At 35.6% G+C, this 72089-nt stretch overlaps 1 protein-coding gene across 1 annotated transcript; it reads left to right on the top strand.

Moving 5' to 3' along the window:
- Positions 1-19172: 19172 nt before the first annotated feature.
- On the top strand, positions 19173-68871 carry SYT10 (synaptotagmin 10). The gene is made up of 7 exons (XM_090275510.1): positions 19173-19320; positions 40538-40895; positions 52628-53195; positions 60172-60292; positions 63186-63357; positions 65989-66118; positions 68800-68871. The coding sequence occupies exons 1-7, from the start codon at positions 19173-19175 to the stop codon at positions 68869-68871; spliced, it is 1569 nt and encodes a 522-aa protein (XP_090131636.1).
- Positions 68872-72089: the final 3218 nt, after the last annotated feature.

Raw genomic sequence — 72089 nt, 5'->3', positions numbered from 1 at the left:
ATCGAGGCGGAAGCAGCGTCAACAGCAGCAACAACAGCCATCTGCCTTCACCTGTAACAAGTGTGGCAGGGATTGTCACTCCCGAGTCGGACTGCACAGCCATTCTCGGCGGTGCAGATAGACTCTCAAGAAGCTACGCCATCGTCTCGAGACAGACGGCTGCCGATGATGATGATGATGAGATTCCACATATCAGTGAGATCATATGATATTTGTCTTTCACTGACTAGCTTATTTCCCTTAGCATAATAATCTCCTGGTCTATCCATGCTATTGCACAATGTAAGAGTTCCTTCATTTTTACTGCTGTGTAGTATTCCATTGTAAATATACCAGTTTTTAACAATCTACTCATCTACTGATGGGTACTTAGGCTGTTTTCAGATTTTGGCTATTGTAAATAATGCTACTATGAACATAGAGGTGCATATATTCTTTTGAATTGGTGTTTTGGGAACCTTAGGATATATTTCCAGAAGTGGAATTCTGGGTCAAAAGGGAGTTCCATTTTAAATTTTTTGAGGAAACTCTATACTATTTTCCACAATGGCTGCACCAGTCTGCATTCCCAACAGTGCAGGAGGATTCCCTTTTCTCCATATCCTCATCCAGTGTGGGCTTTTTTTTTTTTTTTTTTTTAAGTACAATCACAGAGCTGTGCAAACATCACCACTATATAATTTTAAAGCATTTTCATCACCCCAGAAAGAAATCCCATATCCTTTAGCAATCATTGCCCATTCCCTCATTTTCCCCTCTCACAACACTCTAATACTCCAGAGAATCACTATTCTACTTTCTGTCCCTATGGGTTTGGCTCTATAGATTTGTGTACTCTGGATATTTCATATAAGTGAAATCATATAATACGTGGTCTTTCGTGACTTGCTTCTTTCGCTTAGCACAACGGTACAAGGTTTAGTCATGCTGTAATATGTATCAATACTTCATTTTAATTGCCAAATATATTCCAGTATAAGTCTATACCACAGTTGTTTATCCATTCATTCATTGATAAATATTACTAAATATCTAAAAATAATAATGTTATGAATATTAGTGTATAATTTTTTGTGTGAACATGTTTTCCACTCTTTTGAGTAGATTCCTAGGAGTGAAATTTATGGTTGTATGGTAACCCAATATTAAAGATTCTGAGAAACTTCCATACTATTTCCCAAGTGGTTGCACAACTTATATTCCTTGCTTATTTTGTCCACTGCTGTATCTCCAGTGCTTAGAACTGTAATAGCACAAACAATGAAATACAATAAAAAGATGGAATGCTATGGTATGTGAATTACATTTCATAAAGCTGTTATATTAAAAATTGAAAAATTAATTGTGAATCCTGTTTATGCCAGTTAATGTCTCAGGATCCGGGGATATGTCAGCTGTCAAAAAGCATAAATCAGCATTCACAGCTGACCACTTTTTAATACATATTTTTTGAGATCAAAAGACTATGCATGATGTTTTAACAAAGTTTTATCCTAAATAAAATTATTACTAGATGTTACAGGTGGAGGATTATTATCTAGACGGGGTAGGATTCTTCCCTTTACAATATTATGCAAGGAACTCAAAATAATTAGGATGAGTTGTAGCATGGCAGAAGTTGTTACTAAAAGAAGTGGATCATATGCCTTTCATTCAAGATAAAGTTTAAAACAAGCTAGGAATCTTTAAGAAGCATATTTTCCCACCTTTTAGATCAGAATTTCATAGAAGATGACCATGAGTTATAAAATATTCTAAGAAGTGACACCAGTTAAATCTTTTGTTTTGTAGTAAAATGACCAACCAAGACTTATTCTCATAAAATGTAACTGTGGAAACAAAAATATAATATAAATGTTAATCATACATTAGGTGTAAAATAAAGGATGATTTAAACAGACTGCTTAGTAAATCTCAATAAATATAAGTTAAATGAATAAATGAACAAATGAATAAACATAGGTCTAGTACTGATTAACAAGTTCTAACTTTAACAAATTAGTGCCAAGCACTTATTTATAAGGAGAGGTTGTATGTAAGGAAGGAATCCCTAATCTCATCCTTATTAATTAAAGCAGAAAGGAATTTCAAATAGTAACCTACAACTCAGGAGTACATGTCGCTGGGAATAATCCTCATGAACATAATTTCCTCAAAATTTGAGGAATTATACATTCAAAGTAACTAGTAATGACATACTCTAATTTATTTATAATTAATACTTAGCAGATCAGCTCAGTTGTTTAGTGTATATGCCAGTAAAAACCAAATTGATAAGATTAAACCCCATAAAAGGTGATTTTCTATTTGTTTATAAAGTGGCCAAATAGTGCATTCCTCTTCCTAGGCTATTGTTAAAAACACAATGTGTCTGCAACTACATCAGCAGAAACCATTAGCTCTTCTAAACAAGGTACTTTGAGTTCATTAACAGTTTCTGATATCTACCTGTAATCACACAATATTCAGGGGTGTGTGTGTGTATTTAAGGGTAACATTTACTCTTCATACTCTGAATATTTGAGTTAAAAACAGTTCAAAAGCACATTCTTATTTTAAATTCCTAGGAAATTCATTGTGTATCTTTATTTGCTGTTTACTCTGCTAAGAATTATGATGTGTATCTATGGAGGCACAGGCTCCTTAATTATCAGACATTGATGTGCTGCTGTATTTTGAACACCAGGCTAGTGGTAGTTTTTTCAATGTGAAAAAATCAGTGAGCTGAAAGAATCCTAAAGTCACTTAAATCAAACTAGCATTTGTTTTCTTCAGTTATGACAATGATAATGAAATACGAGCTCACACGGAGAAATATTTTCACTTAATATTTTCATGTTTCTGGCATCTAATTTAAATGAGATTAGGACATTTATCTAGATTTATATTGATGCAATATAATGAAATGCAGCTCAGAGAAAAGCATTTAAGGAAGCTATGCGTGGATGTTCTTATGATCTTGAAGAAGAGATGTGAGCTCGATGAAAGTTTAAGAGAGATGACCAGGCTACCTGTAAAATATTAAGCATTGAGATTTGTGCTTTACATAATTATCTAATTTAATCTTCACACCATAAATAGTCATATCATCAGTTTATACAACATGACTCTGAAGTTTTGAAAGGGTTATTATTGGTTAAGGATGCTTAGGGAAGACGTGGCAGTGCTGGGATTTAAACCTACAATGTTTCCAGAGCCCAAATTCCTTTTTTTTTTAAATAATTAATTAATTAGTTAAATATTTTAACAATAAAAAATAACAATCCCTCCCTCTCAGACTTAAGACCCTTTACAATCTTATAAAGGACAATGAACGAAGGTCTCGAGCTCCTCTAGCTGCTTCAAGCTGGACATGGTCATCGTCCTACCTACCCTTGGGTCAAGAAATCCCTAATAAGAGTGGGGGTGTGGAGGGGAGGGTGGCCTTCCTACAAGGGGAAGGATTGTGCAGACTCCAGGTTGGTTAGCTGTCTCTGGACAACAGCATGCTTGGTTTAACAGGCTGGCATCCTTGTTGTATTCTGGGGGCAACAGGGTTAAAGGACATCATTCAACCCGTAACCACTAGATGACAAAAGACAGGTATTAATTTTTCAATGTCCCACATTAGGGAAAAGAAGCAGAGCCCAAATTCTTAATTATTAAACTATAACACCTTATTCCAAGACACTTGATACCTATATAATCTCATTAATCAATGTCACCCCACTAAATTTAATTTAAAAAATTTTAATTGTAATCTTAAAAGAAATCTTTGTAAACTTTAGACTTATCTCAAACATTATTACTATTATCATTACTATTATTATATAGTCGTTTATATTACAATAATAATACATGATTGTTTTAGAACATCTAGAAAATGCATATAAGCTAAAGAATGAAAATAAAATAATCCAATTGTATCAGTGTTCAGTGGTCATTTGAGGACAGAATCCTTTCTGCCAGTGCAAAGCAAAGGAAATTTTACTAAGTACTAAAAGTCTTACAGTACTTTTGTAAAGGTGAAAAGCGATTCTAGGTTCTGTTTTCAGAAATGAATTCCACAGCTAGACTACAGGAAACTACTGATTCTTCACCGCTTATAAGTTAGGATTCAAAATCACGCCATTACTGCCAGGACTAGAAAACTGCTCCACAATCTACCCATGCCTGCCATACACACACACGAGCAAAATGTATGTTTCATGTGCAGCTTCATGACAATCGCATTGCAAGTGGCTTGACACTGGGACCCCGTCGATGCAGAAAATCAAGTGCTTCTGTGACTATGCTTGGCAGCAGAAATGGCAGGAGTAATGGCTCTGCCTCACTTGCACCTTCCAAATCACCTGCAATGACGTGGGGCTCATGGATGTTAATTAGTTACAGAGCACAAGCTGCAAAGGAGCCTGAGAAAAGGAATTTCTAGCTTTCTAGTCTCTACAGAACAGGAAAGCACTGGAGAAGAGGCTGAAAGAGATGTTGAGCACCAGTTATCGTAGCCACAAATCCCAACATCTAACATAACCACAGTGAGAATTTTTTTGCTTTTTCTTACTATTTATAAATCAATAAGTTTGTACCTACTTCTCTATAACCTGATTATTTTTTATTAAATATCTGAATGGTGTTTGATTCTATGGTCATACCACGACTGATCTAATATATCCTTCACTTTAAAAATGCAGATGGTCCCAACATTTTTAATATTACAGATAATGTTTCAAGAAGTATTTTTGTTGCTAAATCAATGAACACATTTATATTTTTATATTTTCCTTAGGATAAATTGTTAGAAGTAGATTTCTAAGTATATGAAACTGTACTTCTATTGAATAGTTCAAAGAAATATTATATCAATTTATATTCTAACCAGCAGTGTACACAATTACCCAGTTACCCCCAAATCTGCCCTACACTAGGTCTTATCATTTTTTAAGTATATTTTATTGATTATCTTGTTACAATAGTTCCAACCTTTTCCCCCCTGCCCCCCTCCACCTAGCACCCCCCTCCCCCAGCAATCCCCTCCCCTAAATTCATGCCCATGGTTTGTACATACAAGCTCTCCCGCTTCACCCTTTCATATATTCCTCTTCTTTTTAAAAAAATAAATAAATGATTAATTAATTATTTTAACAATAAAAATAACAGTCCCCCCCTCTCAGACTTAAGACCCTTTATAATCTTATAAAGGACAATGGGCGAAGGTCTCAAGCTCCTCTAGCTGCTTCAGGCTGCACATGGTCATCGTCCTACCTACCCTTGGGTCCAGAAATCCCTATTAATAGTGGGGGTGTGGAGGCGAGGGTGGCCTTCCCACATGGGGAAGGATCGTGCAGACTCCAGGTCAGTTGGCTGTCCCCGGACAACGGTGTGCTTGGTTTAACAGGCTGGCATCCTTGTTGTATTCTGGGGGCAACAGATTTGGCAACAGGGTTAAAAAGACATCATTCAGTCCATAACTACTAGATGACAAAAGGCAGGGATTAATTTTTCAATGTCCCACATTAAGGAAAAAAGGGCTTCTTTGAAGGAAGGTGTGCCAGGCACATCTCACCTGTCCAAAACCCTTTTGCCCGTTATACTTAGTTTGGGCTGAGGAAAGTATTTTAGGTTTCCCCCCTCTCAGACCTCTGGGCTCTTCCTGTCCAAGGCTTTAGGATAGAAAAGAGAAACCAGTTTTAAAGTGAAGCCCACAGACCACCCCATTCTTCACCAACCCAGCCACTTAGTTCAGCCAGGTCTTATCATTTTTTAAAAAGATTATCATATTGTTAAATTTTGTAGTTACTTGATTATTAATGGGGTTATTTTTACATGTGTGTCATAGATACATTTTTGAAAAATATGGTTTCCTAATTCATTATTTAAATTTTTGTTTTAATTAATTTGTAAGAGATTTTATTAAGATGTTATTTTTAATATTGTTATTAACCTATTTTTGCATATATGCAAGAGTTCAATTTTTCTCAGTTCAATTTTTAATGGTGTCTTTTCAGTATATTTTTGTTCTACATGTTTCAATTTTTACAATTCAAAATTCTCTAAAAGAAATTTTTATTCTATAATTGTCGGCAGCCGTCCGTCTCGAGAGACGATGGTGTAGCTTCTTAAGTGTCTATCTGCACCTCCGAGAATGGTTGTGCAGTCCGACTCGGGAGTGACACGGTATCTGTCTCCTCCCGTGTTGAATCAACATCTTAGGATGACGCTGGAGTGTCCTCTCCAGTGAAGCTGAAGCTACAGAGCCTCGAGAGATGATGGTGTAGCTTCTTAAGAGTCTATCTGCACCGCCGAGAATGGCTGTGCAGTCCGACTCGGGAGTGACACGGTATCTGTCTTCTCCCGTGTTGAATCGACATCTTACGATGACGCTGGAGTGTCCTCTCCAGTGAAGCTGAAGCTACAGAGCCTGGGCAGGGTGATATGGAGGGTCTGCTGTTGCCCATGCAGCAGACCCCCCCTCTCTTCGCAGCTGAAGGGTCCAAGGGAAAGACGGAGTCAATACAGCTTGGCTTCAGGTGCGCCGCAGGAGTTGCCAGTGTTGACTACAACGTCAAACCGCCTTAGGGACTCCGGCTCCGAATTTTTTGTCGAGGTTTACTCCCTTAGCCTTTCCCCTGAAGAGGTATGCCGCAAGGCAGCGGAGGTTTTTTGGAGTCAGAGTTTTCCTTCTCTGATGTGCCCTGACTGGAAGATCGAACCAGCGACACTTAGCTCACAGGCCGATGCTCAATCCACTGAGCCAAACCAGCCAGGGCTATTCTATAATTAGTGTTACATATTTAAGGCATTTGAAATTAAATGAGCTCTATGGTGATAAATTAGCTTTAAAAATAATTTCAGTGACATATAATTTGCATACCACAATAGTCACCCTTTTAAAGTTTGCAGTTCAATGGGTTTTAGTATATTCACAGAGTTGTGCAAACATCATCACTGTTTAATTCTGGAACAGCTCCATCAGCCCACAAAGAAACACCATCTCTATTAGCAGCCTTTCTTCATCCAACCAATCCCTGGAAGCCATTAACCTGTTTTTTGTTTCTATGTATTTGTGTTCTGGATGTTTCATATAAATGCTTTACTCAGTATGTGTTCTTTTGTAACTGGCTTCTTTCAGTTAAGACTATTTTTGTCATGGTTAATCCATGCTGTAGCATAGTTCAATAATTTATTCCTTTTTTATTGTCAAAAGTATTCTATTGTATGGATACACCATATTTTGTTTATCATTCATCAACTGATGAAGGTTACCACTTATTGGCCACTAGGAATAAAAGAGCTATGCATTCAGTGCACAATTTTTTGTGTGAACATGTTTCCAATTCTCTTGGCTAGATACTGTACAGTGAATTAGTAGATAGATACTTAGTAGGAAGTTTCAAACTAATTTCCAAAGTGACCACAACATTACATTCCTACCAGAAATATATAAAAATTCTATTTAGTTTACATTCTCTCCAAAGCATGTTATGTTTGTCTTTTTAGTAATAACTGTCTTAATTTGAAGTGGTATGTTATTGCAGTTTTAATTGCCATTTCCCTAATGACTAATGTTGAGCATCTTTTCATATGTTTATTGATCATTTGTTTATCTTCTTTGGAGATATATCTATTCAAATCCTTTGCCTATTTTAAAACTTGGGTTATTTCCCTGTTTACTGTTGACTTATAAAAAATTTTATATTTTTTTTATAAAAGTCCATTTTTATATGTGCGTTTGAAACATTTTCTCCAAATCTGTGGATTGCCTTTTTACTTCCTTGATGATTTCCTTAGAAGCATAAGACAAGTTTTAATTTTTATGAAGTTCAATTTATCTTTTTTTCTTTCATTAATTGAGCTTTTGGTGTCATATCTAAGAAATCATTCTCTAACACAAAGTCACTAATACTTGGCTATGTTTTTTTCCACAAGGTTTATAATGTTAGCTCTTGTATTTAGGTCTACCATCCATTATGAGTAAATTTTTGATGATGAGAAAAAAGGTCTGCCTTCATTCTTTTGTATGTTGGCTACCAGTTGCATTTGTTAAAAAAATTCTCTTTCCCTATGTAATTGTGTTGGTACCTTGTTAAAAATCAATTGTCCATAAATGTAAGGGTTTATGTCTGGGTTCTCAATTCTATTCTATTGATCAACATGTCTATCCTTATACCAGTACCTCAGTCTGGATTACTGTAGAGCGGCGGTTCTGAACCTGTGGGTCGCGACCCCCTTGGGGGTCAAATGACCCTTTCACAGGGGTCACCTAAGACAATCATAAAACACATATATAATTACATATTGTTTTTGTGATTAATCACTATGCTTTAATTATGTTCAATTTGTAACAATGAAAATACATCCTGCATATCAAATATTTACATTATGATTCATAAGAGTCGCAAAATTACAGTTATGAAGTAGGAACAAAAATAATTTTATGGTTGGGAGTCACCACAACATGAGGAACTGTATTAAAGGGTCACGGCATTAGGAAGGTTGAGAACCACTGCTGTAGAGCTTTGAAGTAAGTTTAAAAATGGAAAGTCTGTGTTCTCCAACTCTCTTCTTCTTTTCAAGATTATTTTGGTTATTCTGGGTGCCTTACACTTCCATATAAATTATAGAATCATTCCACCAATTTCTGCAAAAGCAGCAGCTGGGATTTTTATAAGGATGTCATTATATCTGCAGATCAATTTTTTGACTTATGAACTTGGGATACTTTCATTTATTAAAATCTTTAAATTCTTTCAACAATGTTTTGTAGTTTTCAGGGTTCTAGTGTTACATTTCTTTCATTAACCATATGCTTAAGTATGTTATTCTTGCTATTATAAATAAAACTGCTTAATTAATTTTATTTTGAATTGTTAATTGCTAATGTACAGTAACAGTTTTTTAAAATATTCACTTTGCATCCTGCTGAGCTCATTTATTATCTGTAGTAATAAATAGATTTCTTAGTATTGTCAAAATCATGTCCTCTACATAAAGAGATAGTTTTACTTCTTCCTTTCCAATATAGATACCTTTTATTTCATTTTCTTGCCTAATTTTCCTGGCTAGAACTTTCCTTACAATGTGGACTAGAAATGGTAAGTAGAAGTGGATATCCTTATATTATCCTGTTTTTAAAAGAAAAGCTGTTAGTCTTTCACCAGTATGATGTTAAATGGGGCTTTTCATAGCTACCCCTTTATCAGGTGGAGGAAGTCTCCTCTATTTCTATTTTTTTAAGTATATTTTATTGATTATATTGTTACAATAGTTCCAATTTTTCTCCCCTCCGCCCAGCACGCCCCCTCCCCCAGCAATCTTCCCCCAAAATCCATGCCCATGGGTTGTACATACAAGCTCTCCCGCCTCACCCTTTCATATATTCTTCTTCTTTTTTTAATAATTAACTAATTATTTTAACAATAAAAAATAACAATCCCTCCCTCTCAGACTTAAGACCCTTTATAATTTTATAAAGGACAATGGGCGAAGGTCTCGAGCTCCTCTAGTTGCTTCAAGCTGAACATGGTCATCGTCCTACCTACCCTTGGGTCCAGAAATCCCTAATAAGAGTGGGGGTGTGGAAGGGAGGGTGGCCTTCTCACACAAGGGAGGATCGTGCAGACTCCAGGTCAGTTGGCTCTCCCCAGACAACAGTGTGCTTGATTTAACAGGCTGGCATCCTCATTGTATTTGGTCACGTTGTGATATAGCAGCCTTTTCTGTCTCTCCGTGGTTATAAGACTTCTCTCCAGATAGTGTTCAGTTGGTTATTCCAGATGATTTCTCCAAAATTAAGTTGTAAATCCAGACTGGTCCTGGGAGGAGGTTAGTGTAGCTTCCACTTACTCCTCCACCATCTTGGATCTCCTATTCTTATTTTATTGAATGTTTTTACCATGAAAGGTTTTTTTATCTATTTGTTATTAACATCAATAAAAGGGTAGACAAAAGTAGGTTTACAGTTGTAACACAAATAAATAATGTAATAAATAATACAAGAATAAATTGTGCTTCACATACAACTGTAAACCTACTTTTGCCAATCCCTGCATTTATCAGCCAGTTCTCATGATTGATAACTAAACTATTTAATCAAATTACACTATTTCAATTTATGTTTTAAAATATTGGTGTTATCCTGAAGTTCTCTGGGTTTTCCTGATACCATGTGAATTGACTTTGAATTCCAGAAGTAATCCCAAAAATATTTTTGTAATGTAGCACTATGGAAATTAGTGGTAACCCTATAAAAACAACAATTCAAAAACAATATACTGCTTATTTTACAGGAGCATTCTATGTTCTAATACTTACCCTTTAATATTTAGAGACAAGAATATTACAAATGCTTCTGTAGGAAAATTATTCAACAAATTAAAATTGAAACATTGTGAAAATAATCAGTCTCAGACAGTCATTTCTCGTAGAAAGCCAAAGCTGCCTTCCTGGAACTTATACCATTTACCACGTTTCTGTTCTCAAGAGTAGAATAAAATTTCATCATCTTTTTTGATGGGACGTGTGCTGGATATTAGGAGAATTGGTTGTAGTCCATCAAGTTGAAGTTGTTTTTCTAATCCAGCTTTCTTGCGAGAATAGTACTTGAAATTCAAAAGTTGCTGAAAATTTACATACTGTTTATTTTATCACGTATAAATTGCATCAATAGTTGTTCAATGAGTGATAAATTACAGTCACAGTGATTTACAAAGCATTTGATTAATATATCCTCTGTATGGAACTTCTCAAAATAAAGTAGTACTGTTTAAATTTTATGATGTTTAAAAACTGGCATAGCACATCTAAGCTCCTTTCAAACTTGTCAGTTTCAGATAAAACCTACTTACAAAATTTTCTACAGTTTCATTTAGCCACTAAAAAACTAAGTAGTTGTTTTATTCTTACTCTGCTCATCATTGTTCTTTATTCTGGGAATGTAATGGGTGAAAAAGTTGGAGATCTGACTTTCATGGAATTTGTACTCTAGCATGGGGAAGATAGATTGTAAACACATAAACAAACAAGCAAGAGGTGCAAACTTCCAGTTATAAAATAATAAGTCATGGGATTTAACATACATATAGAGAATATAAACAATAATACTGTAATAACTTTATATGGTGACAGCTTGTAACTAGATTTATCATAGAGATAATTTTTAATGTTTACATACCTGAAATAGGATATTGTATCTTAATTAAACATCAATTAAAAAAAATTTTTTTCAGAGAGGGGCTATTGCTATAGTGGTATTCTAATATGATTTAAAAGTACTGGAACCTCCTCAATGAGTTGAGATTGGAGGCCACTGTCTCAAGAAAAATTTTAGAAAGGGCAATGGTATGCTGCATGAAATTATTCATACTTCTTGCCTCTTGAGAAGGGCATGTTGTCACTTTTTAAGGATTTTGTGAGTCTCAGTTGTTTTGCTTTAGAATGAAATATCAAACTGAGGAAAGCCTTGACATGGTGCAATAAGGCTGAGTTGTGACTAGATCATATATCAGATAATCCTAATCCAGAGAATGATGATGATGATTTGTATTTGCATAGTGTTTGATAGGGTTTTGTGTGCTTTCAGATTCTCTATCTTCTTTGAGCCTCAGGACAATCCTTTGGTAAAACTAAAACAGAATATTATCTTAACATTAGAAAAGTAATGAATAATGAGTAAGTTATATATGACACAGCTAGCAAATGATGGAATTTAGACCATGACTAAGGTTTTCTATCAATTTTGACTAACACCCTCCATCTTTTGTTAGTTTAGATTGGTTATTTGATTATTTGAATTAATCAGTTATCAATGTTGGGGAACTGACTTCTGGTGTAAATTCTTAGGAATACTTTTTTGTTTTAAGAAGGCCATATAGAAGAGTGATTCTCTAAGTGTGGTCTCTGGACCAGTAGCCTCAGCACCTAGCAACTTATTGGAAATTCAAATTCTCAGACCACATTTCAGGCTTATTGAATCAGAAACTCTGGAAGTGGACCCAGAATTTTTATCTTAACAAGCCTTCCAGGTAATACTGAGGTTTGATATCACTAATTTAAAAGATAAGTAATGACTACTTCCAAATCCTTGTTTTTTTTTTGTTGTTGTTGTTAAAAATAAATGTTTAAAACTTTAATTTTAATTTCATTTATATCCATAAATAATATATAGATTAAAATGTACAAATATGTATAAATATGACCATATCATTCACAGCTTTTTTAGTGCAGCCTTGGGAAAAAATGTACTCAAAATAATGGCAAAAATCTAAAAGTAGTAGCATCTATTTTTGTAAGCAGGAGATCAGATTATATCAATAAAATCTCAATATGTGAATAAATATTACAAGGCGGATTACTACAAAATGCAATATGCACTACAACAACACGTGCTAACGCATGAGAGAGGATCCATAGTGGTGAATAATGAAAAATAAATTCCCACGAGTGAGGAAACAGCTGAATAAATTTTAGTATATCATTACATTGCAAAACTTACTGTCATTTAAAATAACTAGTTAAGGGTACCCAGTTAAACTGAAGGAAATTCATTGAATAGAGTTGGGTAAGAACTGTACCTTTTAAGAAAACAGACAATGACAGAACAACACCTCTTTATCTACACATCTTTCTATATGCTTATTTAATTAATGAGAGAGGAAAAGAATTTGACAAGATGCATGCAAAGTTCTTAAATGACATAATTACTGGGGGCAAGGATTTGTTGCTAATGTGAGTGGAAAAGTAGGTAAAGGCCATACTTTTATCTGACATGGTTTTATCAAGTACAGCTGCCAGGCTGAATAGCCCTTTAACCTCATCCTGCCCACTGTATAAGCCTCTCATGTGGTTAGATGAGAAGAAACAGCATATTGCAAAAGTTAAAAACTAAATTCTGCAACCTTAAGGCATTCTTTCCAATCCAGGCTTTACTACCAATGGCAATACGGCTTAAGGATGACTACTTCAGCTCTCTATGGCTCAGTTTTCAAGCCTGTAAGATGAGAAAATAATAGCACCTATCTCACAACTTTATTGTAAGAATTAAGTGGGTTAGTGTACGGAAAATGCTTAGAACTATGCCTGTCACTGTTCTAAATGAGTTATTACCTAAATTACTATAACAATGAGCTTATGAAGAAGTACTTAGTTTTAAATGAGGTCTGCCTGGAAAAAGCCCAGCCATTGTTAAATAACAAGAATGGCTTGCACAACATTGATATAACCAGGCAGCCAAGGAGAGTAGACTGGTATACGCATGCATGAACAATGATGACTTCACTGTACTAGTCAGTAAGGGTGGTAGACACCGTTGACTGAGCATGTGTACTGTGTGACCATCACATTAAAAATGACTGAATAGAGCAATGAATCTGCATCAGATTTTGCATTAAGCTTGAACATTCCTCCATGGAAACTATTTAGATGATTCAGAAGACCACAGCTATGGGCAACTGGGGATTGGCAGCTTCATTGTGACAACAAACCTGCTCATGCATCATGTCTTATGCAGAGTTTTTTTTTTTTTTGTTAAATGTCAAATCACCAGGTGACTCAGCCCCCCTACAGCACAGATTTGGTGCCCTGTGACTTCTGGCTTTTCCCAAAACTAAAATCACATTTGAAAGGGAAGAGATTTCAGGAAAATACAGTGGGGCAGCTGATGGCGATTCGTAGAACTGTGTGAACTCCCAAGGTGCCTACTTTAAAGGGGACTGAGGCATCATTGTCTTATGTACAATGTTTCTTGTATCTTGTATCTTCTTCAACAAATGTCTCTAGTTTTCATATTACATGGCTGTATACTTTCTGGACAGACCTCATATAGCAAATATAAATTATATTAAATCATATGAATAAAATATATAACAGGCCTGACAAAAAGCTGGTGCTCAAAATTAATGTCTGTTCCTAAGAAACAAATGACCATGTTCTTCCTTCTTGAAGGACATATTCCACTACTATCACTCATTCTTCCTTCTAATCCTTCTTTTCCCAACTTCCCTAGAAAGAACTGTTTATTCATTTCTACTGTACACTGGCATTCCTGAAACAAGTAAGTAAAGGCTTCTATTGCTTTCAACTGAAGGGGAAAAAATAGTGTTAGCAAGTGACATACATTATTCATTCAGCAAATCTTTGTTTAGTGACTATCACTGGTGACATAGTGCAAGACACTTGGAAAAGTGTCCAAAAAAAGACAAAGAAAGAATAGTTCTGTACCAGAGATGAGCAAATTATTTTGTTTAAATTATATAAGCTAAGAAAAAAAAAAAAGGAAACAGAGAGTAAAAAGAAAGCACAAAGTCAAAGAATTCAGAAAAAAGAAAGAAAATAGGCAGAGGCCATGTCAAGCAGTGTTTTACAAGCCCCAGTCACAGTGTTTGGTATGTCTAAAGCACGATGGGAAGGCACTGGAAGTAACACAGTCAGAACAGCCTTTTAAACAGTGAAGAAGCATGCACTGGAGTCATGCACATGTTTCCTGAAATTACACTGAAATGACAATAGTGCAATAAAAAACTATAAACCCAAAAGGACAAAAGAGAATAGAAGAGGGGACAGGAAATGACAAAAGACCAAAAGCTGTCAGTAGGTTTAGAAGACAGAAGCAGGTGAAGGAGTAGGAACAGCTGAGCAGAGGGAGCTAAACCTCCTGAGCAATGGTCCCCAACCATTTTGGCACCAGGGACCAGTTTTGTGGATGACAGTTTTTCCATGGACCAGGGTGTGTGTGGTGGTGGTGGTGGGGGCAGTGGTGGTGGGGGTGAATAGTTTCAGGATGATTCAAGCTCATTAACATTCAAGTTCACCTCTTGCTGTGCAACCTGGTTCCTAACAGGCCCAGGCTGGTACCAGTCTGCAGCCCAGAGATTGGGGCCCCCTGCTCTACAGGGAGACAGCAATAAGAAATTAGTGCTTCACCTCCAGAGCCTCAGAAAAACCAGAAATGAAGGTGCCTTGTACTGACTCCTCTGAATATTGGGTGGGGTGAGAGGCTAGCAGAGGTGGGGCTGGAGTTGATATATGTAACTCTTAAGGTATCTTGAGGCTCAACTCTTTGGTCAGATCATTACCTTTCCCAAACTTGCAAATAAGAGAGTTTATACCTGAAGATATTAAACTAGAAAGGCTCCAATCCAAGACACCAAAATTACAAGAGAATAGAATGAGGCCCCAGATTAAAAATGGAGGATTAGGTAAAAGCAGGCAGATTTTAATTGTTATAGCCCACCCCTAATGAGAGATTATATAGTCCCTCTCTGATATTTGGGGGTGCTCCAATTCAAAATACCCTGAATCATCCTTCAGTGAAGTCTGCTGGTTATAAGCCTTACTACTGCACTTGGAGCTTCAACTCCATATTATATTGCTCTTAAATATAAGTAGAGAGGATTTATATTTAATCATATCAGCAGACAACTGAGATAATCCTACAGCATGAAGAATAACAACTAAACAAAAAAATTTAAAGGAGCTCATTCAGAGGGAAAAAAACACAACACAGAAGCAGAGAAGTTAAAAGTGCATTTTTAATATGGTTAGAGAAATAAGCACAGACTGTGCTTATAAAATAAGAAACAAAAAAAATCAGTAAACAAACAAGTATACATAGTTTAAAACTATAATCACTAATAGCTGAAATTGTACTAATATTATTTATAGGAATCTCAGAAGAGAAAGTCAAAGAAATCTCCCGAAAATTAGAGTACATGGAGTAGAGGGTGATAGAGATGGAAATAAAAGAGAAACACAAATTGAAGATTCAATCCTTGCAGTCAAAAAGTAAATGAGTTCTAGGGAGGGACTACACAGAAAAATGGAAGGCAGAGAATTATTGAAGGAATAAACCAATAGAATTTCTCAAAATTTAACAACTCAAAATTGAGTCTCTGTTTGAAATTCTTGCTGAGTACCCATCAGGATAAATGAACAAAGTGAACACAATAGAAAAAGAGAAGACACTAAAACTTCAGAGTAATGAATCAGGTTGACTAAAAGGGTCTAAAGTCATACTATAACTAAAGTTCTCAGTAGCAACACCCATCCATGCAAATCAGAAGTCTGGTCATCATCATCGCCAGCTGGAAGTGAGTGGTGAAGGCATTTTCCTGAATTAAGGAATACAGGTGCAGGCCAAAGTGTGTACAAGAAGTTAGAATTGGGCTCTTCTGAATCTGAGCTAACTATACATAGAACACAGAGAAGGAAGGTAGGGTTTGTTTGTTTGTTTTTAGCTAAGTTAAATTTTAATATTGATCTTCATCTAAACCAAGCTCAGCTGTATTGAGATCTCCTTATTGACCCACATTGTTAGGTCCTGTCTTGGGGTTAATATTTGAAATTATAATCTCAGGAATTATTCCCAAATTCCCCCTACTCTAGGGATATCTCTGCTTAAGGAGATAAATCCTTCCCCTCCAGATATTGAAAAGAGCACAGAAAGCAGAGAAAGAATTAGAAGAGGATTGAGCAAGTAGGGAAATGAATGTTCAAAAGCCTAGACTAGCTCACAAGGGAATTCTCTTAGGTTCTTCCCCTCCAAACCAATTCTTCCTCTACTTAACCCAGAAGCCATTCAAAGGAAGCTGTGAGAGAGACCTTTATGACCTATATTTGTTGACTATCAATATAAATGGTGCTCAGTAAATGTAAGTATAACATGCTCTCCCTTTACTGTATTTACTGTTTTAGCAACTTCAAAGTGTGGGTGGGGAGGTATAAGCAAATCCATACTATGTGGCTTACTTGTTAGGCTGTTATGAGTTGAAATAATTGACATTTTTTTAAAGACCATGGATTGAAATTCTTATCCTTTTATTCTTCATTACAAAAAAAGACCTTGACTCCAGATTCTATTTTTCCTGAAACACTTACCTGAGCTGTTAATATAAGTAATAAGAAAAACTGGTTTGAGTCACCTGCCAATGAGCTATGAGATGGTCTAAAGAACAAAGAAAAAAAATCAAAACTTTATGGTATTAATTTTAGAGGAAAGCCAAAATATTTCAAATAAATTCAGAAAAATGAATGAATGAATACATGAAATTAAGTCTGCTTGTTGTGGAAACACTAGTAAGAGGAGCAACAGGCCAGGAACAGCATAAGCAAGTACCAGGAAAGTTACTTTCAGAATGTGTTCACTTAATATTTAATACTGAAATCAAACATGAGAGGGTCATATTAGGCAGACCTTCTGCATTACTCCACTTAAGCAATTAGAGTCTGTAAGTAGTAGAAGGTAGTCATTTGGTCCTCCCACACAACAGTTTGTTCATACGGTAAATACAGAGCACAGCATTGCATTGCAGGTTGTTTTATATGGGACTGCCTAGATTGTGCAGGACTGGAGAGCAAGGACAGTCGGGGAGAGCCTTATTAAGGTGTTACTTCACTTCAAACCTACAGCAGATAGTTAATATTTTTTAATTGACAGTGAAATTGTTTCTTTAGTCAATCTGATCTAAAAACCACCCAAATCATTGTGCAGAAAAACAAAAGCAAATGAAGCCTGCAGATTTTAGTTTGTCTTAATTCATGATGAAAATAGTCCTAGTTACCAATTGTCTTATGAATCAGGTCAAAATGACTCAACTAATGAATGCTTACCTCCTGAGATGCTATGTCCAATATTTATAGTAAGCTTTACCAGTGTCCTAACAGGGGAAATAAACTGTCAGGCAATTTAAAATAAGACTATCTATTCTACTAGTAAAAAATACGCTAACAGGTTCAGGAAATTCCACATCAAAATAAAGAATCTTCATCTAATTAAGAGTTAACTCAATCCTCGGTTTATAATACGGGCTCAAACTCTGCCTGAAACAATTTTAAAACAATGCAAAGCATTTACTGTAACATTGTGGTATATGTTCATTAACATTATTTTCTAGCTTTAGCTCCATAAGTAATTTTTACACATTTACATTAAATATTATAAGAACAGAAAAGTCCAAGACCCTCATTTTACAGACTGAGATGAAGACCTGAGAGAAATTTCTGCAAGGTTAAGCGGAGATGCCTGTGATAGATTTTAATTTAACGCTCTTCCCCTTTACCACCCATACTTTGCCTTTTCAGTATTTAACTCATTTGCAAAAATTACAAAGGGAGTCTGGTTGTGCATTCTCAGTTGCCAGTTACGGATGAATCGACAGAATGCTTACTATTAATACAAATAACGCATTTTGTTTTGTGATTTCTTAAGAGGGTCAAAAAAATCAAAGCCAATCAACTTAAATTTGCCTATTGACTGCATTCATGCACAAATAAAAAACTGTCTTGGGTGAAAGGTAAGTGTACCTTATGATGAATTTCACTACTACTAATATAAAGACCTCCCCCGTTAAATACGGTGTCTAAACCATTAGAAATCATTTAAAAATGTTTTCCAGGGACGTCTTTCTTCTTTCTATGGACGTCTGCTTTGATCATTCATTTATATATATTTTTTAAATTTAACTTTCTCCACTTGTCTTCAGTTGCAACGATGTTTCATTAAAGTAGACAGGGAGACAGCACTGAGGAGCACACATCTGTAATAAAGTTGAAGGGACTGGAGGGCTGGGGGGTGGGAGGGCTGTCTGGGAAAAGTTCAGAGAAAACCGAGATCCCTCCGCTCCGCTGCACACCAAGAAGAGCAACCCTGGCCTCAGGAGGGAGACCCAGCACAGGTGCCCGGCTGCTCCAGCCCCGCCCTGGATAGCAGCCCCATCCCCAGCTGAACGTGGAAGGGGCGCTGTGCGTTCAGCTGCGAGTCGTCCAGACCCGCGTCGAGCTGCGATTGGATGAGCCGCGTCAGGCACTTGCCAGAAGCACAAAAGCGCTGGGAAGGGGAGGGGGGCGTTCTTGCGAGTCGAGGGCTCTTGCTTTATTCCGTCTCCCCCGTCTCCTCCGCACTCCATGCCGGGGTTCTCTCGGCACCTCGCCTCGCCTAGCTCGCGCGCGCGGCCGGGAGTTGGCGCAAACCTCGCAGCAGCCGCCGCCTCACGCGGATCTCCGCCTAGCCTCTCCTCCTGCCCCTGCGCCCTCAGCTCCCGCCATGGGACCAACTTGGGGCTCTTAAGAGTTGCCGCCTCTCACTCACCCGCTCTCCGGCCAAGGTCCCCGCGAGCGGGATATGGCTTAGGGCGCAAGAGGCGCCAGCCTAGAACTAACGGAAAGGGGAGGAGACGGCCAACTGAGGAAAAAGAAGCCAAACGATGAGTTTGAAGGAGGACGGAGTGAACAGCCTGTGCCAGAAGGCGCTGCACATCGTCACCGAGCTGTGTTTCGCGGGCCAGGTGGAGTGGGAGAAGTGTTCGGGCATCTTTCCCCGGGACAGGGGCAGCCAGAGCGGAGGCAGCACAGGTAACTGGGGAAGGGCTCCGCTTGCGTCCTCGAGGTCCGCTGGGACCCCGCGCGCTCCCCTCCAAGCTCCCGGGCCCGGCGCCTCCCGAACGGTGCTAGGGGCATCTTTAGGACGCCGCGCCTTCCTACCTTGCTCCTTCCTCCCACTCAGCAGCTGGCTACTTGGAGCGCGGACCGGTCGCGTATTGTTTCCCGATCACCATCTATCCACCGCCGCCTTCCGCTTCTCCGGTCTGCTCCTTGCCCGCCGTCTCGCTCCCTGGCTCCCGCACCCCCTCGCCGCGCACTCCCACGCCTCGCGTCTCCCTCCCGGAGTGGAGCGGCTGGCGCTAGCGGCGGCGCGGGAACCGCTTGCTTGTGGAGCTCGTGCTGCCCTCCCTTGTCCCGTGGTCTCGGGTCTCGTGTCGCGGTTTTGGGGAAGGGGCTGGGTAGGACAATCTGTGCTTGGATGCAAAGAACTGCCTTGCACATGGAACTGCCTTGGCGTTGGAAGGCAGCGAAGATCCCGGAAGGGGTAACTCACAGCTGCAACCTGTTGAGCACTTGACAGTTTCCAAAAACCCTTTAATATATATAATTTTCTAGGGGTTCATGACAACGTTGGCAAAACAGCAGGGATTATTGACTATCCATTAGGCGACAACTAAAGCTCAGGACAAATATAGAGTAAGTGGACGACGAGAAGGAAAATGTTAAAAATCCTTTCCGCGCACACGCTCTCATATACACCCCAACATACAGGCGAATTCCTACCCCTTATGGAAACTTGTGAAAATGCGGTGGGATGGGGGAGGACAACGGCTGTCAGAAATCTGGAGATGGAAAGAAATCTCAGGTGGCTGATTTCTTTCAAGAGAGAGGGAGGGAGGGAGCGACTGTCTCAGGACCTCTGTTTTGATCACGCTTTGGGGCAAGGTTTTAACCACCTGCGCAATGGTTTGTGCAGCCTGTTGTGCTATTCACACTGGAGAGATGGACTCCAGGTTTGTGGCTGTCACGGTACAATGAGTCCCCTGTGAGAGTCACTTGTTGCTTTGAGAGGTAAACAGTGGTTATGGGGAATCTTTGGCATTGGTCTGAAAGGTTTCCATTCCTCTTGGAGGGTCTTGTTTCTTCTTTGGTTTCCTGTAATTTTGGTCTCCTGGTGGGGCTTTGTGCGTTGCAGATAGCCAGGGCAACAAGTAAGAACTGGACTGCTAAGCTCAGGGCAAAAGCGACTGCAGAGATCCTTGTGTGCTGGGAAGGAGGCCAGGAGTGCACACTTAGTGACCCCACCCACACAGCCATCCACACACACCACCACCACCACTGAAAACAAAGGGAGGGGAGATGAAAGTGGGAGTAGATTTGGTTTAAGTTTTACATACCATGATTTAAATGGAATATCTGCCGGGTTTTCAAATTCTCTGTGACCAGGTAACAAGAACCAAGAGAGGCTTCAGTGTGCACTTGGCAGAACCTAAGGAGGTGCTTCTCCTTGGACCCTGGAGCAGAATGATTCGTAATTGCTGCTGTCCAAGCACTGGAAACTTAGACATTTTGTGAATGTGTAATAACCACAACCAAACACTTTTTCCATTTGTTCACTACATATTAAATTCCTAGGAATGTATGAAACTCAACTATTAAGAGGAAGCAACTGGGTGAACATGTCATATATGCATGTCATGTGCATGGTTGCTAAGCAGGAGATAAACAGTCAAAATAGTGTGACCTTAAAGTCCTCTGTGGTGATATGGGGTAAGCTCTCCTGAAATGCTTTAGTGATTGATGTACACGCTAAAGATAAGACTCAGAGAAGAGGTTACAGTGAAAGAAATGAGACTAAGTTTAAAGACCTGTTATTTGGTCATTTAACAGTTGATGCTACGGAGAAAAATACTAATTTCCCCCTCTCCTCCCCTCTTTGTGATCCTACACCAAGTAGTGGTTTCCTGGGTCTGGGATTGCTGGTAATGCGGAAAACTTGTGAAGATTGGAAACCAGATAGTACTAGCTCCTAAATCTTTGTAAATGCACAACTCTGTCACCTTAAGGTAAAACATGGTTCTGTATATGAATTGTAGAAAGGTTTCTGAGCTTACCCTAAGAACTACAAAAAGTAGTTGTCATCCTAATCCTTTTGGACTTTTCCTTGGGAACAAAAAAGGAAGGGGGTTCGTCTGAAACAAATACATGGATATGTTTCCTCTTAAGGGAAATTATGTACCATTCAAATTGGTATTTGATTTAATATATGAATATATATTGAATGGCTATCACTAGAGAAGACACTCTACTGGGCTGTATATGAGATATAAAGATGTACAAGATTCCATTATATTTTCCATTCATAAATCTGTGCAATAGAAGTAAAATACTGTAATTGGCAAATAAACTCCCAATATCTAGATATGTCTATGAAGTGGATTCTAATATTATTTACCAAAACTTTATGATAACTAGCCACTTAGTTTCATGTGTTTTGAGGTAGATTTTCTTATAACTTTCACACTTGTGCTCTTTATTATAGGTCCCAAAATAACACTTTCAGTAGGTGATCCTTCTACTCACTGTTTGTTTAATGAGAAGCACATTACTGGTAGGAGGACATCGACATTGAATGGTACAGTGGTTATTTACTTTGAATGTTAATCAGCACTGCCCAGATGGGGTCAGTTATTCTAAGGTTGCAGTGACAATTGCAGGCTTCCAGATTGTGTATATTTTTAGATTCCTTCACATTAGGGTAGAGGGAGAGAAATTGAGGTAATCACAACTAAAGTCAATCTACATTAAAGAAGTTATGAATCACATATGTAAATAAGACACTATCTTACTGGTCTTTTTAATGCCAATGAAGTGCAAGCTTCGCCATCTTCTGGACCATAATAGCAGTAAAAGAAACAGCAGCAGTGATATTGACATTGAGGATCTACCAATTAAGTTGACCAATCCCATATTTTGGTAAAATTTCTGAAGACTTAGACTGCATGCAGCTGCCAACATTAGTTAACTTACCTTTTTGGAATGGCTTGTTAAAGACATTATCAATGTCGATATCACTAGTACACTAGAAAGTTTTTGCAGTCTCTTTACCGCCGATTCTCTTCCTCCCCTTAAGAACATATGTCACTCACTAAATCATCTCATGCACAATATGATTTAATACTAGATTACTTAGGAAAAATGCAAAGAATATATTGGTCTCAAATGTTATTTCTCAGATATACTGTAACTAAATATATGGAATAGTTTTTTAACTGGATTTGGGTTTGTTTCAAGTCAGTCTTTAATTCCTGCTCCATATCCAAATGCTTGAGGTTTTAAGAAACTAGGTTGTTTGAAAGCAACCCTCATAAATCATAGCTAGTCAAATCCACTTAAACTCAAAGTCATATCACAATTATATAGATATAATTTAATTTAAATATTTTAAATAAACATCTAATACATCAGTGTTTTAATTTTTGCATTTTTGCATTTTTAATTTAAAACTAAAATGATAAAATAAGCATTTAAACAAATTCTTCTAAGTTCATGCATGTTCTTCAGTTTCTTAGATGTGTGGCTGAGTCAGCCAATAGCAAAGTATTTCACTGAAGTTAATTATTAAGAACAGAGGTGGCTACATAAAATTTTAAAAATCACATCACAAATTTCCTCTGTGATTAAGGCATTTTAAGTCTTATGACAAGGGCTTAAAATGAATAAGGGGACTTCATGGGTTTTCTCTATAGACAAAGGAATGAATACTCAATTTATTTATGATTTTTATATCACAATACTGCTGAGTTTTACACATTCTAATGATTTTATAAAGAATTACAATTTAAAAATATAGTGGAAATTTTTCCTTGAGCCTTGTAGGTTTGGAAAAGAGTAACTAAACTACAGTAAATTCAGAAGTCTAGACCCTCTTGAAGGAGGATGTATAAGAGGGATTTTTCCTTCCTCCCCATTGTCGCTCCACTGAAGAATGGCTGGGTTCTACTCTTTCTGGTCTCATTTTTGTTTGTTCATCAATACATGTCCTGCTTGGTCTCATTACCACTAAAGGGAAATTGACAACTACCTTCAAAGGCCAAACAAATCTCAGCAAGCATCTAATATCCTTAATTCTGAAACATCAATATTTTGTCAGTATTAGGCAGATATTTTCTCTTGTAATAAATTAAGATCTATATTTCCTCTTTATATGAGCAGTGAATCTCTGAAATCTGATTTTATAAGAGTGATTTTCTATACAAAGTACATAGCTATCCGTTTCATTCAAATCACATTTTCTTTAAAACACAATCATTGTAATTTTTATGGGAAAAATATATTCACTTCGGGGATATATCTACATTCATTACACGTTTTTGTTGTATAAAATTCTTGCAGGAAACAAACATTATCATAAATATTTAATAAAATTTCCAATGCCAATTAAAATGATCTATATTAGAAAATATAATTGTGTTCACCTGATTTACATTTAATTCTACTAACAATTTACACATATGTCAATAGAATATAAGCTCTTTGAGGGCAGCAATTTGTTTAATTTTTCATCCTCAGTATTTAGAAAAATCTGTGACTCCTAATAGAACAATAAATATTTGTTGAGTTAATGAAAGAATGAATAACTGAATCAATGAGTTTACCTTATGGGTTTTATTTAATAATGTCCAAATCCATTCTGTAAATAAATTGTATATAATTGTATATTTGTGTCTCCAGGTTCTAATGCAGAATCCTATATATTAGAGGCATTTAAAAGCTAGAATATAATGAGCAACATACTCATGAAAAAGCAGTGAGTACCATGACTAATTTGGGTTGTATAATAAATGAATTAAGTTTACTAAAGTTCTAATAAAGTGGAAATGTCTGTTTAATATATCCATTTACAATGGTAAAAGGAAAGTCTGTTAGTTTGCTCAAGTAGAAAGTGGAAAAAATATTTCATTATTCAAGTTTCTGTTAGTAATTCCAGTTAGAACTAGAAATCATTGTTTTGCAGTTGTGAAAACGAATGCAGGAAAAATTAGGAACTTCCCCTCAAATCACAACTAGTTAGTGATGGAGCTGAGATAAGGACAAACCCAGGGCTCCTTAGATCCTAGTTCCAACAAAAAGTCTGAATAAGAAGAGATACTGGGGGCATTCGTGGTGCTAAAGGGCACTGGAACAAATGTTTGTAATGGTAGTCTCAACTATTATTGTACTGTTGGCTGTATTTAGGGGTATATTGTAAGGTATCAATAAAATTTCTCAGTGTGTAATTATGACCCAAACCCCATACTTTTTTGAAATTAGATATTATGTCATCCCAATCTAAGACACAATGTTCTTCATTTTTTCACTTGATTACACCTATGCATCTGCACTTAAGTGTACACAACTGTTTATTCATATTCTTTGCCAAATATAATTGAATGATTTCAACAGGAAAATCTTGTAAATGATTTTAGTGTTTTAAATGTACAGTTTTGGACTCATATAAATATAGCTCCTTTTATATGTTCATAAAAAGCCAATAATGAAAGCAGATATTAAATTACCAGTTAAATTGTTTTTGTTAATTAAAAACACTTTTATCCTCACCCAAGGACACTTTCTTATTGCTTTTAAAGAGAGAAGAAGGGAGGGAGGGAGGGAGAGATAGAAACATCAATGCAAGAGAGAAGCATTGATTTGTTGCCTCCTGTATGCCCCTAGACCAGGGGATCAAACCCACAACCTTTCGGTTATAGGATGACACTCCAACCAACTGAGCCACACTGCCAGGGCTGTTTTTTGTTAATTTTTAATTAGAAAAATAATACATTCAAATTTCATTTGTTTTATTTTCCCACCATATTTTGACTATCTAATTTAAGTAATTAAAAGTCCATGTTATTATTAAAATTTAGAATTATGAACATTAAAGACAGACAATTACAGCAGAGAAGAGCTGAGAATGATCTATTTAAAGGTTCCAAAGTATAATTAGTACAAATGTGTCCAAGAAAATTAGACCTCCTGATAGGGAGTGTTATTATGAAAGATCAATAATTTATTTTACTTGTTTGTAATTTGTACAATTTGGTGGTGGATTACCCAACACTGGCCAAGTTTGGAAACAGAATCCCTGACTAAAGAGATGGCTTCTTGTTATTACCTCATATGATAGCTTTTCTTTTTCTCATAGCATTAAATATCCTAAGTGGTCACTGAAACTGTGAGAGCTCACATTAACATGACTTATAACCCACTACATAAAGTTTAAATTGTGCTCTGATGGCCTCAGAGCTAGCAAGGTAGGATCATCTTGGGCGGGTTGGGGCAGGAGGTGGGGAGCAACTGATATTAATAACTTTTTCACTCAGGTAGATCCTGAAGTGCATTATGATCTATCTACCATCTAATTTAACATTCCATTATTGAATAGAAAAAAATTACAGTCAATTTTTTAAATCTTATAAATATTAACTTGTTCATTCAGCAGAATTATTTTAATTGAACAACAGGACTGTTGTTCTCTTCAGCCTTCATCATTCCCATAATTCTTCTCAAAACTAATATATTTACAGGAAAAATTGCTATAACAACATTAAAGAGCTTACTATCATTTCTAATATGTCCCAGTATGAATTATTAATGTATATGAGAGGTGGTTTTAGCATTATGTTTTTATTCAACAACTATTTATTGAGCACTTAGTATGTGAAAGCCACTGTTCCAGATAGTAAAATGTACTGGTGCCATTAATTAAATGCTGTGCATAGTTGTTCAAGTTAATTTAAATATATAATTAATACACAACCACAGATTATAAATCACTTACTCAGTATAATGAGTTCTGTTATAAATTTGCCTATTTGAATACCATATAGGGATACTGCATTAGATTGAATCTAAGATGCTGTTAATTATGAGATGCACCATTATTTTATATGGTATCAAGAAAAAAAGAATGTTTCCAGTTAAGACTTGACACTTTTTTATGGCATGGAAATTTTATTTTATACTTATGGAAAGACCACTTTTAAAACTTAATTAGACATAGATTTTTAAAGTTCATATATCACTCTTGTACAAACATAAATAAATAAATAAATGGGTCAAAGTAACTTTAAAGTTCTGAGTCTGATTCCTCTGAATGGCATTTTGATTCAGAATTGGTGATGCCTTTGTTATTTTACTCATTATTGGACTATATGCTATTAAGAGTGCTGTGAAGAATGTTAATGATGCATTTTTTCCTTAAAAGAATTCAAAAAACATAAAAAGTCTATTGGTGCTGTACTCCAAAGCTAGCTGGACAATTATGTGGAATTGGTCAATGTCACCAAACTCATCTGACACTCTATCTTTCCCCACCCCATCCCAACAAAAGTTTGGCTTGAAGGGTTAAGGGTATGCTTCATTATTCTTCCCCATTATTTTCTTCCAAGCCACTGAGATTCAATCTATGAGTTTCAGTGGTGATGCTTTTCCTCTGATGCAAACACAGACAGAGAAAACTATGATACCGTTACTTCCTGGCTATTAGTGATTGTACCAAGTCATTGATACTAAGATTCATTCTAATTTCAGAAAATGAAAATGTTTAAAGTATGGATTTTATAATAAAATATGATATTAACAATTTTTTTATCATTTACTAAAATTCAAAAGAAAGGTAAAGTCAATACAATTAAAATGGAAACTCTAAAAGGCATGTTGCAAGGATAAGTACATTGAATGACTATGTATTGGATTTGTAGGTGAGGAGGAGACTGCTAGTTGTTTCTCAGTATTCACTTTCTCCTACTGTTTCACAGATTGGAGTTCTTCCTTTTTAAGTGGTTTGTGGCAGTATTGATTTTTATAAAAAACTTAAAAAGGAAAACTTTTCTCAGCCTCCCTTGTGGTTTGGCACAGCCATATGGCTAAGTCCTATCCATCAGAATGTTAGCAGCAGTGCTGTGCACTTCTTCCAGGTTGTGCCCTTAAAATGAAAGGACAGTCTCTCATTGTCCATTTTCCCTTGTTATTATTCCTCCATCCAGTTGCCTGGAATGTGGACATGGTGGCTTGCTATCTTGGACTTAAGGAGAAGACAAAATCCTTTCAATAGCAAAGCAAAAATACAGAAAGAATCAAGATTTCAGACACCTTGATGTAACATACCTGCCCTGGCCTGCTTAAGCTGGGACAGTTAGTTACATAAGCAACAAAGAAACTTCTGTCTTGTTTAAATCACTATTAATTTGGTCCCTTGTTATAGAAATCAAAATTATACCCTATTATAATAGTAATACTGAGATCTGTCCAGAAAAAGTTCAGCCATTGTTAATACAACAAGAACAGTTTGCGTGACATTGAAATAACCTGGCAGTCAAGGAGAGTGGACTGGAATGTGCATGCATGAACAATGACAACTTCACTGTACTAGTCAGCAGGGGCGATGGGTGCCACTGAGTGAGCATGTGTACTGAGTGGCCATCATATTCAAAATGACTGAGCAAGTAGGGCAACGAATCTGCATCAAAATTTGCATTAAGCTTGAAACATTCCTCCAAAGAAACTATTTGGATGATTTAGAAGGCTTCAGGGATGATGCAATGAGTGCAGCACAAATAAAAGTGTGGCACAAACACTTTAAAGATGGTCAAGAATCTGTTGAAAGTGATCCATGTCCTGGAAGGCCTGCAACAAGCAGAAAACCTGCGAATGTTGAACCTTCATGGGTTGTAGTCAATAAAGATCGGCAACTGACAGTGTCAGAACTAGAATCTGATCTGGGGATTCCAAAAACTGTGTCTGAGATTTTGACACAAAATGTCCTGTGGCAATATTCATTCCATGGCTTCTGCTACCCGAGCACAAGGAACATTGTGCTGCAGTTGCTAATGAATCATCAAACCTCTACCAATGAACCAAATTTCTTCAAGAAGGTTATAACTGGAGATGAATCCTGGGTCTACGCCTGTGATCCAGAAATGAAGGCCCAGTCATCCTTATGGAAGTCACATGGTTCTCCATGCCTAGAGAATGTGCAGTAAAGTCGCAGCAAGATCAAGACCATGTTAACTGTGTTTTATGATTGGGAAGGTGTTTTCCATCATAAGTACTCCCCTCCAGACCAAACAATTAATAAGGAGTACTACTTCCATGTTCTTCATTGGTTGAGAGATGCAATACAATGAAAATGGCTGCAGCAATGGTTTACTGGTGATTGGCAGCTTCATCACAACAACGTGCCCACTCATGCATCATGTCCTGTGCAGAGTTTTTTGGCAAAACATAAAATCAACCAGGTGACATAGCCCCTCTACAGCCCAGATTTGGTGCCCTGCAACTTCTGGATTTTCTCAAAACTGAAATCAGCTTTGAAAGGAATTTCAACAAAGGATTTTGCAGAATGTTTTGAACAGTGGGAGAAACTCTGAGAGAACTGTGTTAGGTCACCAGGTGTCAACTTTGAAGGGGACTGAGGCATCATTGTCCTAAGTACAATGTTTCTTGTCTCTTGTATCTTCTTCAGTAAATGTCTCTATTATATTACATGGATGAATAGTTTCTGGACAGACCTTGTACTATATGCATAGTATAATGTTAACTTCAAAAGTAATTCCAAATTTTCATCTTAGAGGCAGCTTGCCTCAACTTCCCTGAAGTAGCTTGCTTAAAATAGAAGTCTTACTTTCATTTAAGTTTGAATATGAGTTTTGCTTTGATTTAAGTTTTATTCCCCATCTTTCTCTGCAGAATGATGCCATACATATGGTCTGTGGTTTGGTAGCGATAGGGAACCACCAATGAAACAAAAGGCTTCGAACATATGTGAACTAAATTATAATTTATGATTAATTATGAGAAATCACTTTTTTGTACATTTTCAGAATTTACTAACATTTAAATTTTTTTTAAATATGACACAGAAAGCACAGATAAGAGTATCAACTAAGGAGTGGTAATTGACAATTCAGAGCATGCCAATTGGTCTGTGCTTTTCTGTTCAATAATAGCCATTTGTATTAGTACTAGACAATTAGACCTAACAGTTATCACAAGCCACAGTGAATGAGACCATGCAAATGTTATGATCTCGTTATACAGACTTGAGTAAATTTCTGCTTTACTAAAAGTTTCAGAGGAACTGGATTTTTAGGCTTACTATGTGTTTCAATGAGAGGGGTCTTTTCTGAGTTTTACAGAACTGTGCCACTTCATTCAAGATATTAAGACATAATAAAAGAGTATGATTTCTATAGAAATAAATGAATCATAGCTATACAGCCATACAGATAAATAGATAGTGGTAGAGCATTGACTATGCATATGCATGTAATCAAACCAGAGTTTGAGCATTTTTAACCCTAATTATCTTATGGCCTAATCTAATTTTTTAAATTTTATTGACTCTTCATTTACCAAGAAATAATAGGATGAATTTTATATAATGGGTTCTTTTTAATTATCCAAACACATTAAAAATTTGAACTAGAAAGTCCTGCTTATCAAGTCAGCCCATTGCAATGGGTAACTTCCGAGTCTGTATGGAAAAGGCAAGCCATTCACATATATCACCCTGACCTCCCAATGATTGGCCCCTTTCTTCCAGTGATCTCTTCTCCACCTTATCTCTTGTATTTTATGATTATGCCCAAACACTTGTTATTATGCTGAAAAATACTATCTTAGAATTACAAATTCAGATATCACAACCCACAACCAAAAGCTCCTATGATTTCATCATATTTAGAAAGTTCAAAACATTCACCTTTCTACTTCTCTGTGCTGTCAGTAAAATATGGTATCATACTTAGAATGCATCCTTCATCATTGCAATCACTTTCTCCTTTGAGGTTCATCATATTCTCTGGAGCAAATGGGACCTCATTTATGGGCAAATCCATCTGTGTCTCTATCTCTACACCAAAGCAAGTGAATAATTAGATGATTTTAAAACCAGGCCAACTAGTATCACTATATTAGTATTAGATTTCAAAAGGAACTCAATTCTGATCAGACATTCTATTTTTTTCCTATTCAGTTTTCTTTTGTTCTCTACAGTTCCCATCTCAGACTTCTCCCACTCCATTTAAATATTCCAAACTATTCCTAAATAACCCTAAATAACTGGCAGTTGACCCTAACTGCCACTTTGTAGAGAAAATACAAAGAAGAATTGACTTGACTTCCTGCCCAAAGACCTATAAACTTACCTCATTCCAGAACCATCTTCCTTTTCTTACAAAGGAAGAAGTTATCCAATTTGCTTACCCTCGCTCCAGACACCATCCATTTTCACCTTTTAAGGGACTTCATTATTAATTATTCAGTCTGCTTAACTGCCTGTCTTTTTGTCTACTCATTCCTTTCCATAAGTTTTAAATCATACTTAAGCATCACACATCCTAATAAAAACACCTTCATCAACTCCATGTACTACTCTCACTGTTGCTCTTGCTTTTCTCTTTTCCTAAATCCAGTTTCGTAAAGAAATTATCTACTCTCACAGTATTCACTTCCTCACTCCCACTCCCATTTATTAATGAAACCACATTAATCTAGTTAACATGTCTTTCGTTTCACTAGTCTCATTGAATTCACTACAGACCTGTTTGTTAAAATTAATGGTTACCCTCAAAATATTCTCTGAACTTTTATGAACACACATTGACCTGTATTAAACACATTTTTAATACTCCTACTCTATCAGTCTTTTTATGCATGCAGGTTTTTTGTTCCTTGAAGTTATATTTCTTTAAATATTTGTGTACTCTACATTTTGTGGAGACATTTGTATCCACATCATGGATTCAGACTCCACTGTTTAAGGAAGTCCTTTTGTTTGATCTTGACTTGCAGTCATGCATGACCAACAGTTTTTTCAGAATATCTATTTGCCTACCACAGGTATTTAAACTCAGTAAGGCCAAAGCGGAAGTCATGGTCTTCCTTACCTCATCATCCTATTTGTCTCTCAATGTGTCACATTCTTGTCCTTCAGGTTTCACACCCTTTCACTACAGCTTTGATTTCTCAATTACATCTAGAATGGGCTGTTTTCTCCTATTTCAAAAAACCTCATTTGCAGCTGATATAATCTCCCTTGTGGATGACTATTGTAATCTGTTAACTAGTTTCCCCTCTTCTAGTCTGGCTTCCACTTTTATCTTCTCCCTAGCCAGGGCATTATTTCTAAAATGTATACCCAATCATTTCAGTAATTGACTTAATATAGTATGGCGCTACATTTTTTCTGCACTAAGTCCAAACTCATAATATTCTTTCTATCATGGTTAAATGTTGAATGACAATCATAAAAGAATCATTAAAAACATTTTGATGACTTCATAAATCCTCCCTAATCTTTTGATAGTCAGATTCTTTTATATTTTGTTAAGCAAATTTTGTTTAAAAAAATATGTCATAAAGATCTAAGTATTAAACAGTGGATTTTGTTTTTTTAATACTCTTAATGATTAGTCATAATTGCAAGCAATATAAAAATATATAAAATACAAGAAGCTTGTTTTTATAATTTTTCTTTTTCAAAATAAAGTAGTATTTAATCCAACTTCTTTGACTTGTTGCTATTGAGGGGAAATACCTTTCCCCTTGCTTTATATTTCTAGATGGATAGAGCTACAAGATAGTAATATTCATGGAATCTTGATCCACTCCCCATCCCTGAGAAATGAGTTAGCTGTTTTCCTTTCCTTGATGTGTATGCTACATATCCTCAAGAAACAAATATTCTGTACTCCTTCATGTAATGAATTTTACAGGGTCATGTCCTAATGGGGAACACCTGTGGTTGTCCAGCCAGGCCTATGCCTGTATGGGTGTGTTTAATTAATTTAAGGTGATATATTAGCAAGTCCACTTTCTGATAGACCTAAGGTGATAGCCCCAACTATTTTAATTGCTATCAGCTTGAATACTGTTTCTGTCTCTCAGTTGTGCTGTGCCAAAAGAAAATAGGAAAATAGAATGCTATTCATTAGCTTCCTGAATATTAGCATTTACTTAGAAAGGTTGGTCTCCATTATAAACAAATTCACTCTTCAGTACCTAATATCATCAGGTGAGTCTCTCCTCTTCTTACTAATTTGTGACCCACCATTCAATTTATACTCAATTCACATCTTTGCATCTTTTCCCTTCAGTAGTCTTGTTTAAAGAAAGATAGTTGATAATAATAGCTATCCATTGTTGTACATATTATGCATATTACAAGGATAAGAACTTGATAAAGATTTTCTTATTCAAACCTCACAACATTCCTATGAAATAAATATCCTTATTTTGCTGAGGTTCTTAAAACCTAAACAGCTTGCCCAAAAATCACACAATAGAGGAGATGACATTTGAATCCATGTCTCCCTTGTTCTAGAGTACAAAATGTACTAATTTCTTAGTAGAAGGGTTTTTACTAGTAGAAGACTGAATAAATCAACTTTAAGTCATTTGGCCACCTTGAAATCCCCAGACATTTGAGTGTTTTCTCAGACAACTCCAAAAATATATATTCAGTAGCTCCAAAAACATTTTTGACTATATGATATATACTAGACACTAAAAATAAAAAGGTGACTACATTTGGATTTTGCTCTGAAGGATCAGGGAGTGAGTGTATTGGCACTATGGGAATATTTGGAGAAGCAAAATAAGTGCAGATCTATAATCCTTTATCCATAATTATGAAACCTCAAAACCCGGAAAATTGAACATTATTTTGTAAATTATGATTTGATATTAAATTATGACAATTTGGTATTAACACCTCATCTGAATTGGCATTAAACTACTTATAGTCTTCAGTGATCCCACTCAGTGTAAACTAATTTATACATTTCATTATAGATATATTAATGTGTTTTACTACTAGATATTATCCCAGATAATGTGTACCATATTACCTTTATAAGAGAAGGAAAACTCTGACTCCAAAAAAACCTCCGCTGCCTTGTGGCATACCTCTTCAGGGGAAAGGCTAAGGGAGTAAACCCCGACAGAAAATCCGGAGCCGGAGTCCCTAAGGCGGTTTGACGTTGTAGTCAACACCGGCAACTCCTGCGGCGCACCTGAAGCCAAGCTGTATTGACTCCGTCTTTCCCTTGGACCCTTCAGCTGCGAAGAGAGGGGGGGTCTGCTGCATGGGCAACAGCAGACCCTCCATATCACCCTGCCCAGGCTCTGTAGCTTCAGCTTCTCTGGAGAGGACACTCCAGCGTCATCATAAGATGTTGATTCAACACGGGAGGAGACAGATACCGTGTCACTCCCGAGTTGGACTGCACAGCCATTCTCGGCAGTGCAGATAGACTCTTAAGAAGCTACACCATCGTCTCTCGAGACGGACGGCTGCCGACGATTACCTTTATAATATCCAAAGTAAATAATAATAATTTTATAAACACATCATGTTTCAAGAGTGTGGGATAAAGGATTACAGGCCAATCAATTATTATAATACTAGTGTTAGAGTGATGGGTGTGCTATAAAAGCCTGTAAGAATAAAAGAGGCAAGAAGAGCTTCAGGGAAGAGGTATTATTGTAACTCATTATTGAAGGATGAATAGAAATTTGCCAGGCAGCCAAACAGCAGGAGAAAATGCACTGGAGCTGCATGAAACAGCCTGAACAAATTCATGGACGAGTAATGGTGTAGTCAGGGTAAGGAGTGGAAGTAGGAGAGTGGCGGAAGAATGAAGCTGGATCAGTAGCCAGGAGTTACATCACAAAGATGTCGTGGAATGTCATGCAAAGTATGGATTTGCCCGAGATGGCTAGGGGGTGACCTGGAAGTATGTTAGGCTAAGAGCGCTAGGGTAGCTGTATATCTCAGAGGCCAGGACATGACTTGATTTCTTCCTGCTACCCTGAAATTATTGATAACACAGCTATTCACTTTCAAAAGTGACTTGGTTGAAATGTTTTATGGCTCCCCAAATGATAGAACCAGATATTAATTTTAGAAAGAAAATTGTCAGCAATAGGGAAGATAGAACTGGGGTCATAGATTTCTGCAGGGCTTTTTCTTAAGAACAAACTTACGAATGCTGAAGCCTATCACTAAGGAATAGTGTCATAAAAGAATTTTATGAAATTTTTGTGGGTGCAGTAATAAAAGCTCTCTAATGCCTGACCCCCATTAGTAAGAAGAGAGGAGTTTTTCAGTGTATAACTTCATTCCCTTACCTCACATTGTCTCACAGTTTTCTTGTATCTTGGCTTTCGGCTCCAACTGGGTAGAAATTAGAGTGTTGGAGAAGTTAACTGAGTTAAAATATCCATAAAATATAATGCAAATGGAGATGAAAATAAAGATCAGGAAGCCATAATTGTAACATTTTAAAACCATAGTTAATTTGCATAGTTAAATGCAAATTAAAACCACAATGAGATTACATCTCACCTCAATCAGAGTGGCCATGATCAATAAATCAACAAACAACAAGTGCTGGTGAGAATGTGGAGAAAGAGGAACCCTAGTGCACTGTTGGTGGGAATGCAGAATGGTGCAGCCACTGTGGAAAACAGTATGGAGACACCTCAAAAAAATTAAAAATGAGTCTGCCTTTTGACCCAGCAATTCCACTTCTGGGGATATATCCGAAGAAACCCCAAATACTAATTCTAAAGAACAGAAGCACTTCTATGTTCATTGCAGCATTATTTACAATCTCAAAGATATGGAAGCAGCTCAAGTGTCCATCAATAAATGAGTGGATAAAACCACTATGGGACATTTACACAATGGAATACTACTTGGCCATAAAAAAAGAAGAAAATTCTACCCTTTGCAACAATATGGACAGACCTGGAGAACATAATGCTAAATGAAATAAGCCAGTCAGAGAAAGACAAATACCATGTGATTTCACTCATATGTGGAATATCATGAACAACTGAAATAACAAGCAAAACAGAGAGAGACTCATAAATGGAGAGCAGATGACAGCTAGTGAGGGGTGGTTAGTGAGTGGAGGGATTGAACAGAAATGAAAAAGGACTCATGGACATGGACAACAGTGTGGTGATTGCTGGGGGTGGGGGCAAGTATAAGAGAACTAAATGGAAATGGAAAAAATTAATAAAGATTAAATTTTTTAAAAGCATCGTTAATATTTAAGAAGCACATTAATTTCATACTTTTTCTTTTTTCCACAAGTATGCTAATAAAAATTAAAATAAAAAATAAAGTTTAACTACAAAACATAAAAAGTAATGATACATTCATTACCAATGGAATATAAATGGGAAATATATTCAATGGAGTTTTTTGAGTCAGCACTGGAAAGTGAGGAAAATATTAATGTCTCTGTATCACAGCATGTCAAAATTAATTTTTATCCTTATAATTAAGTAGCAATAAAAACTTGGAATTATTTCAATTCTCAATAGACTTCCATTAGCTACGAATCAGGAGTTTAAACAAAACTATTTATTTTACCAATTAGGAAAATGTAAATTAAAACAAGGTATTTTCCCATCAGATGAGTGAAAATTAAAGTACAACAATATTTCTCAGAGATTGTAGGAACTGGCAAACTCATATGGTGTTCTGGTTACAGCCACTCCAGGGTACATTTTAGAAATATCTAGCGAAACTAAACATATGCGTAACCTAGGACTCTGCAATTCTATTTGTACATATTTACCATAGAGAAACATTCACAAACATGCACAAGGAAGAGGGTGCAGGGAAGATCATTGTAGCTCTGTTGTAAAAGCAAAACATTGTGCATGAACTAAATATTCATCATAATTAAGTCAGACCTCCAATGACACGAAGTTGGAACTCAAATATTATTGAATAAAAGTACAAAGTAAATTGAAGAAATATGCAGTAAACCATTTATCTAAAAAACTATATCAAACAATTCTATATTTTTATGTTTTTTAAGAGGTATTTTTGTTTATTAACACTAGGGCTGGGCAGGTACACACCCAACTGGGATCAGTGGTTATTTCTGGGGAGGGGAAGAACCTCCTGGATTTACGGTGGTGGTTAAAGGAAATGATGTTTATTCTGTATTAGTTTGCTAAGGCTGCTGTAACAAAGTTCCACAGACTGAGTGGCTTAAACAGCAGAAACTTCCTTCCTCAAGTTATGGAAGCTACAAGTTTGATATCAAAGGCTCAGGAGGGTTGATTTTTTTCTGCCTCTCATCTTGGCTTGTAGAGAGCTGTCTTCTCCCTGTATCTTCACAGGATCTTTCCTCTGTGAATGCCATTGTCCTGGTCTGCTCTTCTTAGAAAGACACTGGCCTTATTGGATTAAGACCCATACATATGACCTAATTTTGCCTTAATTATTAATTTAAAGGTCCTATCTCTAAATGCAGTCACATTCTGAGGTACTAGGGGTTAAGACTTCGACATATGAATTTGGATGGGGTGGAGAAACAGACATAACTCAGTCTACAGCATATTCCTAACAATTTTATTTAAAACAAGCAAAAGAAATTAGATTCTTTTCTGACATAGAGGCTAAGCAGAGTTGTAAAAAAATTACAAAGTTATTTGAACCTAGAAAAAAATTTTTCCTTTGTAGGAAATCTCTTTGGTCTTCAGAACTTTAAAGTGCTAGGACACCAGATTGTTAATATTGGTAATGTAGGAAATATGAAAAGGGAAGCAGTTAGGGGGATATTTACTTTTTAAAAAATAGTATTATAACAGTTTTAGATGTACAGAAAAATTGGAAAGATAGTACAAATATTCTTTTTTTAAGTATATTTTATTGATTATGTTGTTACAGTAATCCAAATTTTTTCCCTTTGCTCTGCCCAGTACCCCACTCCCCTCCAGCAATCCCACACCCCTTAGTTCATGTCCATGGGTCATGCAGATAAGTTCTTTGTCTTCACCCTTTCCTATATTATTCTTAAGTACCCCCTGTCTATTTTGTTCCAAACAATTATGCTTCTTAATCCCTGCACCATTTCCCCATTTCTCCCCATTCCCCCTCCCAGCTGATAACCTTCTAAATGATCCCCGTATCTATGATTCTGTTCCTATTCTGGTTTGCTTAGTTGGATTTTGTTTTTATTTTTTAGATTAAGTTGTTGATAGCTGTGAGTTTGCTGTCATTTTAATGTTCATAATTTTGATCTTTTTTTAAGTATATTGTATTGATTATGTTGTTACAGTAGTTCCAATTTTTCCCCTTTTGCTCCCCTCTGCCCAGTACCACACTTCCCTCCAGCAATCCCACACCCCTTAGTTCATGCCCATGGGTTGTGCATATAAGTTCTTTGGCTTCACCCTTTCCTATATTATTCTTAACTTCCCCCTGTCTATTTTGTACCAACAAATTTTGCTTCTTATTCCCTGCACCATTTCCCCATTTCTCCTCCTCCCCCCTCCCAGCTGATAACCCTCCAAATGATCCCCATACCTATGATTCTGTTCCTATTCCGGTTTGCTTAGTTGGGTTTTGTTTTTATTTTTTAGATTCAGTCATTGATAGCTGTGAGTTTGTTGTCATTTTAATGTTCATAGTTTTGATCTTCTCTTTCTTAAGTCCCTTTGACATTTTTGTATAATAATAGTTTGGTGATAATGAACTCCTTTAGCTTTACCTTGTCTGGGAAGTACTTTTTCTGCCCTTCCATTCTAAATTATAGCTTTGCTGGATAGAGTAATCTTGGTTGTAGGTCCCTGCTTTTCATCACCTTAAATAATTTTTGCCAGTCTCTTCTTGCCTGCAAAGTTCCTTTTGAGAAATCATCTGACAATCTTATAGGTACCCCTTTGTAGGTAACTCTCTGCTTTTCTCTTGCTGCTTTTAAGATTCTCTCTATCTTGAACCTTTGGCATTTTAATTATGATGTGTCTTGGTGTGGTCCTCTTTGGGTCTAGCTTGTTGGGACTCTCTGTGCGTCCTGGACTTGTATGTCTATTTCTTTTGCCAGATTTGGGGAGTTTTCCTTCATTATTTTTTCACGTACGTTTCAATTTCTTGCTCTACCTCTTCTCCTTCTGACACCCGTATGGTTCGGATATTGGCACGTTTAAAGTTGTCCCAGAGGTTCCTAAGCCTCTCCTCATTTTTTTCAATTCTTGTTTCCTCATTCTGTACTGGTTGACTGTTTTTTTCTTCCTTATGTTCCAAATCATTGATATGAAGCCCAGTTTCCTCTCCTTCACCATTGATTTTGTGTGGATTTTCCTTTGTTTCATTTAGTATAGCCTTCACTTCTTCCCTTATGCGTTTGCCATACTTAAGCATATCTTTCATGCCTGTGAGCATCTTTATCACCAGTGTTTGGAACTCTGCATCTGTTAGGTTGGCTATCTCCTCGTCGCTTAGTTCTCCCACTGGAACCTTGATCCATTCCCCTTTTGGGGCCATACTCTCTCTCTCCTCTTCTTGAAAAACTCCTATGTTTGTTTGCCTCTGTGTCTTAGGTAGAGCCGTCGCTTCTGTTATGTTGTGAGGGGTGGAGCATTAGGTATTCATCAGTAGAGGGCGACCCATTTCACCATGTTGTGGCGCTGTTAGTGGGGGAGGGGTCTGAGAGGGTACAATACCACTTGCTCAGCACTCGCCCCTTTTCCAGGCACTTCTCCCACTTTATATGGGACTGGCGCCTCTCTAGTTGTTGTCCTGGCTGTCATTCCCAGAGTGGGTGGGTCTGCAGATGTTCTAGTACTGTGGGGGCTCTTTAAACAAGCAGACTCTGCTGAGAGACCAGCAGTTTCTTTTTCCACCCCAAGCCCCACTGGTTTGCACAATCAAAAGCAATAAGGTTCTATTTTTCCCAGCACTGGGACCATGAGCTGCATGGCCTGGTCTGGTGCTGGGAGCACTCCCCAGATGTCCCTCCCAACTTTTAAAAATGTGTGACTGTGCTTTCCGTTGTCCTGCTTCTGCCACCGCTGCTGCCGCCACCACACTGCATCCTCTTTGCCCCAGTTCTGCTCCTCCTACCTGTCGGGATGAATATTTCTCCTTTATATCTTTGTTTGTTGGACTTCCATGCAGCTTGATTTTCTGGAACTTCTGATTGTCTCTAGTTTTGAGGTCATTATATTCCTTCTTAGTTGTGGAGGGAGATGCAGCGTGTCTGTCTAGGTCTCCATCTTGGCCGGAAGTCCCAAATGTTCTCTAATTATTCATCATGTCTCCTTAGTCTCCTCTTGGCTATGACAATTTCTCAGACTTTATTGTGTTTTTGATGACCTTGATAGTTTTGAAGGGCACTGGTCAGGTATTTTGTAGAATGCTCTTCTACTGCAATTTGTCTTATATTTTTCTCACAATGAAACTCAGATTATAGGTTTGGGGGTAGGGGGAGACCACAGAGGTAAAGTGTCATTTCCATCAGATCATATCAAGGGTACATACTATCTATACGTTGCATCACTCTTGATATTTACCTTGACCACCTGGGTGAGGTTTTATCACTGTAAAGTTATCCACTTTTTATCCCTTCCCATACTGTATACTTTGGAAGGAAGTTACCATGTGCAACCCACACCTGTGTAAGGATATGTGCTCCACTTCCTTAAGAGCAAAATGTCTACATAAATTGTTTGCAGGTCTTCTGCATAAGAGATTTGTCACTTCTCTCTCATTTAGTACTCAATCTTTTACTATATTCCTTTGAATCACTCTATATAATAAGTGTATATTAACTTTGTAATTATTTAAAAATAAGAATATTTTAGAGATACTTAAATAACAAGTCATTAACTAATTTGAGGCTTTGGAAATTAAGAGCATGAAAAGTTATCAAACTATGGAGTTTGAAAATATAGCAAATAGTGCACACATTCTCTATTAGTAATATGTTATTCCAATTTACACTATATAAAGTAGGTTATACAAATATTTAACATTATTTCCTTCCTCAGAAAGGGATAAGGCTGCATCTTTAGATCAAGATGAAGCAAACAGAAGCTCTTCTGCATATGCAGTTTCTGAATTTCTTAAGCTTCATTACTTCATGGAAGCTTGTAAGTTGCAAGCTCTTGGGCCCCTTGTAGTGAGTGTCCTTGGAAATAATAAGCATAATATGCATATATCATGCTTTTTTGGTATACAACTGGAAACTTTTCCTGGGATGGGACTATTCAAGTATCTTTTTTGAGAATTTTCTCACAAAATTACTGATTTTTCACCCCTTACAAAAATAACAATAAATTTTTGAAATTCTAAATGAGGAAGCTATTATTATAATGTAAAATTACCTCACCACTTCTGCTCTTTTATGTACATTTCAATGAACTAATATTGCTTTACATGTTAATTTTACAGATATTTCGGTCAGCTTGTTAGCAGTTGTTGTTGGCTTTTGTGGCCTGGCTCTGTTGGTCGTCTCACTCTTTGTCTTCTGGAAGCTGTGCTGGCCTTGCTGGAAGGGCAAACCCGTGACTTCCAACAGCAGTACTATTCCACAGAGCACTGCTAGTGCTCCTACTGAAGTGTTTGAGACTGAAGAGAAAAAAGAGGTTAAAGAAAATGGAAAGCCAGCACTAAAACCTATTGAGCCTGCAATAAAAATCAGTCACACTTCCCCTGATATCCCAGCAGAAGTCCAGACTGCTTTAAAAGAACATTTAATTAAACATGCACGTGTGCAAAGACAAACTACTGAGCCTACATCTTCATCCCGGTAAGGAAAGATGAAACATATAAAAATGTGTGTGTGTGTGTGTGTGTACTGTGTGATTTCATAAGAGAGAAAAACGGAGGTGGGAAAGGAGAGAAAAGATAAACAAAAGAAATGAGTAATACATAGGAGACATAATTGAATAAAGAGAGAAAGGGTAGGACAGATTATTATTATTGACTCTTTCCCTTGAAATATCATTAGTTGATAATTGCTGATGATAGTCTTTCAATTTAGTTTAATTCAATTAATAAATATCAAGAAAAGAGACATAGCATGCAATCATCTAGAAGTTCACAGTCAAAGCCTAGTAACAGAAATGGATGTTCAGTCTACAGTTGTTCAGCACCAACACCATAAACATGGAACTGCTGGAAAATTTCATTGCTTCCTTGAACTCATGTAGACCAAATTCATACATTAGGCAAAGTGTGACAAGTTCTGCAAGAGTCTTGTCGAATATCAGAAGCATACCAAGGAATACACATAAAAGCAGAGAGAGTTCCTTAAGGAGACGCATTTTAACTCAGCCTAGATAAATCAGCAAAAATTTGCCTGAATGAAAATAATTTGCTCTAGTATATTTCAGGTTGTGTTACTGTAAAGGAGAAATAGGTTCTTGTGAGGAGTCATTTTTTTTCTTACTAAATACGCTCTTTAAAATGAACAACAGCATGATAGTAGCAGTTTTTCTTTATTTTCCGGAAGTAGCAACTAATTTCAACCTAGAGCAGGGTAATCAATGTTATTGGGGAGTAAGTTGCTAACTGATCCTGATCTTACCTTCCTACCTCTCTAAATCAAAGGTACATCCACTTTTTCTCTCAATGTTAAAACACGTAAAAATTGGATCATACATATTTCATATTTCTCAGAGAAAAAGTGAAATACAGATTTATAGCTTCACTAGAACTTGGCTATCATTTCATCGGCCTCATTGAATTTTCTTGTTTATATGAGTGGTTTGTAAAGAAAGAAATAATATATTATTTTTGATTGCTTGAAATTTAGTCCCTTTACCAGGCACCCTTCCTGCAAATCCTCCACCAATTTGCAGGAAGTAAGTGTTGTTAATTATCCCCATAACTCGTGAGTTAACTGAAGCCCAGAGAGATTTAAAAATTTACCCAAAGTCATGCAGCTGGCAAGAGTTAGAATTCAAATTTATCCATATTGACAAAATACATTTTAAGCAGTAAAGCCAAGCAAATACAGTTTTTCCCAAAGATGTTGGTTACAAGTCTGCTAAGGAGAGATAGTTTGCAGGTTGGAGAATGGGGGTATTATTCTGCTCATTCTACTCAGAAATATGGAATTATATGTGGCTATCATGAATGACTAGAGTCATGATTATAATCTGGTTGGCCTTGGGATGAATTCCTTACAGAAAACTTGATTATATCTAGTTCTCAAAAATTCTAATCTACCTTAATTAGTTTATCATTCTAGAAATTACCTTTATATGGAGAGGAAGAGGAAATTGTTGAGTTCATTACGCAGTCCACTTAGACACAGAGATCAATGGTACATTTTTATAAATTGGATTATTTTGCTCAGATGATAACTTTTCACTGAAATGTAGTGAAATCAAACCACACACACATGCACAATAAATCTAAGTTTAATGCTTGTATTCCTCACCTTATTAGACTATTTCAGCTCTAGTTGGCTGTTGGGACTCTTTTTTATTTGGCTCAGGCAATAGATGATAAATATCATACTCTTTCAAGTTTTAATTGTCTCTATACTTAACATCCTGATTTGTTCAGAAACTAACATACTTTAATTCAGCTGGAATAAAAGTATGAGGAGGCCTTGAAATCATAGCCAAGATGTTCAAAGTCTGCCCTGTCAAAAATATTTGCAACACAAGACTGCCTTGAATAAAGAGCTATGTTTGGGGAAAATTAATTTGGCAAAAGTTCATAAGACAGACTATAGAAGAAGACATCCATTTTGTAACTAACGTAGTATTTAAAACATAATAAAAATCAGGAATTAGCAAGTAACAACAAAAAAGACAGAAACCTAAGAAAAGTTATAAAGGAAGGAGCCAAGATTCCTTATAAAAAATTGTGACAGGTCAGTCTTTGCAAATGTAGTCCAAACTTTTTTAAAGCCTGACATTCAAACTGCTACAACCTAATAGTACCAACCTACGATTATGACATATTTGACTGTCCCAAAACCTCTACACATATAGCCGTACACTGATTCCTTAGGCAGGAAATCTGCTGAATTCACCTCTGTATTGCTCTTGAGACCTAAACAAAGCATGATAAGAACTCAGGGTATACAAGGTGGGCCAAAAGTACGTTTACAATTGTTCATATGAAAAATAATGCACTAGTTAATAAATAATAATACAAGAGTAAAGTGTTTTGCCTACTCACAACTGTAAGCCTACTTTTGCCCCACCCTGTATTTGTCTAATAAAAAAAAAAAAAAAAACTGTCAACAATAAATGAATGCAATGACTTCATCTTTTCCATTGAAATGAATCTTTCGTGGTTGCCAATGATAATGGTGCCTGGTCTTTTTATCATTCTCCTATAGACCTCAACTCTCTCCCTCTGTGCTTTTTGCATATGCTGATTCCTTGCTCTAGAACCATGACCTCTCTTTTTGTTTACTGTAAGATCTTTAAAGAAAATGCATCTGAGAGTCTACTGTTTCTGCCCAATTATAAGCTATTATCCTTTATTATTTAAAGCCAAAATTCAATGTAGCTATTAATTGCTTATTGTCTTAATATTGAGCTCTAGCTGTTTGCCAAACTAGATGCAAAAATCTTAGAGAACAAGGCCGTGTAATCTAATTTCCATCACTGCATAGGTACATGATAAGCATCAAGTGAATGCTTTTGATTGATTGATATCTCTCCACTTCACTTTGCTTTTTTAAAAGCAGCATCAGGTGTTGATATACACTGTGCTCATATTAGAAAGAGGTTAATGATGGTATGCTCCCAGGAATGAGTATGAGGACATATTTTCTGGCCATTCATTAGTGGTGTAAAGGTGAGGTGAATAGTAAGTGGCAAAATAATTTGTTGAGCATGAGAAATTACGTAAGTTAGTCACTGTTAGGATTCTCAGAACCTACTGAAAATAATTAGGAAACCTAATGGCAGAACCAGTGAACAAAAGCAGGAAAATGTACATGGAAAAAAGATTATTGACTCATATGTGCTGATTTATAATTAGCTTTGGCTGTTTTGAAAAGTAATTCTTAAAATCATCATACTCGGTGTCAGAAAGAACACTCAACGTACACTTCTAAAAGAGAAGTGAAGAATTGTATAAAATGTGTAAAACTGCATTGAAATTTCAAAAGGTAGTCAAAATTGCAAGTATCCAATCCAGGACACTTAAGGAATGGAGAGCAAGACATTACACCAAGAGAGTTTAAAAGGTGTATAGCTAACTCATATATCAAGAAGCAGTTCTTGTCCAGAACAATGGGAGAAACTGATATCTGTCTCCTTGAAATAGAACTTCATGAATCATGCTGTGCAAGTGATTGAAATTGTGAAATAATCCCCTTTATGAAACATATGCATTTGGTATATGCACTAACTTCTTTTCTGAAATGGGATGGCTCTTTGAACCAATGTCAGAGACATACCCTTACAAAATAGATTCAAACTTGGAAAGCTTGCTTCCTGGCACTGATAAATATTATCTCCTCTTTAAAAACACTAATTTTAAATCGATTGAGCCCTCCTTCTTCATAGTAAAAAGAATGCTTGGAAAATTTGATTCTAATTTAGTCACAGGAATCTTAGGGTAAATTATTTCAAATAAACTTTAAAAGACGTTTCTTGAGTGCAGCATATGTTATGAAATTCATTTAAAAAATGTATACTAATGACTCCATCATTATAAAGACCACAATCAAATAAAAGTGTGGCAGAAGGGAATATTAATCCAAACAAAGAAGTTTAATACACTGTTGGAAGTATGCTCAATGAAATGTGGAGGTGCAGAAGAGGTGTCACCCAGGGTGGTAGGTGAACTCAGTTGGAAGACTAAGACATCTTTCTCCAAAACCTAACTGAACTCACCAGGAGGTCGGATCATGATAGCAGCATACTTCCAGGTAAAGGAAGGCCTAAATGGCACAATGAGCATAGAAATTTAGAGCTAGGATATGTAGTTAAGATGAAAAGACCATCTAGAGATTTAGTAATACTAAATAGAATGTTCTTTGATTTATTATTTTGACCAATTGTTACTGAAAGATTTTTTTACATTTAAGGCTTCACTTTTTAATGCTTCTTTTTTTCTAATATTAAAAATGTTTTCAGAACTTTATTTGTAGATTAAAAACTGTCAATATGTATTGTCCCACCTAATTCATAGCACTCCTTTAAGTATATATTGGAGCAAAAGCAATTGCTTTTGCTGTTGTTACAACTTTTATATCTTTTTTTAACATAGAGAAAGGTCAGAAAGCAAGTATTTTCAGAATAACTGAGCATTTATTTCATTACTTGTTATTAAATTACAAAATGCCAGTAAATAATTTGAAAAGAATAAAGATAACTTACTTAAATTAATTTTAAACATTATATTACATAATTGAGAAGAAAACGGTTTTCCCTCCAAAAAGCTTTTATTATTATTGGATTGTTAGTGAGGTGGCTATATTTTTCATGTAAAAACATTTAATTAATTTATTAACTCAATAGTATTTATTGAACACCTGCTATGTGCCAGGCATTTTTATAAATATTTGATGTAAGGGAATAAAACTGTCAAAAATCCCCACCCACATTCTTTTGGAAAAGAATCAGACAACATAACTAAGTATATTACATGATGTATTAGAAGTTATAAGTTCTACAGAAAATAATAGTGCAAAATAAAGAAAATGGTAGGTCTAAATGGGGTGAGGGGCAACATAGCAATTTTAAATATGATAACCAGAATAGAGTTTGCTGAGAAGAGGTGGAAGGGTGGGTCATGAGGCTGTCTGGGTAGAGCTTTCTACATAGAGGAGGCAGCCACTGCAAAGGCTCTGAAGCTAGGACCTGTCATTCGTACTCTGACTGAAGCAAGGAGGCCAATGTGACTACAGCAAAGAGAACAAGATGGCAAGTGCAGGGGGGAAATCAGGTAGGTAGCAGGAACTGAAGCATTTTTGGCTTTTACTCTGTAACATGAGAAGCCGCTAAAGGGTTTTTAATCACAGGGGTGGCAATGATCTGACTTATACTTTGAAAAGATAATTCTATTATTTTGAGAACAGACATGGAAAGAGACACAAGGATAGAAGTAAAAAGACCATTAAGGAGGCTCTAATCCATGCCAGAGGTGATGGTGAGTCAGACCAGGAATGTGGTAATTAATGGTGAGAACTGGCTGGATTCGGGATATAGTTTGAAGGTAGAACAAACAGAATATCTTGACAGATAGCTGTGGCATATGAGTAAAAAGAAGAGTGAGTCAAGGAGGACTCCAAGCTGGACTGAGCATCTGAAAAGATCAGATAAGACTGTGAATGGGGTGAGTTTGAGAGGCAAGAGCAAGAGATCTAGGCCTGTTGTGTTCCAGGATTCTGTTAGAAATCAAAGTGGAGAAGTTGAGCAGGCAAGTAGATCATAACTCAGATTTTGGAAAGAATCTATGGTACATATATAAATTGAAGGTACACCTATAGATGGTGTATAGATGGTGTCCACAACCAGGTGATAATATCATCAAAAAGGTGGGTGTGGACAAAAAAGAGAAAAACAGATGAATTCCATAGGTACTCTGTATTAAGATATCAGGAACAACACAGCAGACTGAGAAGTAGATACCCATGAACTAGGAGGAAAGCCAGGAGGAAATAATCCCAAAGCTAAGTGAAGAGAGTATGTGATAAGGTCAGGTGGGATGGGGACCTTGGATTGATCTGTGAGTTTAGCAGTGTGGGAGAGACATTGTTGACATTCACAGTGTTGGTTATGCTAGAGTTGGGCATGTGAAAAGGTAATTAGAGTGGGTTTAAATAGAATGAGAGGAGATAAATTGGACAATGAACATACATACCGTCCTCAATTCTTCCAAGGAGTTTGCTGCCAATGTGTTAGAGAAAGAGGGCAGTACAGAGAAAGAAAGTGGGATGAATAGAAGGTTCCTTTAAGATAGGAGAAATAAGAGTATGCTGTTATGTTGTTGGTAATGATCCAGTAAAGAGGGAGAATTAATAATGCAGAATCAGAGAGGAGCATTCTTGAAGGTTACATGAGAGAAAATGGGAATTTGACTACAAGTGGAAGAACTGGCTTTAGATAGGATCATGGGCAGTGAATTTAATATCAATCAGAAAGGAAAATATATGGGTACAGATTCTAATAGGAAGGTTGATAAGGTATTGTGAGTCTGTGGAAAGTTTCTGCTCTTTGCTTAAATTTTCTTAGTGAAGTGGGAAGTATGGTCATTAATTGAGGCTGGGAATGAAGAAGAAGCTGATAAAAGTGTAAAGAAAGGTGAGAAGGTGTGAAATAGTCCTGCATATCTAAATTTGAGAGAGAATAGATCGGATGGCTGTTCAGCATTAGGGCCTACATGAGGAATATGGTCTTGAATTTAAAGTGAAACAGTGAGAGTGTTTAATGTTTTACTCCAGTCACATTCACTTGTACATGTGCAGGTGTAGCAATGACGAAGAATTGAAGTCAACCTGTCCTGTGGTTTTGCTCCAGAACCAAGAAAGTAGAGAACAGCAAGGGAATTGGAGATGTATTCATAAGAGTAGGTCTAATGATTAATCATGGAGTTGAAACTAGGTAAAGAGGGAAAAATTATATTGAGAAATTAGCGATTATGAAATGGTACTAAAATCTGTGGATTGGTGGTTCTGTTGAGTAGGGAAGGTTGTCTAAGTCAGAGTATAAAAAGGTCTGAGCTAGAAGAATGAGGTGTTGATCAGAGAGGCATGTATCAAGTAATAGTGACCATGTTTAGCCACTCTCTGGTGCTCTAGGTAAGGTGGGGAACGTTCTTCCTTCTCCGTCGAGAAGAGTACTTAGGTGGTGCTTTCCTAGGTTTGAAGGGTAAGAATGGGATCAAGAAGTAATTAAATGGCCTGTACATGGATTGGTTGAATATTTGTGTGAGACTAAATAGCCACTTACCACTGTCATTCCAAAAAAGAAAAAGTGGGAAAAGATCTGTGTTGTCATGGTAATTGTTTAACATTGTAATAATTAAAGCTTCTCTTAGCTGACTAGCTAAACTGTGACTTAGAATATGCACTATTTACCCTGTAATTAGGGCACTGGCTTACTAGAACAAAAATGTTACAACTCTGATTCCTGTTAGAAGGGGCTCTTTCCAGCTGCATAATTATATTCAGAGACATAAGAAAATTACTGATTTTTAGAGAGGAGATAGAAGATTAAAATTTCATTATATTGAAAAATAGAAGTGAGTGTGAAGTTATGGAATCAAACTATAAAAATGAGGAATTAATTTTTGGGGGGATTTGCTCACAAAAATAAAAAATATTACATAAGTGAAAATGATTGTCATAGAAATAGTAGATTATTAAGTAAAATATTCTAAATCTCTTAGAATCATTGAATACATGAACTGGATTATACTAGATCCACTTTAACAATTCACAACAATATATACTATCTATATTCCTTTTTTAATTCTTCCTGCTTTCATAAATGCTCCCTGACAATTCCCTAACTTCTGATTCTGTATATCTGGGAAAAATGCAAGGTCAAATATATTTAATAGCATGCTTAATGTATTTAAATGAGATCAATCTGTAAACAGATCATTTCAAACTGTAAGTCAGTAAAGACATATATATAGATACAGAAACTAAAATATTGGATTTTAAATTTAGTATGGTTTTAATTAGTAGCTAATTCCCACATATGAGATCGAATAGTCCTATTATGTTCTTTACATAGAAATAATATTTTTATTATTATTCTTATTCAGTTTCAAATGCATCATAGAGATAAATTACTTTATGGATTTCACTTTCCTACTTAGTATTTTCAAAACATGTTGTTTCTTATCAAGTAAAAACTACAAAAACTGTAGAATTAATAAGAATTTTGATTATAATTTACAAATCAAACATCTTTGCTTTCTTTCAATTTATAATAAACAGCCAAAAAAGTTTAAAACATATCTAAAAATATATGTCAAGCTATTTTTAACCAAATAAACTTTGGACCTTAGTAGATTAAATAATTATGTCTTATATAATGTATAAGTGAAAAAGCTTACATAAAAATATATGTAACTATTGTTAATTATTTTACATGGTTACTCAAAATGATTGATTTTTAAATAATTTAATCAAATGAAGTAACCACCACTGTGACAGTACAGCACGATGGTTAAAGTGTATATATGGCCGCTAAGCCCAGACTGCCTCAATCAAGTTGGTCAACTTTCAGTTTTAGCTCCTGCCTAGCTATGTGACTTTAGATAAGTTACTTACCACTTGTCCTAATTTGTAAAATGGTGAACATAACGGTAAGTACCTTATAGGGTTACATGAGGATCAAGTGAGTTGATGAAGGGTTTGCAAACTGTACCCTACACAGAGTAAGCAGTTTATACAGGGGTGGCAAAAGTGGGTTTATAGTTTTGAGTACACAAAACATAGAGTTTATTCTTTTATTATTTACTAATTATTGTATTACTTTCCATACAAACAACTATAAACCAACTTTTGCCCCACCCTGTATATTAACCTTTACTGGCAAAATCTGAAAAGGAAGGTCACGCTTTAATTTTTTACTTTGAAAATTGTATAGTGTCTATTTTTTTTCATTAATCTTATTTCATCCCAGATGCTCATTGGATATTAATTTCTCCCATTCTAAATACTAAAATATTATTTTTTCCTTAAGCCTTCATCTTTCTTCCATAAAACTCTCCATGACAGAACGCTGAAGTCCTCTCCTGGGCAGTGAGGAGAAGCAGATCATGCAAATATGCTGCAGTGTGTTTTCACCTGTAGCATGCCACTTGCCCAGTCTCCACCATTAGCCTAATTTGCAACATATGTGCTGAACTGTAGTTCCTTTAAAAAAGCTTTTTCAGAAGTCTTTAAATATACAGGAAAAGGCAGAGATACTGATAATTGCACAGTTCATTTTGGTTTGTCTTCATTATTTGTATAAAAGGGGACTATAGAGAGGCTGGATCAGTTTCAATACAACTTAAGCTGTTTTTTTTTATGGTGTTCAATTAATTGTTCATTGGTTTGATCCAGTTATAGAAAATAAGCTAATTAGATGTGACAGAGTGAACTTGGAAGACCTCAGATTATAATTCTGATTTTAACAGATTCCTCTTTATTAATTTACATCATAATACCTTGACTATTTAGACCCATAAAATTATAAAAGAACCACAGAATGACTGAGAATCATAGAAATTAAGTGTTCAAAAACACTTAGAGGTCTGGCATCTCACTTGAGGCACAAGTGTTTTTTTCTTCAACATCTAACCTTTGTTTCTATGCTACCTGTCTGGAGAAGTTGATTGCTTCTCCATTTTGGATCGCTCTAGATATGTTTTAATGTTCCCTTATATTAAGCTGAAGTCTGGCTGCCTATAACTTCCATAAATCTTATTAATTCTGTCATGATAGTCTTTCAGGTATTAGAACACAGCCAGCATTAATCCCATCTTTGCTCTCTAACCCTGCTTTCTCTTGTTTCTGGATTTAACATTCTCAGCCTCTTGAACTACTTCTCAAATCATATGATGGCTAGGTATCTCTGGATATTTACTAACTTGTTATTCCTCTTAAATCAGTCCTTATGTGTGCATCAATGGATCACATATTAACTAAGCAGTGTCAACAGTATTAGGCTATAAAAGATGTAGAACTGATGTAATTAGACAACAGAGATGAGTACAGTATTCCCTCACATATCGCGGGTATTACGTTCTAGACGCCCCCGTGATAGGTAAAAATCTGCGAAGTAGGAATCTTACATTTATTTTAGTATTTATATATATTTTAAGGCTTTATAAACCCTTCCCACACACTTATAAACCATTCCCAGTCCCTTATTAACCTTTCCACTCCCTTATTAACCTTTTGCACGCTTTTATAAACACTACTTATGTTCTTAAACATATTCTACACTCTTAAACCTACATAACTTTAACAACATACATATATAGTACTACAAAATCCCGCGATATAGCAAAAAATCTGCGATAAATAATTAAATATGTTTTTTAAAATCCCGCGATACAGTGAGGCTGCGATAAGTGAACCACAATATAGAGAGGGACTACAGTAAAGGATTTTGAAGATGTGCTGGATATCAAATTAAGAGAGCTGAAAAAACAGCTGAAGGCTACTCTAGAAAGCAAAGTATGAGGTGATGAGGATCTGGACTAAGTAGCAATGGAAATGGAACAGAATGGACAATTATATGAGATGTTTCAAAGCAAACATCAACAGGATTTAGAAACTGACTAAATCCCATGGATAAAGGAAAGGCAATTCAAAGCATATTGCAAGTGTCCTAATGTGAGTGACTGATAAAAATGTTAATCCTATTGTTAGAGACTATGGGAGAAATAACTAGAGAGCAACAGGGAGAAAATAATAAATTGCTTGAGATTGGGGCAAAATTTAGGAAGATATCCATTTGGAAATCTCCCTTGGAAATAACAGAGACATGGGACTGGAAATTTATATATCTGAGATATATCTAGGAACCATCAGATTCAAGATAATACTTATAATCCAAAACTGGTGATTGGACTAATGAACAAAATGAAGAAAGAAAAGAACAAAAGACCTGAGACTAAGTTTAGAGAAGATATGTAGTTGACATAGCTCATGCCAGAGATCATGGTGGAAGTATAAGAGAAACAGATCTTAATGTAAATCACATTTACAGGACACTAGTAAGGAGAAATATAGTTATAGGTATAGATATAGATATATAGATACATACATATATATATATAGATATATATCTATCTATATCTATATATATATATATATATACAGATATAGATGGCTAATGTTCTGGTATGTTGACTGGATGAATAGTAATGGTAACTGTGGGAAAGTCTATTGAAATTTTAAAAACTTTATTATGTTCGTCCCAAATTCTAAGTCTACATTTTTTTAATCCTTAGAATTTCTGAAACCCACTCCATGTTGAAAAAAGAAAAATGTGCTCATTTAGGCTGTCACAACTCTATATTATTTTTTAAAGTAAATATTCATTTAGTTATCTTCTTAGAAATAATTAACACAATTTAAGAAAATGTCGAGTTTTTTATTTTAATACTGTAGTCACTAAAACATGAAATCCATGACATATAAATATCCAGATGAAAAGAAGCCAGCCATCTGTATGATTTACCTTCATAATTCTTACATCTATATATACCCAGATTATTGATGATTCATAGTATTTTGTGAAATGTTGAACTTCGTTGGTAATTGTGTCCCTTTATGACTATATTTAATTAGTGCTTATGATTGATAGTACAAAACTTCAAAAGCTCATAAATATTTATCTATGTGTGTTTTAAGTGTCTCTATAATTTCAGGAGACTTTTTCTTTGAATGTTGCAGTTTTGTTTTTCAAAAGTGTGTGTTTATATCTATCTTCTACTGATACAATGTTTTCATTATCCTGGGGGTGGGGGGTGGTTTATATACCACTGTTTAATATATTCTCCAATAGTCTGCCTAAATTATTTTATGTGTATTGTGTCTGTGTACAGCCACAATTCCTTCAGGAGACACCTGCCAAGGCAAATGCAGGTTTCCAGTGTTGATTTTAGCATGGGCGCAGAACCCATCTTACAGAGAGGAGAAACAACCACCAGCATTGGGAGGATTAAACCAGAGCTCTACAAACAGAAATCAGTTGACTCTGAGGGCAACAGGAAAGAAGATGTCAAAACCTGTGGGAAACTTAACTTTACCCTCCAGTATGATTATGAAAACGAACTTTTGGTGGTTAAAATTATCAAAGCCTTAGATCTTCCTGCTAAAGACTTCACAGGAACTTCTGACCCTTATGTGAAGATGTATCTTCTTCCAGATAGGAAAAAGAAATTTCAGACCCGCGTGCACAGAAAGACTTTGAATCCTGTATTTGATGAAACTTTTCAGTTTCCTGTAGCATATGATCAACTAAGCAACCGAAAACTACATTTCAGTGTGTATGACTTTGACAGATTTTCTAGACATGACATGATTGGAGAAGTGATTCTTGATAATTTGTTTGATGTCTCTGATCTCTCCAGGGAAGCCACAGTATGGAAAGACATTCATTGTGCTACCGCAGTAAGTAATAATTATACCAATATATCTGAAATAGTCTTTTTTTTTAAGAGTGCCTTTATATAATTGCAAATCTCCAACTTAATCAAAATTTAGTAGGAAAAATTTGTCATCAATTTGAAATGAAATAGTTGATACATCTTTAATTTCTAAAGACTCTCTTTAGTGTCAAGTCCTACTTTACTATCATATTGATATCAATGCCATGGGCCTCTTTTTATTCTTCACATCAATGACATTTTATAATCATTGAAAATAGAACTTTGTGGAAATCAGAGTAGCTGCATTTTATGAGATTGTTGTTTTTACTTTTTATTTCTCATTCCAACAAATTTTCATCATAGAATCTGTCACATTTTTTTCCATATATCTGTAAACCTTTCCAAAACCTTATTCAAAAAATCTTTACATGCCAAGTCATTAAAGGAAATAGATTTTTTTTTCTATAGCATTTTATTCAAATAACTTCAATTTGATTATATAAATATTTCCTAAGAACCTTCTATGTACAAAACTTATACTTTGTACAAAGTGGAAATATAAACTAGTAAAATATAAGTTTTGGTCAAGACATTTAATGTAATGGAAGAACAAGTAAACAAAAATATAAAGTATATGCCAACATATAAATAATACTACATAATCATTTCCTGATAACCTCCACAAACGTGGTCTTCTCTACATGCACACACACACATTCTTTGGAACAGATTGTATTTCAGATGAAAATAGTATTTAAGGTCCCCTTTGGATGATGACAGAATTCTGAGAAAAAGAAGATGGATATTCCCTGAAAAGAAAACAGAATGAGTAAAGAAAATAAATCAAGACTAGAATGTTTCCAGGGGGAAAAAGTAAACTTGTGAGAGGGAATATGGATGAAGAAGGGACTAAAGGGAACCCAAAGTAGAATGTGATATTTAAACTGCAATCAATAGGATCCTCAGTGCCATAGGGATTTGTACTTATTTCATTTTACTCAGGGGAGTGAAACTACTGAGCTATTGTCTTGTATGGCATCTTGGTATGTATACTGAATAGGAATGGGATATTATCAGGTAGGAGTCTAATGCAGCAGTGTATGAGAGGAAATAAACTCTGATGGAGGCCAGTAGCAATGGAAATGGAAAGAAGCTAATGTATGCTAATAAACCATTACCTGTTGCACTTATTTCAACATTCTAAGTATATGTGTTATGCCTCCCATTTGCTTCTGAGTTTCAGGAAGAAGCAGTTACACATTTCTTGCATCCCTCATGGCATGTATGAACACTTAGTGGTTAATCAACAAATACTTTTTAAATAAATTAACAGTAAATTTTCATAAAATATCAAGTATAAAATATATATAACTAAAAATCTACCACTACCCAGACAGAAAAAAAAATACAGTGATGTACCCTACTGATCACAAATTAATAAATGTATGCTTAGTTATATTTGTTAACATTAACTACTTCCCATAGACAAATTTTTTTAAATTATTCAGTGTATGGCACAAATTTGTATATAAAATAAATCAAGAATATTTTTTATTTATTTTCAAAAATTCTATCATGTTGGAACAAGTCACATTTTATATTCATAATTTTATTACTAATAAATCATTTCTATACAAGGAGGATTTAATCTCAATTAGGAATTGAAAAGCATTTTTTATTTTAAATTGAATGACAGAGGAAATAATAAAGGTGTGTCTTTATTCAATCCAATAACATAATTTTTACTTTAGAATTATCTTAGTATATATCACAAATATGGCAAGCCAATCACCTTTTGCACTAACAGAAATATCTTCAACATATGAAAAATTCACTTTGAAGAACAGTGTGTACCTAAATCACTATGTCTGTAATGGGAAGGAGAAATATTTATTTATATTCAGTTATATCTACAAAAATTTAATGATATTAGTTATTGGCAAATGGTAAAAATTGAATGAACATAGAAAAGGAATGATTTGCAACATATTGTTTTATATACATTTTATTTTAAACCTATGTGAGTATAATATTTAAGTTTTAATTAACTTTTCTTTTAAAAGTAAGTCATTATAAAGATTAATGTATTTTAAATATTTAAATGTAGTTTTCTCATGCCGTCAAGATAGATAAGGAAAGCAAAGATAGATAAGGAAAAGCTTTTGTTTTCTTCTTTTCTTTTTTTGAACAGAACTAATTTCATTTAAAGAGGGGCAAAATTTCAGTCCCATGCTAAGGAAAATATGTGGTGGGAAGCAGGGCAGTGGGAATAAACCTTTCTGATCAGGGGCTGTTCAGCTAGACCTCCAGGTGCAGCAGGCACCATTGTAACCATACGGCTGCAGATTGGCCACGTCTACTCCTCTGTGAGCATTCCTAATTTTCTATTTCATCTCTGCTGTAAATCTGACCCTGGAGTATCACAGATACCACATCTGCTAATGGGCTGCCACTAATTATTAACTCAAATAATGCAAATAACTTCCATGAACCCATCTGTAAGGTCTTTTAGTCATTTTGCAAGAATTGATAGGCAGCATCTATGTTGCAATATAAAATTAAATTTAAATTAGATTTAAAATAATACAGGCTACCATAGACTATCACAAAATTATGAGTGTTCCCAGAGCCTAATTCTTCTGGACGTTAACACCTGCTCAACTCAGGCCAACTGTAAAAAGGAACTTTGTCTCTTAAATATTTGGTACTCAATAAGTCAGTATAGTTTATGATATATTTTTTAATATTTTATTTATTTATTTTTAGAGAGAAGGGAAAGTGGGGAGAAAGAGAGGGAAAGAAACATCAATGTATGGCTGCCTCTCACACCCCCCCAACTGGGAACATGGCCTGCAACCCAGGCATGTGCCCTGACTGGGCATCAAACCAGTGACTCTTTGGTTCACAGGACAGCACTCAATCCACTGAGCCACATCAGCCAGGGCTATGATATTATTTTAAAATTTAAATCATATCTCTGTACATTTAGAACACAAGGCTTCAGTGTTAGTTCAGTCTATTAAGACTGTACTTTGCACTTCAAGTGTAAGATTGAAGATAAATTGGCTTTAAAATGCCCACAACAATGATTATATTAGCCTTTTTAATATCAGTTTCAGAAGATTTCTTTAATATTGATTTGTGTTGTTTCACTAAACAAAAAAATAGATCAAAATTAAGCATATCTAAAACTTAAATTTGTGCCACTGGTTTTAGACTTAATTCAACAATGATGCCACACTTTTAAATAAACAGAACTGTTGGGTAAGCACAGTGGGATATTTTGATTCATTGAAAGAACACCATTAAAAAAATGGTAGTTCAAGCTAGCCATATAACCATATTTTAATCATAACATTTGTGGTTTAAAAAGCAAGATGATTTTCTCCAAATTCTTTGCATCTATATAATTAACAATCTAAATTTCTCCATTGTTCTGCTGATACAAATTATAAATGCCATCAGCCTCCTTCCTCCTCTCTCCTCCTCCTCCACCTTCCCCCATCTCCCTCCCCCTCCCCTGTCTGTCTGTTGAGACTGGGAGTCCAACTGGTGACCCTTTGGTTCACAGGCCGGCACTTGGTCCACTGAGCCACACCAGCCAGGGCTCATTAAGTTCATTTTTCACGATTATCTCTTAGATCGCTTCTAGATTTTAAAAGTTGCAGAATATTGGCATTTACCTTAGAGAATATTATGCCCTTTTCAGTATGTAAGCAGTTTTAGTTCTCTCACATCTATATTTCTTGAAAGAAAAATTTAGTCTAATAAAGAATGAAACTTTTGTGCAATTTTTATGGGTACATGCTATAAATTAATTTTCACCCAGTTTATTCCATTTTTTAAAAAAATTCCTGACAATAAGTAGTGAAAATATTTAAGTAGATTTCTTATTACTATACTAGACAAAAAGCCAACTAGCTTGTTATAAAGTGCTCCTCAGAAATGTCCTTTAATCATGCTTTTTGTTTTCCATTTATTTGGGCTAGTGTTTTGGTCATCTACTCACTTTAGCCTCTTTATATTTATAAATACCTGTTAATAACAGATAGTCAAAATTATGTTGCAACTGGATCCACAGAAAGGATCTTTGAGAGACAGGACCAAACATGATGAACTTTCTTTGTTCCAGCTAGTAAGCATGTGATGTATCTAGAGAAGTACAAACATTACTTTTATTTAATGTGTAAAAGTAAAACCATGTGAGCCAGACATATGAAAATGTTTAATCTACTAATCTCTTTAGATGCCTCTGTTTGTGAACTTCTCCCCAGTAGTGCCTTTCCCGTTTGATTCCAAGCAGTTCATCCCTGAGATGATGTCTCCTATTTTGTTCCTAGCTCCTCCATCACCACCCCCAGCATCTTTCTTGGTGGCTGTTAGTATCTTGCCCTGCATTCATAATTTTTTCCTGCTGATAACAAAATATGCCTACTCTAATTGATAGTGTCTGGAAGGAGAACTACCAGTTAAGGAAGGTGGGGTGTGGCTGCCAGAGATAACACTTCAACCCACTGGCAAAGTTTAAAGAAATATTTGGAAAAAGAGATAGGAAGTGAAACAAAGAATCATAAGATAAAGATAGAATTCAGATTTGCTTTCTTAACCCTTTACAGTCTCCTCTTCCTTTTCAGCTGAGATCGTCAAGGGTAGACTCGTGCCATGCCTGTCCTGGCATCCAAGGCACTTACCAGTGGGCCCAGCAGGAGGCTGTACCTGGCAGGAGGCTGTAGTCTTCCTGTTTCCCTCAGGCCTCTCCTGTGGGGTCTTGCTCACTATTTGAGGTCTGCAGCAATCCAACAACACAGAGGAGACCCGGCTGGATATCTCTTTCTTATAAAATATTTATTTTTACTAATTTTCTCAAAAAATGATTGTTTCACTTGATTAATTTTTTAAAAATTTATCCAGTACTCACTGAGCACCACTGCTGTGTGTGATAGCAATACAAGGATAGTGTCTTTTATCATATGACTATTAAATATTTTGGGTTTTGTTTAGAGTATCTTACTTAATGATTAAAACTCCTGTGGCATGGGTATTTTCCTCAATTTAAAAATGAAGTTTTAGAGATTCGAAGCTTAAATTTTTAGGATCTCACAGCTAGGAAGTAGAAAACAGGAGTCAAAACCGAAGTTTAACCGACTCAAAGTTTATGCTTTTAATTACTAGTCTTTACTACTGCTAGACTATGAATTAAGAAACATTAATACATAAATCAGAACCTGAGCTGTAAAAACATGTCAATAAATCTTAATTGCTAGTCATGAAGAATTTTTAAGAACCTACTTATTTGACCTGAATGCATAGCAACTGTTTCCCCTAAAATTAAATCTACCACAAATTACCAAGATTCTTTTTTTAAGATTTCATTTATTTATTTATTTATTTTTAGAGAGAGGGGAAGTAAGGAAGAAAGAGAGGGAGAGAAACATCAATGTGTGGTTGCCTCTCACATGCCCTCAACTGGGGACCCAGCCAATAACCCAGGCATATGCACTGACTGGAAATCAAACCAGTGACCTTTTGGTTCACAGGCCAGTGAGCAATCCACTGAGCCACACCAGCCAGGGCTAGGAATGTTTTAATTAAACCCTGTAAATGACTTTTTGAGAGGCATCCTAAATGTGCATTGTTCACATACATTTTCACTTGTCCACAATCTATATGCCAATGACAGCAAATATCTCTATATCAGGGCACTGCAGACAGTTTATAAATGAAACAAAGTAGGTCATTTTTTTATCCAGGTTAATTAATAATCTTTTCATTCCTTCAAAACAGCTAGCTATGTACTAGCCACTTCAACAGAATGCAAAAATAAGGCACACAAGACTTAATATATGGGAATCAGGAAAACAAAAAGTAAAGTTAAAAGATAATTTCTGATGATGAAAAGTGCCGTGGAAAAATGTGAAGGATCTGTGAGTAGGGTGAGTTTAGGACAGGAAGGGAGAAGGCTCACTGGAGAGATGCTGTTTGAGCTGAGTCCTGCATGGTGAGAAGGAGTCAACCATGTTAAGACTAAAAAACAAACAAACAAAAAGACAAAGAAAATGCAACGACAGACTTCATTTGTTTGAATAACAGGAAAAACAAAAGGCTTTTGTATCTGCATCAGAGTAAGCTGAGGGAAGAGGCAAGGGTTAGAGTTAGAGAGATGCGTATGGTCCAGATCACATGGGGCCTTATATATACAACCTCGTAATGCATTGTCCAAAGACATACTTAAGAATTAAAGAGGATGTTCTTAATAATTACACCAGAAGATAGGTATAAACCTAGAATTTCCCGGATACACCAGGATTTATAGTTATCCCACTTACATGTCAGAGTAAATAATCTGAATTTTAGTACAGTATTGTTGTGAGCCCTTAGATGGTTTTAAGCAGGAGAGTGAAATAATTTGATTTGCATTTATAAATGACTATTGTGGCCTGTATGAAGATTAACTCTTGAAATAGGAGATCAGTTTTAGAAACTAATGAAATAATTCTGCTAAGGGGTGATAGTGGCTTGAATGGTAGTGATACAGTTGAAAAGCAAGTCATACTTTGGGATAAATTTTGTAGATAGTGTAGATAAGACATGGGTTGGATGTAGTCTTGAGGGAAGATAAAAATAAAAGTGGCTTCTAGCTTTTTGGCCCCAGTCTCTGGATGTATTATGATACCATTTGCTGATTTTGGAAAGACTGACAGAGGAATTGGTTTCAGAAGATGATGGGGAATCAGTGGAATCAACAGTCTGCGTTTGACTGTATTAAGCTTGAGATTCCTCTTAGAAATCCAAATGGAGATGTCAAGTAAGCAACTGGGATATATTCTCTTTTCTTTCTCTTCTTGGAACAGCTTTCTTGTTATTTGTATCCTCAATAAACCAATTAAAAATGACATTTAAATATTCTATTGAAGTTATTTTTCACTCAACATCTTCAGTTATATTTTTCTTCACTCTCCAGTGTTTGAAATTGCTAACATCACCACTTGCCTTTCTAGGAAAGCGTAGACCTGGGTGAAATCATGTTTTCCCTTTGTTATTTGCCAACTGCGGGACGTATGACATTGACGGTCATCAAGTGCAGAAATCTGAAGGCTATGGATATTACTGGCGCATCAGGTATGCACACAAGTGGCTAGTAATCCAAGGATACATTCCCAAGTAAAATATTCCATGTACCCAAAAGTATATGTAGTGATTGAATTGAGCTCATTTGTCTGTATTGGGGTACTATAAAAGTAGAATAAGAGATTACCAGCTAAAGGGCTCCAAATCACCTCTTTTATGTACATTATCATGACAGAATTTTTAAAAGGTGTTACCAAATAGATTGACTTTGAAGTTGGGTTTTTATTTTTATTTCTTTCTCTACTGATTTAGTCCTTTCTGAAAAGCATGTAATTTACCATCCACTTCTCTACTATTAGCTAATCACTTACTTCATTATAAAAGAAGATTCTTGGACTTTAAGCCATGCATTTGAAACTTGCATTAGTCTGTGAGTGAAGGCCATCTGAAGACATGTTTAGGCTGAATTTATTTCCCTCACGCGATCTGCAGAGAAATAAGCAGTCTCCAAGGTCACCATCTGCGTTTGCATTCCTACCACCTTTCTAACTAAAAATTTGGGCAACTATAGGAATTGAAAGGAATAATAAAGTAAATAAATGCTTCTTGAAATTTCCTAAAGACATTCTTGAAGGAAATTTCTTTTGTGCTAAATTTGTTAGTGTTAAAGCCACATCATGCTCTTTTATCCCTATATTTAAATCTACAGCTCTGGAGGATTATTTATAACTGAATACATGAGCCTGGGCATAGTTTGTGAAAGAAAAATAATAAGAGCAGAGTAGGGAGATCAGTAGGCATTTGCTGAATTCAACAGAAATAAGCAATAGTAAGTAATGGAGATATACTAAAGGATGACATGGAGGCAATTTATAACTTTGTGGTTAAGAATAAAAATACCCCTTAAATTTGCACGGCAAAAAGCATGATAAAACTTTAAATATTAATGTGGAAAGAGGTATAGTATTTACTAAATTAATTTGTAAAATGAGGTGCAAATATAAATATGAATATCATGCTCCCTTCTGTGTAAGAATGGGAATTTTTAGGATACATATTCATATTGCTAATATTTGCATAAATAAATACTGGAATGAGCCACAAAAACTAGGGGCTGGAAAGGTATGGAGACAAACAGGAGGGAGACTTCTCTCATTGTACATCTTTCTCTAGGCTCTTGATTTGAACTATGTCCTGATTTGCTTTTTTTTCTTTTAATTTGCAATACAGTGTTGATATATAAAGGTAGAAAGAAAGTAAATTTCATATTTATTTTGAAATAACCCAAGAATAATTCTTGGGTCAACAAATGTTGTTGAAGAACTTAAGACCAACAGTGTACTCTGCAAATTATTGTTTATTCTGCTCTTTCTACCGTGTATCAAAAGAGATCAAATTTTGAGACACAAAAACAGCATCAAAGTTGTAATTAAGTACAAGATCACTTTTTATTTACATGAAGCTTTTTATGGAAGGAGTGCATGCTTTGAGAACACCACCTCATTAGTTCTCACAAAAGGCTTGTGAATCAACTAAGGAGCCGGTAAATTATCCTTGTCATGAGTAGAGAAATGTAGAGACATGATGGGGGCATCGAAGGATAAAACAGGCCTGTTCTCATTGTTAATGAGAGGCCTGGGCCTGGGGGATCATACACAAATGTGAATCAGAAAGATGAGCTGCTTCCTTAGAATGTACTTCTTATTAATGAAACATAATTAGAAATGGAAAGCAACCATTGAACATCAATTGCCCTTTCATCTTGTTTTCTTCTAAATATCCTATTTTTAGCCACAAAATATGATTTTGCCCCTTTGAGGACATACTTATAAAACATACAGATACATTTTTCTAGAGCTCAAAAAACACTCATTTGTTCAACTATCTTAATATTGCAATCATTTTTTGGCCTATTCTAAGGAAATAAGAGTTATTACTAAATTGATGGGAAAAAATGTTGAAGGATGATCAGAAAGTAAAAAATAAAGACAGAACTTAGAAACTGATTGTTTGAACCATCTACTGTGCTTACCCAGTAACCCATGCCTACTTTTTATTAAAAAGTAATACCTTACAAAAAAAACTTTGTATAATCCTGCATTACAATATTTTCTATAGTATCATAACAGTTGTTCTACTTATGGTGGCGGAAGTAAGAAGGCAGAGTCAGGTGAGCAGAACTTGATTCCTTGGCCCATAAAAATACAGCCCAACTAAATTTTTCTCTTCCCAGGTGATATCATATAAACAATGTCATAACAGAAAACTTCCTTGTGGCCATCTTTAAGAAGGCACATATTGACTTTTTTTGTATGTTGTCAAGTATTTAATAATTATTTGTATTAATCATTTTTTCAATCTGAGCTTTTTATAAAGCACAAATACTATGACTGTAAAATAACACCTCTAATTTTAGTACCTTTTCTAATGATTAAAGAAAATTCTAACTAATGTAGTTGTTGCTTTTTAATTTCTACTCATTGTGATTATATATACTTGTCTAAATATATATTAATGTTGCTCTTTCACAAGTTTCAGTATTCTGATTCTAAATTATTTTTAAAGAAATTACCTTTAATATAATTATTCTTACTTCTTAGGATTAAATTCTCTAGAATTCACTTCTAACAAAATGTGTCTTCAAATAGCTATGACTAAAAAAAGTATAGTTCTGGACTGACTCTTGATAAATTTATGAGTTTTTTCTGTTGTATTAAAAATAGTGAAATCAAGCTAATTTTTTCCTAGTTCATTCAAGATAAATGCTTTCATTTAAAGTAAGAAGACTTAGAGAGTCTACTGCCCCCAAATAAGTCATTTGAATTTAGGACTGGTAATGTTATAAAGCTTACTAAACCATTTTTCTTAGTAACAATTAACTACAGTTTTATTCATGCTTTGTACTAATATTTTTATTTTAACAAAATTACCTTCCCATTCCTAGATCCTTATGTCAAAGTGTCTCTGATGTGTGAGGGTCGCAGATTAAAAAAGAGGAAAACAACTACAAAGAAAAACACTCTAAACCCTGTGTACAATGAGGCCATTATTTTTGACATCCCTCCGGAGAATGTGGAGCAAGTCAGCCTCTCCATCGCAGTCATGGATTATGATAGGTATGTGTATTTATCTACTCACTGAAGAACAGCCATGCTTAGTCATGTGCAAAACAAATTCTGCTACAGCAGTTTTAATGTAAATTTGAAGAGGTAAAAATTATTTATTTGAAACTCACTTTTTTCCACCCTGTCTGCTGTGACTCAGTGGATTGATCACTGGCCTGCAAACCAAAAGATCACTGGTTCAATTCCTAGTCAGGACACATGACTGGGTTGCGGGCCAGGTCCGCAGTTGAGGGTGCATGAGAGGCAACCCTCTCTCTCTCTTTCTCCCTTCCTGTCTCTGAAAAATAAATAAATAAAATCTTTTAAAACTTATTTTTCCATGTTACAATATTTTTATTCTTCTCCAAAAGAAGCTACTCTCAAATTGGAGGTTGGAACACCCAGGGCTGGTGAAAGAATGGGTATGGAAGCACTGTGAAACACATTATAGAAAGCACTACTGTGAAGCCTTTTTATATAACCACAGAAATTAAAATCAACGGAGTCTGTTTTTCCAATCAGGCTGGAATATGAATATTATGATTCTTATCAGAGCTCTGTCATTAACTAGCTGTGTGAAAGGGAAAGTTTTGTAATTTCTCAGGGCTTCTCTTTTCCAATTCGTAAGACATGAGCATAATATGGAACCATGAGCAGTGAGTATTAAGGGGAGAAGGTGAATAGAGGCCCTGGGAATAAGGCCTTGATGCTTTCACATCAGCCTTAAAACATTGCTTCATGGATCGCTCTTCCAGGTCACACACTTGGAGTCACTTTTCCTTTCATGAAATAAATTGCAAACTTTCAGGTACACCACTGAAGGTTCTTCCTGCTTCAGCTCCTTCCTTTTCCTTCCTGCCCTTCCTTGCCTGAAATACCACCCTGCTCTGTGTATCTCATCCCGCCCACGCCTACAGCCCTGCTCAAGTCACCACTTCTGTGTCTTTCTCAGCTGGCCAACCTCTTCTTCCTCCTCACTCTTGTCCCACCTCGAAGATTCACATTTCTTCATTGGCCCTTGATCTATATTTCTTTTTATTGCTTCACTTTTTATATTTTTAAACCTTTTGGAAAGGAATACTATGTATTTAACCTACAAAATTATCAGCACATAGACCATGTCTTACTACATTTATTTTGTTCTAATAATAACACAAGTGGAAAAGAGCACACATACACAGATATTTTAAAAGAATGTCCGTTTTCTAGTGTCATGAAAATGGTAGTAACTGGGACTCTATAACCTAAAGAAATTAATTGTGCTATCCTCTGGCTCATAGCTAGCAAAATGAAGCAGTGAAAATGAAATGATTTGTATTATCTATTTCAAATTAAATTATATCATAGTTTACAAAACAAGCTATCATTAGAGAGAGAGAGATCTTGAATTAGCTGAAATTTCAACTCTAAAAATGTTGTACTGTTTTCATCAGGAGCCCTTTTTTAAGTTTCACCAAAAACTAACTCCTATTGATTTTTTCACAACAGTGATTGCTGGTAGATTCAATTGAGTTTTGGGCACCCAGACAACTTTAGGGAAATGGATCCTGACAATATACAAAACAGAAAGATTTGTAAAAGTATGCTTATTTGGAAAACAATATTGAGGAAAATGATAGTAAACATACAAATCTATATCAATGACAGGAAGAAAGTAATGAAATGTCCTAAAATCATTTCAAAGTCTCTTTAGAGATGTCTGTCCAAATAACCCTTAGAAATGCCTTTAAATTACATTTCATTCTTGGGAATGAACTAAACCACTTGTGCACTTGATTCAACTGTTCAATTCAAATCCTGCCTCTCTGCCTCTTACTGGAGTGTGAAGGCAGGCAGGTAGGTCCCTGGACCTCTGGGTGTTTAGTTTATATCTCTGTAGAATGGAATGATGATAATAATACTCACTGTCATGGTGTGAAGATTAAGTGAGTCAGTACATTTAAGTTTCTTAGAACAGTGTCTGGTACATAATAAGCTCCGAAAATATTAAGCGCCATTATTATTTTGATTTGTTGTTGTAAAAACAAGACATAAATGGAAAATGGGAATATTATTCAGGATGCTCTGATGTTATGCAATAATAAATTAGATGCTGTGGCACTCAACATAGCCCTGCCCTGTTTGATTATAACCAAGTATAACATTCATTGATATATCATTTAGAGTCAATTAAATATGGCCCTTTATACAAGAAAGTAGGTATTGAGCTCTTGGTGAGAAATCTAAGCATCATTGCAAAATGTTAAGCCTTGTGGAAGAATGAGATTTTGATTTACATCACTTAAAGTTAATAGGATTGCTTCCAAGAAAGAAACTCATCACATAGGTAAGGACCAGCTGACATTTCTCATTCACACTACGTATTTTTATTCTTGTGAAATGTGCTCAAGTTACGAGGCACTAAAATGATTTGTGTGTGCACTTTTAAAAACTTATTTTTGCATGCTGATCCTGTTTGTTTAGTAGATTTTAGTTTGCTTAATATTTTTTTATTTGACCTGAAGTAGTTTGATTTGCACAATCATTTAGAACCTGTCTCAAAATCTAGTGTTTTAATCATATGTTTAAAATTCTGCTAAGATGTGTGAAATTTCATTTATCTTTGAACATTGGAATGAAAATATAACATTCTCTGAATTTTAGGGTAGGACACAATGAGGTCATCGGAGTGTGTAGAACAGGACTGGACGCTGAAGGTCTTGGGCGAGACCACTGGAATGAAATGCTGGCTTATCACCGGAAACCAATAACACATTGGCACCCCTTGCTGGAGGTGAGCTCTGTGATTTCCTGACACCTGCTCTCTTTTGCTTAAATATTATTTGCTAACAACTCTATGATGTTTTATATATTCACCTATTTTTTTAAAGGAACAGATGTTACTCTTGCTTTTGCCCCTCAAACTCTATCATCCAGTATTCAGGGGTCTGTGTGCCTCGCTAGATTTCAAAAACCACTAGACTTTCTGGTTTGATGTTAATTTGGACAGTAAGCCCATAAAAACTGCAACTCTATTATTTTATTTGCATAGCTCAAAAGCGTACATCAGTGAATGGTGGAACAAACGAGTTAAGTCATTACTGACTGGAAACTAAATGTTCGTTCTCCTCTTTTGTGAAAATAGCCACCTCACCTACACTTCCCCAGAATCCTTAAGTAGAGGTACCATCCACTGATACAACTCATCTATGTAGGAGAACAGGCATATCTACCCCAAAGCTGGGCAGGAAGTAAGAGTGCTCACATATTTTTTAAATATCGAGGTGTCAGCTTGTCTGAGATCAAAGCATGGCTGTGCTGTGTGACCACATATTGGAGAACCTTGGGGCAAGTTACTTTACCCTAAGTTCTGCTATTATTCTGTAATTGTAGTAAACTCAGAGAGTAAAACTACATAAAATGCTGAATATTGAGTTCTTAGCTCTATGACACAATGTTAGCACTGATTATAATGTTAAGTTATATTAACCAAAAGAGATATCAATACCAGCTTCTATGAGTCTACTTGAAATTGTCAGTGTACTGGGAACACTGAATGTTGCTAGGTGAAGCGACAATTGCTGGAGCCTCTTGAAGAGTCACAAAGTAAGTTATTTTTATGATCTGATTAATTGAGAGGTAATGCGCGTTGACCAAAGGATTTGTGGTAGGTGATGGAATTTATGCAGTTCAATAAAAAGAATAGTTAAGATAACCATATAGTAAGTGGGTGATATATTGTCACCTCTCCATAGATAATATCTGCTTCTTGTTCTGGCACTAGGTACTGAATTGAACAGGATTTTTCCTAGCACTAGGCACAATGTAATTAACTATTAAAAGTCAGGTTCTAATCTCAGCCTAGTCACAAAAATGGCTGTCTTACTCAGGACATTATAGAGAAAACTGGTTGAGTGTGATATGAACATTGCATGCTCAGACAACAGAGGTGAACTGTCATCGTAGGTATCTGTGTGCGTGTGTATTTCAAATATTTACCTCATTTCATCATTTACAAGACAGACACACACAGAGATGCACATTCACACAGTATGTCCCGCTAGAGTAGTTTAGAAATATAGACAAGTATATTCTCTAAACAACTCAATGAGTCTTGGGAAGGTTGTATTTTATTTCAATAATGTGTATTGTCTAAAGTATAAATTATACTCTACTGCTTAGTATACATTTATGATCCTTTTCCTGATTCTCATCTTCATTTTTATTTAAGGTATGAAAAGTAAATATTAATGTGAAGAACCTAGACATGAGAGTAAAATTTGCTGGGCAGCAGAAATGTGCATTCTAATCCTTGCTCCTCTGGCTGTATAATCCTGGGCAGACCACTTAACTCTGTCAACCAGAGGCATTTCTCCATATTTAATGCAAACGGAAATGCATGCCCCTCAGATTCTATAGGAACTATACAGGGAGAAATGAGATAATGTAAGCAAGAACTTTTAATAAATGAAAAGGGCATATGTTGTACAACCCAGGGCATATTATAATTACATATGACTCTTTAATAACTAGTTATACTTTTATCTGATGAAGGAGAGCTATGGACCAGGCATGTGTTTGTGTCAGTTGTTGTAGGATATTCAGGAAGAATAGCTACAATATGGACATCTTAAGAAGATCTCAGATATTTTTCTAGCAGAAGAGTATCAGAGGACAAGTGAAGTAAAAGATTATGTAAATATACTTTCTCTAGCAAAAAGCTCCTTTTTTCCAGCATCTGCATCTACATTCAGTGGTCAAACAGAGACCTAAGAACTGGCTGGATTTTGCATGTGGGAAAGTGATGAGGGTGTAATTATGTGTTCTGTTGTCAGAGAGAGGATTAAAATGGAAAGGGAACAATTTGAGAGCTGGGTAAATTGGTGGGACTGAGACTAAATCATCCTTTAGAAAATCTATCTAGATCATCCAGTTTATTCTGTTTTAACTAAACTTTTTAAATACACATAATATTTAGAAACTGTGAGAAATTATTCTTCATCTCTTGTGGCTCCCATTTACCAAACTTAGTTCCTGTCATCTCATTCATTGCTCCTCTGAAAGTGTGTCCTGCTTTAGAGCAAGTACAATGTAGTCTCTTGTGTCTAGAACCTCTCATTGCATTTACCTAGCAATTGCCCTCCCCACTACAGTAAACCAATAATTATTTTACAATAAGAACTAAAAGCTTGTCATAGAATGTGAAATGGATCTGCAGTGATGAATAGTTGTCTAGACATTGCTGCTCTGCATACCATCTGCTTACCATGCCCTGCCTACATCTCTGTGAAATATTTGTGTCCTCTCATGCTACCTGAGAAGGTGAGTTCTGAAGGCAGAGGGAGTTTATGTATAGTTTCTCTTCAGAGATTTACAGATCATCAGTGATTATTCACTGTTAAAAGGTAGCAATAATTACCCACTTTATTATTTTTTATACTAGATCACACATTTTATGAAATTATTTTTTTTCAGTTACCTGGCCGGGCAACCAGTTTTGATAGTCAAGGATCCTGTTCATCTCCTAAACCACCTTCCACACCATAATGCCTCCAAAATAAGATCATTGTAATAAGGACCCAGGACCATGTGCTCATCAGATTAGGGAAAAAGAAAAGAAAAGAAAAGAAAGGAAAAGAAAAGAAGAAGGTTTGATTTCCAGATTTAAAATATATCCTGGTAATGAACAAACTTGATGTGCAATTTTCCATTTACCTTTTTGTCTATTTATTAACTTTGGACATCTTGATATATTTTACTTGAAAATAGAGAGTCCTTACTTCCATAAGGCATTTTATTCTTCTTGTCATATACCTATTAGCACAGAGTGTTTTATTAAGTTGTAATATTTTGCCTTAGCAAAGAAATAATTTTTTTTAAGAATTGATACTCATCTAAAATTTAATATAATTTATGCTACTATTGTATAAAATAGCATATGTCACATATGTATGGTTTTGATTTTGTTACAACTACATTAATTTCTCGTTATGCACATATTTATATATAATCTTTAGTGGAAATTTTGAATTTAGTTTGCACAGTATAAAACCTGTGCAGTCAAATTAATGTTACTTTTCTGATAATGTATTCTTTCATTCTCAGCAAAATATTTTCTCGATGAGGTTTGGCTCTGCTAAATTCAAAACTTTGTCTCTTGAGCTTGTTGTTTAAAACATACAGATAAGGCTATAGTTTAAAGGACCATTTTGAATATAAACTTAAGAAGTAATGTTTAGTAGCTGGAAAATGGAGGTTGAGCCATTTGGATTACCATTTTATACTGTCTTAATGTTACATTAGTTCACATGTCTGTTGTACTGTTCAACTGATATTTTTAAATTTCTAATAATCTTAATCTCAAATGTAGCATTAGTATTCCTAAGTGAATAGAATTAGAACTCGTTTTTTGTGTCCATAAGGTTTTCAAGTACTGTGACGTATGTTTGGTGACATGAAGCTATCACGTATATCCTGTATTTCTGACAGATTTTACTAACAGACACCAAAGTTTCAGTAAATGTCTGTGCTCATTGTCATTTAGGTTGTGCACAGTAATGATGACTTTCAAACCCAATCAGAAGCTAATCCTTAAAACTAAGTATTTTCCTAAAAAAAGGGTGACTTATTTTTCATCAAACTATAGAAATATATCATAAATGATATAATTTCAACAGTTAATGAAAATAAATAATTCTGAAGGCCCAGACCCACAGTCCTTTCATGAAAGGCATTTATTTGCCTTAAATAAGGATCAAGGATCAGGCTGCTAAAGGTAAAAACTATGCAAATGTTTTTACAAGACAGAACTTTCTTTTAAATCAGGTCAATTTCTATTGTACTATTTCAGGGCCCTATTAAAGTCTCCATATTGAATAACCCCAACCTTACATTTGAGATTTGTACTGTGCATAGTGCATATTTCAAGTTTATCCCAAGATAAGAAGTTGGAAGACAAAACAAAAGGGCAAGAAAATCTGTACTTAGAATATAAAAACACCATCAGAATGAGAAAATTTTCATCAGCAATTATAAAATGTTTATGTTAGTAAAATCCCATATTTCTAAATAAAAAATCAAAATAGGAAATTATTTTTTAAAATTTTTAAAACCTTGAAATTTTGTTTATTGGCATCTCTCATAATGATGGCATTACAGTTAATTAAGATGTAATTTACACGTTTGACATTATAAAGGCAAACACAAGTCCATAAAATTTTTTGAAAGCCTGTTACCATCCTAATAAAAACTAGTATTCCTAGCTAAACTTTTGAATTGAAAATAATAAAAGAAATCAGTTTGAAAATACCTGGCTACCTTATCAAGCCTAAAAGAACCACTGCTGTAGACAGAATCACTGAATATGACACTTCCATTTTGGATCTTATTTTTTAACTGGAAAATTAACAATTGTCAAATGGGAAGACAAAATTATCTTCTTAATAAAATGACATTTTTGCAGACAATTGTTTCATTAGTAGATATAGCTGTGACTTACAGTTAATTAGTAAATCTACACATGTTTCCCAAATGTGTGTAATAATTATTTTCATCTGTAAACATATTTTCAGGACTTTATATTTATTCTTAAAGCTCATGTTTTTCTTTGCCTTGTATGGAGAAAAAGCCAATGTGTGATGAAAAAAAAATGCAAATAGCAAACCAGGAGACTTTAATATGGGGATTGTAGATTTAAATTAGTTTTTAAGGTTTCTAAAGTGTTTTTTTTTAATGTTTCCTAGGAATTACCATAAATTTAGCATGCCAGAGTGCTTGTTAACCCTAGGAGAGAGACTAAGGAGAGAAAATTCACCTCCCCGCAAGTCATCTTTCTTACAATACATACATGAGAGAGGTTTACACTCATTGATAAAGCATGATCATTTAAGATGATAATAATCCTACCACTTTTCAATACAACACATCCTTGCCCTACACAGCCACACATTCATGTAAACATAACTAAACCTTTTTCTACTTGTGATTGAAAATAGAATGTGTTTAATTTTAATATTTAAAATAAGGTTTGATGTTATAGATTCCCTCCACTAACTTGTGTGGGACAGCACATTTTAATGACAGCTCTGACACATTATGAAGTTGCAGCTTAGGTATATAATGCATACCTAGTTTCAGGAATTTATTCAGGGACTCGCCAAACTCAAGTCTAGGAAAAAGGAGCCAGTGTTGACTCATTAGCAAACACATATGTTCTTTTTTGGTTATGTGTGTATGTATGTATGTATGTATGTATGTATTCTACCTGATTCACTAAGCAATCAGGAGAATGAGGAGATTGAATATGAAAGAAGCATTAGTGTTTGTGGAGTACTGGTTTCTTAAAAATATTTTTCTTGACAATTTTAATTTTCGGGGGCAAGGGTCAAGCCAGCCCTGTTTCTGATACTTTAAATACATGTAAAACTCATGATATTCATATATTCACAGTTGAGTAAAAATTTCATCAGGACTATTGCCAGAGAACAAGAGACAGGAAGGAGTAGCCAAGCACCCACTTTCTTATGCAGCTTTGGGAGTGTGTGCATGTTCTTCTAGTTACTGCAGGGAGATCTAACTGATCAATACTGACTCAGGTTTTAGATAAAAGCAAATATATTTGAACTTCCTTGGTTGTGATATTTAATTGACATTTTCACCCATGTTTATTCTCCTGTAATGTTTATTATTTTAAATTTTTGGAGACTTGATAAAGAAGTGTCAATGTCTTAAGGTTTCATTTAATGATTAACTGTTCCAAAAATGAA

Source organism: Furipterus horrens, unplaced genomic scaffold (genome assembly GCF_987537825.1).
Source record: "Furipterus horrens unplaced genomic scaffold, mFurHor1.1.pri manual_scaffold_4, whole genome shotgun sequence".
In the NCBI taxonomy this organism is placed as follows: domain Eukaryota; kingdom Metazoa; phylum Chordata; class Mammalia; order Chiroptera; family Furipteridae; genus Furipterus; species Furipterus horrens.
Note: the sequence above shows the minus strand (reverse complement) of the source record. Positions and strands in the feature narration are given on the sequence as shown.

Coding starts and splice junctions, on each gene's coding strand:
- SYT10 (XM_090275510.1), top strand. CDS start 19,173: ATGAGTTTGAAGGAGGACGGAGTGAACAGCCTGTGCCAGAAGGCGCTG. Junction 40,896..52,627: donor GAGCCTACATCTTCATCCCG/GTAAGGAAAGAT, acceptor GTCTGTGTACAG/CCACAATTCCTTCAGGAGAC. Junction 60,293..63,185: donor GGATATTACTGGCGCATCAG/GTATGCACACAA, acceptor TCCCATTCCTAG/ATCCTTATGTCAAAGTGTCT.